Genomic DNA, 72,089 nt, shown 5'->3' with positions numbered 1-72,089 from the left:
TGCAAACCGAATGGCCGTGAATCAAGGCCTTGAGCTGGCCTACACTGGGCCTCGAGGTCGAGCTAAAATGTGAAACTGGGGATGGTCGATGAGGAACTAACAGTTCTAAGAACCTTGATGATGGCTCTTTATGATCAATGATGAATAATAAATGAAGAACAATTAATAAGACACATTAAATGTAAGCAATAAAATCAAGGGAGAGATAGTAGAATATGTTTAAGTTAAAGGGAAAAGAATATTCTTGTTCTTGTATTGAATATCATGTGTCTTTACAAAATGACAAGGGTCCCCTTTATATAGGAGGGAGAATCCCAACATAGTACATATGCATTAATTACAATGATATGCAGCTGGTACAACTATTTAATGTCATGGTACAGGCTTATACTTTCTTGTAGACCTGGTCATCTTTAGCGACATGCCTTTTGGGAATTTCCCATTGTCTAAGATAGACACCGATTTGCACTGACCCCAGGTCAAGTATTGGGAACCCTCAGGGTCAAACCTCAAGCTGTGCTTCGAGGCTTCTGAAGACGGGCTGTGAAATGCCATAATGATCACAAAATTAGGCTCTCCGATTTTAGCCGTATAAAGATAGTCCCCGCATTTCTTAGAGTGAAGTGATAAGAAACGGTCTTGAATTCTTGCCTCTTCGATACTCCCATCATGACATCAGCCCTGTCAGGGTATTAAATGATATGACTTAAAGGCTGCAGAGGTCGCTGTCAGCACAATTTCCGAAAAGCTCACGAAAAGGTTATTGGTTCGACCTTTTCGCTCCTCAAAGATTTCCCAAATGGATTCTATAAATACTTCAATTAATTTGCCATTCACACTTTTACAATATCTTCAAGTTTTTAGAGCTAAGTTCACAACTTCTGCATCTATCTTCTTTCTGTGCTTGCTATCTTCTTTCTTTGAAATTAAGTTATAATCATGGAAAAAACTTCAAAAATGGTACCTCATAAATAGGGTACCACTTTTTTATCACGCCCGTCCTAGGGCAAACCTAAAACACCTCCAAGTATTGAGCAATGTATCCCTGGCCCCTTCGATAGAGTCTCCGATTTTACTATTGATAAACCCCCTTCTAAACCGGGCCGATGTGAGCCCATGTCGCGGTACATCAGTGTGGTGACCGATACGAAGAAAGTAAAGGCAGACTACTGATGGGGGGAGGCAGTGCAATTAGATATCCCCAAAGCCGAGCGAATCATAGTAGCACACAAAGCTGGATTCCTCAACGTATACACATACCCCTTCACTCTAGGCCCCGTAGATTCTTCTTCCCCATCGATAGATCCGATAATTCTTGACTTTTGTCATCGGTACCGAGTGACACTCGGTCAGATCTATCCTTCTTTCTGGAGGATTGTTTACATGTTCCGATATTTCTCCAACCAAGTCGAGGGAATGACATTCACCGTCAATCACTTGATCAGATTGTACAGTCTCGTCTCTTCCGAGAGGGTTTAATCAAGCTACACCCTCGATCTGCTAAGACGTTCTTTGCGAGCATCGATGAGGACAAATACGGGGATGGATAAGCCAGTTTGTCGAAGTAAGAACCTCGAACATCATACCTACTGATAGGATGCCATTCCCGAAGAAATGGAACATGAAGCATGAGTATTATTACATCGAGCATATTTTACTGCCTCTTCTTCTCTTCTTCTGAATCAATTTTCTTTTGATTATGTAGCCACCGATTGGTTCCCCGGAGTGGTCCAGGACCTCCCAGGATGGATCAAACATTTAAATTCTGATTTTCCATACGGCGAGTGTGCTTGGCATGATTTGGCCAAGACGCGGTGGCAGGCTAAGAGCCACAATAAGCCCATCTTGTTGTCATTGCCAAATTTCATACAAGTATTCTTTGTGGCGTTAAGTTTGATATACCATGCCTGTGCATGCCTTGGGGAAGGAGTGTTGATAAGACCACCTCCTCCCGGTGAAGAACAAGCCTTGAAACGTGACAAGGGTAAGAAGAGGAAGAAGGAGGCATCGACCGAGTCTCCAGAACAAGATAAACCCAAGGTCCGCCAGGCTAAGGCCGACGTGCTGGTCTTGACTTCGACTGTTGCGGCAAGTCTTCGTAAGGATGATGATGATGGCGATCACCCTTTGGTACAAAGGGTAAGAGAGAGTGCTGATGCTCTACAAGCTATTGGTCAGAAAGCCTCCGAGTCGAGAAAGGCCGATGTGGACCAAACTCGTGCTGAAGAGACCCTCGAGGGGGGTATGGGCGCAGTCCCCGAGCCTCAAGTTGGACATGGTACAGTCTGTGCCCGCAAACTCTCAGCTGGTGATTTTGGAGGGCCTGACTTCAAAATTTTTTAGGGTCGAGAAGAGACCCCTATAGACATTGATACCGTGTGCATCTTTGAACCGGGCCCTTCATTTTCTCCGAGGGAAATAAGGGATGCCCATAATAGGGGCACTGGCGATGTAGGGACCTCTCTAGGAGAGGATGATACATTCAAGGACTACTTCATCGGTGTTGACGAGGACACAGATCTCGACACCCCTGTCACTCTCGAGGAGGCTAAGAGGCTTCAAAAGTAGGTGATATTCTTGACATACCATTTGCGCTTCAAATTTTTACCCTTGTCTTTCTAACTTCTCTGCTTTGTTGTAGGTCTAGAAATTGTATGACCACGCCATTTCTAAACTTCAAGATGTGCTTTCATGCTGTAAGGAGGAGCTCGAGAAGCTCACCTCGGAGCTAAATGAGTCAAAGGCTTCTTTGCCCGAAAGGAAGAGGAGTTGAGTGAGCTTCGAGCGAGTCTGGGGGGAGTGCACCCGGAATGGACTAGCTTTGCTGAGTAGGTAATACGACATTCATGAGTTCATCTTTTTATTCTTATAACTTGATTCGCCTTTGCAGATTGGGAAAAAGAATGCCCTGGTAGGGAAACTTCAGAAAGAGGTTGCAGCCAAGGATACGGAGATCCTCGAGCGGAACGAGGCTGTGATATCGGAGAAAGACCTTTTGTGGGGAGAGTTGGTCTCGACTTTGGTCTCGACCCAGGATCTTCTTCGAAGTGCTCAGAAGGAGGCAACTGCATTTTCTGTGGCCAAGTCTGAGACTGATGAAAATGCATCCTCGTACAAGAGAGATGCCACCACTATAAATGATCGAGCCACATAGATATCCGAGAAGGCCGAGCAGAAGCTGACTCGGGCCGTTGCTAATGCTCGTTTGCAAGCTAGGAGGTAGGCCTTCGAGGAAGCAAGCGCCAAAGGTGCCGATCTCTCTGCTGAGATTGAGAAAGCCAGAGCCTTGGAGGAAGAATCAACACTTTCAACTACTTCGGATGAGGGTTAAGTGATTCAGACAGTGGTGAGGGCGAGGAATAGACTCGCGTCGTCATCACTGCTTCTCCTTTTCTCTCTTTTTGTATATGAGTTCCTCGGGGGAGCTTTGTAATGACACCCTTTGTGAATGTATTTTTGGGAATGCAAAAGATTCCTTTGCTTCAAGTCTTCAAATTTTACTTTTCAGTGCCTATGCAAAGTTAATTTTTGAATTTGATGTCGACTCCTTTGAGTCTATACTTGGAGTAACCGAGATCCTCGAGATTGGGTACCATCTCGAGGATAGATGTTGATACCAAATTTTTCCTCAAACTATTTTTAAATTTGCATATATACCTTCAAAATCACTTTGTATAGTAATTGGTAGTTTTCCATAATTTTCCATATTATTAATTTGTTTTTTTCTAATTTATTTAGTACTTTCTATCTAATAATTATTCATAAATTACATTACAAGTAATTTCAAAGTATTTATTAGCTCAATATATCATTCTTAATCCTATTAGAATTTAATTATTTCACAAATTAGCCAATTTGGCATTGTTTGGCTATAATTACAATAATTTTGCAATTATAGCCTAATTGTATTTATGCTATTTTAATTCAATAATCAATCATTTTATATTTTAAATAATAGTTAATTACCTTAATTTAACCTATTTAGTTTTAATTTCATTTTATCTAATTATTAGTTATTTTTATTAATTATTTATCTAATTTTGATGGGTATTTAACAATTAGCCATTCCTATTTAAATTATAACCTAATCAAACCAGCCCCAAACCCAATTAAATAACCCACCAGACCCAAGCCCAATGCACCATACCACCCGGCCCAATCCCTCACTCAATCTGAACCGTTGATTAATTTCAATCAACGGTCCAGATCCTCCCAAACCATAATTAAACCTAATAGACTATCCCTTTCCCTCATTTCCCCCCTCCCAGTCTCTCTAAACCGGTCTCTTTATCTCCCTCTCTCTATCTCTGGCTCTCTCTAAAACCTTCTCTTCTCCCCTCCTCTCCGATGGACCCTGTCCACCTTCTCCGGCCACTTCTCTCGCCGGAAACCATGGCCTCTCATCATATTCTGGCCTTTGCTTCACCCCACACCGATTTGACACTACCCTGAGGTCCTCAGGTGAACCTGGAGTGGTTCAACTCCTACCCATGGTTTCTCATGCCATTTTTCGGCCATCCATGGCCGTTCGAGTAAGATCTATGACTTTTTCGGCTAAAACCAGTAACATTTCAAGGTTTTCTCATCTTCTCTGGGTTCTTTGAAACCCTAACTCTTAAGATTTTCCGATTTCTTTTAGATCTGTCTTAGATCTGTGTATATTCTGAGCTTTTGTTGTTTTCCTCGAAGGTTTTTCTGATTTTTCTAAAGTAACCCTTTGTCTTCAAGACTAGGGTTTCTTAACCCCTTTTTGTAAAATGACTTCTCCTCTGATTTTCAGTATTATCATATGATTTTTGCTATGTTTAAACAGTTTATTTAAGTTTTTTCTTTTATTCGATTCATTATGTTGAAAACCCTAATTTCCTAGTTATAATCCTGGGTTTCTGAGTGTGTTTTTGATAATATGTTCGACTAGTCAGTATATTTCTCATGAACATTCTGTGATTCTGTGACCTTTACCCTATGTTTGCTTGCTAGGATTTTTGACTTCAACTATTCCTGCCTATTATGTATTTATTCCCAGAAAATTTGTGGTTATTTCCTCTCATCAGTACCATCCTTTACTTTGAATCTCGGATTTATGTGATTATTTTACCCTATTCTTGTTTGTGTTATATTAGCTTCGTTCAGTTGTGATACTTTCCCTTGGTCAGTGTTACCTTTTAATGGAATCCCTGATTCCCTGTGATTGGTATACTCTATTTCCTACTGATTTTCAACCTCTAAATATCTTTTTGCCTTATTTTGTGGTTGATGCTGTCAAATTGATTCTTAGACATTTTTCTTAATTAGAATTTGTCGAACCTAGCCTCTATTACATGCTCTGTATTATGCTTATTTCCTTATGTGCTGTATTCTAGTCTCATATGATCTCCTTCCTTATTTGTCACCTACTTTCTACCGTTGGCAAATTACTCCCTTAATTAAGGGAGACTTGGCTGATTTTCGATTCTTAATTGATTCTGTAGTTCTATAATTGCTTCTTGCCTTATTGACCTGACGTTAAAACTATTATAAATACCCTCTTCTCTTTTTATTACACACACGAACACAGTAGTTCAAAACTCTCTCTCTCTCACAACTAAAAACTCTATATTCTCTCTTTTGTGCTACTTGCTACTATTCTAAGCTAGCCGGCTGCAAGACAAGGCTAACTACTGCGCCTCTCCTATTTCTGCTTTGTGTTCTTGCTTTCTTCACTTCACTGGTATGTTCTAATTCAGATTTCAATCCTCAAACCAACATGTTTCTATTACTGTTACAATTCCTTGTACTTCTGATATGCTTTTATTTACTATTTTTATTGTTCAACATGTAATAAGGATCCTGAGCTCCCTCTACATGTTAAGTTATGCTTTACTTGTCAATAACCAACATGTTTCTATATAGCTAGTGCATGTCTCTTATGTGAATCCCTATGATTGGTACGACGATCATGGTCTTAGTTGTTTGGTGTTGATATGTTAATCTAGTCCAATGCCCTACCCCCCTGATCCTCTGAACCTGTAGGAGTTTCTGATTATGTGCTCGTATATGTTTCTGCCTGCTACATGTTTGACCTCACATGCTCCACATTTGTCCCTCCAATCCCCTGCTTATGTTTGCTGGACTATTCTTGGTCTTTGGTGTGATGCTGACTTTGTTTTGGTTCTGAGATTGGTATGCGTGCTCCTTCAAATGGTTTTCATCAGTTAAACTTTGGCATAAAACTATTCCAATTAAGTCTTTTTTTTTTTCAAAACTGTTTCTTGCTTACCCTTTTTCAAAATTGTTTTCTTACTTAAACTCTTCAAAACTATATCAAGCACTCTCGCTCTACTCTTAGACCATTAAGTTCTGCCCCTTTTGTGTGAGCCTTGCCTTGGGACCCTTGAGCTCCCTTTGAACTTGGACACACAAAAGCTGGCCTTTTCACACTGTACTTACTGTGTCTTGGCTATGAAAGTTGGGTGTGAGCACTCCCCGGGATCCCTTGAGGTCCTTAAGGAACTCTAACAAACCTAGATATGAGAAAGGCTATGGAACAATCTTGACATTTGAGGTGATTTATTACATAACTTAGAGAGGAAGTCCTAATCAGGTGTTGAGAATTTGGGCCTGTCTTCAGGCTCTCTATAGTGTAACTGTTTACTTTTTTTTTCTACTTATGTTAATTCATTGGTCTGTAATAATCTGTTGTAAATAAGTATTGAGGCTGACTAGTGAAAAAGGGAGGGTAGTTATGTATGCTATCAACATCAACGGGTACAAACCATGTCTTAGGTTTACATTTCTTATATGTGCATTAGAATCCATGTGTAAGATCAACCCATTCAAAGCATGTCATGCATTAGATACCGTGTTCTAGGTTTACCATTTCAACATCTCATTTAGCATCACTTTACCACTTAGAAATCCTGCTTTAGGCTAAATAACGACATCAACATAAAGCTGGGGCTCCTGCACTTCTTAAAGTCATATTGTAACTCTTTGGGCATTTAGAAATCACGCTTTAGAAATTCTGCAATCATTCTGTATTTTTCATATGTGCTCGTTAGATACCCTGTTTTAGGATTTTGTTCAAACTCGCTCAGTCACACCTAGTTAAACTACTGATGCATGAAAAAAAGGACATAAAACAGTGTCATGTTTGATTATCCCATTTAAGTGAAACCGGTCACAATCCATGCATGTCTTTGCAACACTTAGAACAACATACTTTAGGCAAAATAACTTCCAAACTATTTTTTAACAATTCGGGTAACTGTTGCATTTTATTTTACGCTTAGGCAAATCTTTGGTAATCAACTTTAAAATAAAATCCGAACTGTCTTTGTGATTAATGTTTAGCTGTCAACATGTTAAAATCAGTAAGGAAGCCTGATTAGGACTCCCTATTTGAGTTATGTCATAAATATAACTCTGTTGTTATCACTTAGATACCATGTTTATGATTTGAATTTAGACCTTAATTGTGTATGAGTCATGCTGTTTATGTGTACTATGTGTGGAGGTATATCTGAGCCTTTCATTTGTCTTCCATGCTCCCCTTAATTGAAGTCCTACTTGTTATTATATGCCGCCTTAATATTTTACCTTTAAACTTTAGGGTCTGCCTAGAACCCCCTTTTTATAGGATAAGAGTCCTAAATTCCTCCGGGATTGATAGGAATGGATGGGTAACAACATGCAATAGATGTCGATACCAACCCTCGCTTTAATTACCTTCACGGGGTGGTAAATGGTAGATATGGATATGATGACCGGTGCGTTATTATCACGTGTAGCCCCTCTTTGAGGAGTGTCATACCAAGTATTGCATTGATGTGATCCATATTATAAAAAAACCTAGGACATCCCCCTTTACATTTTTAAATATGCTTAGATTGTAATTCTTTTTTTTGAAATCTTGATTTTCATTAATTATTTTTCAAACACCTATGTATTGAAACTTAAATCCCCTAATATTTGAGCCATACTTGTTTATCTTCTAATTGTACAAATTCACAAAAACTGTTTGGCCGGGAACAACACTAGTGGGTCCTGAGGGGTGCCTAACACCTTCCCCTTGGGATAATTTCAAGCCCTTACCCTGTCTATGGTTACCAAACCTAGTTATAAATGAACCTTATAGGTGCCCTAACGCACCTTAAATCGTTAGGTAACGACTCTTCAAAAAAAGAAAAACCCCTTTTTCCAAAAGGAAAGAGTTGTCCCAACCAAAATGTCATAAACCCGATTTCGCGAGTAAAAGGGGGCGCGACAGCATGGCTACTCCGCTGGGGATTTTTAGGCTTTTACCATTTCATACTGTTTTGTGAATTTGTACCCTCCCTATGTGCAATTATTTGTTTAATTCCTTTAAGCATTTAATTTCTTCTTCAATAGCAAAACTGACATATCTTTCTTGTTTCCTTCCTTTATAACTGCTTTAAATTATAAAACTATTGTATTTATTGCTTTCTTAACGTGCAAATACATGTCAACATGCTTTGAATTATTGCATAATCATGCTCAACATCATACTCCACTCGTGTTAAACAAATACTATAGCAACACTTGATAAGTGGTTGCGCCCTTCCTATAACATTACCCCCTAAATTCGGAAAGGCTTATTTGCGGTAAAACTAGTCGATCAGCGGTGCAGTCGACAGTTCTGTGCCTTCCCCCTTGAGTTGTCCGCTCAAGGGTACCAGTCTAAAACCCCATAGAAACCATGTGCTGATCATAAATGTATAAATAGTCGAGTCTGGTGGGGGTAGGGTCTAACCCTTTTTGTTTTGCAAAAAATGAGGCATGAGGTCCCCAGTTTCGGTATGGTTAGCACGCCCCCACTCTTACTAGACTGGTGGAGGAGTCTTCCATCAAATGAACAAATCAATGAGTGGAAAGAGAGGGCCGCCAAAGCTAGCGAAAAGTTGGAAGGAATACAGTCTGCTGGAATTGGAAGGAAAAGTTAGGAAGAGAGTCACCAACTGCCAGAACGCAGAGGAAACGAAAGAGAACTCCTAGCAAAGACATTTTTACTGGTGAACCTACGCGAACTGGAGGATTTGATCAACGAGAGCATTCAACCTGAGGGAGGTCCTTCTGAGGCCAAATAGATTAGGTTTACTCACTTTCCAAATGTAATAAGGCCAAATGCCAGCAGTGACTTATTATTATCTTAGTATCGTTTTGGGATCTGTCTATTTTTATATTATGAAATGAAGCATTTATTAGCATTAAAAGTTCTCCATATCTATTTGTCGCTAGGCCTACCTCGGGCACAAAGAGGTTCAAAAATTAGGACACGATTTACATTCCTGCACTATGTGTTTAAATATTGCAATACTTTTTATAATCCCCACTGACTTAATTACCTTTTGTTTTTTTGTTGTTTTCTTTCTTTTATTCCCTACCCAAAGATTAGTTCGTGCACTCTGGCATCATCATCTTATTTCACAAGATCTAGGGGCACTCCACCCACTCCTCCTCTTAGTCCCTCTAGAGGTAGGAATAAAGACAAGTATAAAATGGAAGATTTAAAGAACATCAGGAAGAAGAACACATCTGAACGGGTAGAAAGCCACTGATGGCTAGGGTATTCGGGTTCTTAACGAGAATGTGTCACAACTTGAACAGAAACTATTGAAATTCCAGGAAGAGCTCGATTAGGAACTTGGCCGAGGAACTTAAGAAACCGACCAGCCGGATTCAGGGCGTTGAGGGAAGCAAAAGAATCGAGGGGCTGAACTATGAGGACCTTTGCATACAGCCTGATGTCGAACTGCCTGAGGGGTACAAACCTCCTAAGTTCGAAATGTTTGATGGTACATGTGATCCAAGGGTCCATCTAAGGACATATTGTGACAAGATGGTTGGAGTAGGGAAGGATTAAAGGATCCGCATGAAACTGTTCATGAGGAGTTTGAAAGGAGATGGCTTATCTTGGTACATCAACCAAGATCTCAAGAAGTTGTCAAGCTAGGTAGGCATGGTATCTGACTTTATGGATAGATTCAGGTTTAATATAGAGAACGCAGCAGACATGTTCTATATCAATAATTTGAAGAAAAAGCCCACGGAGACGTTTCGCGAGTATACTACTCGCTGGAGGTCCGAAGCTGCTAAGGTCAGAACCGCCTTAGAAGATGAGCAAATGAACAAGTTCTTTGTCTGGGCTCAGGATTCGCAGTACTATGAACGACTGATGCTGATTGAGAACCACAAGTTCTCCGACATTATCAAATTAGGTGAAAGAATTGAAGAAGGTATTAAAAGTGGTATGGTTACAAATTTCGAGGCCTTGCAATCTATGAATAAGGCTTTACAGTCCAGTGCTATGTCCAATAAAAGGGACGTAGGGGCCATGATGGTTGCACAAAGGACCAAGTCTCCCCTTAGATACCAAGCTTACCCAACACCTCCACTCACATACTAGCCAACCCCAAATTACCAAGCGCCCTCATACCAAGATCCACTGCCAACTTATCAATCATCTCCACCTCCTACATCTCAACCTACTTCACCCAGATACTCCCAACCTGCTCATGTCTACCAAACATATAATGCTCAACCATCCCACTATCAATCACCCCCTTCACGCCAAAATTTCCTTAGACCCCGACCTAATTTTGTTCGCAGACCTCCAAAACAATATACAACCATCATTGAACCCATTGACCAGCTGTATGAGAGGCTCAAAACTGCTGGTTATGTCACCCCCATCTCTGCTGCAACCCTTGAGAATCCTTATCAGTGGGTTAACCCAAACAAGTCCTGTGCATACCACTTTGGTATGAAAGGGCACACCATTGATGAATGCCGCTCCTTGAAAGACAAAATACAGTCTTTGATTGATAACAAGATCATTGTGACAAAGGAACCCGCTCCAAATGTCCGCAACAGCCCTCTACCAGACCATAAGGGTGGAGGTATCCACAGGATTGAAGCAGAAGATGACTGGGATCCCGAGGGATCAATCGGGTTGATCGCAGAAGGTGATGACCCGAAGAAACCGACAATTACTCTCAATCCAATCATAGTCCAGATCCAACCGTCTGAGGACGCTGAGGTGAATATGTCTATACCTCTTGAGTTTGAAGCAGCGCTATCTACAAAGGCACCAATACCAATTGAGGTTGAATTCGTGTCTCCGGCAAATGCACTCACACCATTTGAGGTTTCAATCTTGCCACCCAAGGCACATGTTCCATTCAGAGTGAGGATATCCGCGCCGATCCTAGTGGCGATGTCTACCATGCCACCATTCTATACAAATCCTATACCCTAGGAGTATACAAGTACTGGTACAAGGGTATGACAAGAACTGGTAGAGTCTATACCCCTAAACATCTAGCTTAATCAAGCAAGTAGGCCTCCAATCGGCCGCCCCTCATTGAGACTGGACCAGATGACCTTTGAAGGAAAATACAGGCTAAGTAATATTTGGTCATTGACCAGTTAAACAAGATGCCAACACAAATATTCATTCTCTCCTTGCTGCAAAATTCTGAGATGCACAAGAATGCTTTGTTAAAGGTGCTAAATGAAGCTTACATACCAAGTAACATCACTAGTGGGGAAGTGGCTAATATGGTAGGACAAGTGCTGGAAAGCCATAAGATCACCTTTTGATGAGGACGAGCTGCCACCTGAAGGGCTGGGGCACAACAAAGCACTGCATATCACCGTGCAATGCAAAGATTATTTCATTACCAGAATCATGATCGATGGAGGTTCCAGTCTTAACATTTGTCCGCTGGTAACACTCAAGAAGTTGAGTAAAGGGCTGCATGAGATAAAGGATGGAGCAATCAATGTGAAAGCCTTCGATGGTTCTCAGAGGTCCACCATTGGTGAGATTAGTCTATGCTTGCAGATGGGACCAACCTAGTTCGAGGTTGATTTCCAAGTGATAGATGTTCCAGTGTCTTACAACTTGCTGCTAGGACAGCCGTGGATTCATGATGCTGGGGCTGTAGCATCAACAATGCACCAGGCAGTAAAGTTCGAATGGAATCACCAAGAAGTGATCATTCACGGCGACAGTAGCAACCCTATATATGGTCGCCAGACCATTCCGGCGATCAAGGGAAGAAGGAAGCTGGGTGGAGAAACTTACCACCAAATTGAGCGGGTCAATGCTATCGACAAAGACAAATGGTGGGATAGCAAAATCGAGAGTGTACTGAGTTAGAGTGGGTACGAACCTGGCCAAGGACTCGGCAAGAACCTCCAAGGAATCTCTAAACCCATAAAACTCAAGAAACATGGCACTACCTTCGATTTAGGAAATGAATACACCTGGGAAGAGTTCAATAGCTGGTCGCCACCATGGCGCGGTCCTTACTACCCACTAGAGCAGCCAATACCGCATCTGGAACAGACCTTCCAATAGGCCGACATTATTTATGGGTAAGATGAAGAAGAAGCACTTGCAGTAGTGAAGAACTTGTTTATAGAGGACAACAATATGGACTGTTACATCGAGAAGGAGGGGGAGGAAGGCCCTTCCATACAGGCTGTGAGAAGAGGGGCACATCTCAAGAATTGGACCATCAATACAACCAAATTCCGACGAGCCTCGGGGTAGCAAGGCTAAAACAAGCATTATTCACTATTTTATTTACTAAATGATTTTCTTTTCGCATTTTTCAATTCCCGCAATAAGATCTTCGATGTTCAAAACAGTTATTCGATTTATCAAAAGCACTTTTTGATTTTTCTTATGAATTAATTGCTATCGTTCTTTCTCCTTGCTTTACAAATACATCATTACTATTATATATCTTGATAAACCAATGACTGTGACATGCAATGAGACAACACGACAAACAAACATGGATTCAGAGGAAGATGACATACTTGATGAGATTGTCAAAGAAGTTGAGAACTTTGAGAACAGACCTAAGTCCAACCTGGACAAGACCAAGATTGTCAACCTAGGAGATGCAGAAAACATCAAGGAAATGCAAATCAACATTCACCTATCGCCGTCGGAGAAGAAAGAATACACAAAATTTCTAAAAGAGTATGAGGACATATTTGCCTGGTCATATGATGACATGAATGGTCTAAGTACGTTTATTGTGGCTTACAAACTGCCAACCGATCCAATGTGTCCACCAGTGAAGCAAAAGCTCAGAAAGTTCAAGCTTGATATGAGTTTGAAAATCAAGGAAGAAGTCACCAAGCAGATCAATTCTAAGGTTCTTAGGGCAGTAGAATATCCGACATGGTTAGCCAACATTGTGCCAGTACCAAAGAAGGACGGGAAGGTCAGAGTCTGTGTCGACTATCGGGATCTCAACCAGGCCAGTCCGAAAGACGGCTTCCCTTTGCCAAATATACACATCCTAATCAACAATTGCGCCAAGCATGAGCTACATTCATTCGTAGATTGCTTCGCTGATTATCATCAGATCTGGATGGATGAAGAAGATACTGAGAAAACAGCTTTCATTACGCCGTGTGGAGTGTACTGTTACAAGATGATGCCATTCGGCCGGAAGAATGCAGGGGCCACTTACATGAGGGCCATGACTACTATTTTCTATGATATTATACACAAGGAGATAGAGGTATATGTGGATGATTTTGTTATCAAATCCAAAAAGGCCACTGACCACATAGAAGATCTGAGGAAGTTCTTCAATAGACTGCGGAGATACAACTTGAAACTAAACCCCGCAAAATGCGTATTTGGGGTTCCTGCTGGGAAATTTCTTGGGTTTATTGTGAGCCGCTGAGGAATAGAATTGGACCCATCGAAAGTCAAAGCCATTCAAGAACTACCATCGCCAAAGAACAAGTAGGATGTGATGAGTTTCTTGGGAAGGCATAACTATATCAGCCGATTCATAGCACAGTCTACAGTTATCTTTGAGCCAATCTTTAAGATGTTAAAAAAGGATGCCGCCACCAAATGGACCGATGACTGCCAAAAGGCCTTCGACAAAATCAATGAGTACCTGTCAACACCACCAGTCTTAGTCCCGCCTGAGCCAGGTAGACCCTTGTTACTCTACCTTACAGTGTTAGATGGAGCTTTCGGCTGCGTTCTGGGGTAGTATGATGAAACAGGGAGGAATGAACAAGCCATTTATTATCTCAGTAAGAAGTTCACCCCGTACGGGGCCCGGTATTCTCTATTGGAATGCATATATTGTGCTTTGACTTGGGTAGCTTAGAAACTGAGACATTACTTCTGCACCTATGCCACATATCTCATATCGAGAATGGATCCCTTGAAGTACACCTTTCAGAAGCCCATGCCCACCGGCAAGCTAGCCAAGTGAAAAATCTTATTGAGTGAGTTCGACATTGTTTATGTAACTCAGAAAGCGGTCAAGGGACAAGCACTGGCAGACCACCTTGCTGAAAACCCTGTGGATGGAGGATACGAACCCCTAAAAACGTATTTTCCTAATGAAGAGGTATCATTCATAGGAGAAGACATTGCGTAATCCTATGACGATTGGAGAATGTTCTTAGATGGAGCAGAAAACTTAAAAGGAGTTGGCATAGAAGCAGTCCTAATATCATAAACCGGTCAACATTATCCGGTGTCTGCCATACTCAGGTTCCCCTACACCAACAATATGGCCGAGTATGAAGCCTGCATCTTAGGACTCAAAATGGCCATTGACATGAATGTTCAAGAGCTGCTAGTGATTGGAGATTCAGACTTGCTTATACATCAGGTACGAGGAAAATGGATGACCAAGAACTCCAAGATACTCCCGTATCTGCATCATGTATAGGAATTGAGAAAGAGGTTCACGAAGACAGAATTCCAGCATGTTCCCAGAATCCAGAATGAGTTCACCGATGCATTGGCAACCCAATCATATATGATACAACATCCCGGCAAGAATTTCATTGATCCCATTCTGGTGAAAATCCATAATCAGCCAGCTTACTGTGCCCATGTTGAAGAGGAAGCAGACGGAAAGCCATGGTTTCATGATATCAAGGAATATTTAGCAAAAGGAGAGTACTCGGAGCTTGTGAATCCTACTCAGAAACGCACACTTCGAAGATTGTCCAACAACTTCTTTCACATCGGAGGAATCCTGTATAGGAGGACTCCCGATTTAGGATTATTAAGATGTGTCGACGCAAAAGAAGAATCCAGGCTACTAGAGGAAATTAATGCTGGACCTGCGGTCCACATATGAACGGTTTTGTCTTAGCAAAGAGAATACTCCGGGCTGGTTACTTTTGGATGACTATTGAGATGGACTGCATCCAGTATGTCCGAAAATGCCACCACTATCGGAAACATGCAGACATGATAAAGGTACCTCCAAACAAGCTTAACACAACAAGATCCGTGGTAGTTCACCGCCTGGGGAATGGACGTTATTGGACCAATCGAGCCTGCTACTTCCAACGGGCACAGATTTATCCTAGTATCCATCGACTATTTCACCAAATGGGTCGAAGAAACATCTTACAATGCAGTAACTAAGAAAGTCGTGGCAGACTTTGTCCGCGACCACATTATTTGTCGATTCAAAATTCCAGAGTCAATCATTACTGATAATGGCTCCAACCTCAACAGCGACTTGATGAAAGCTATGTGTGAAACTTTCAAGATCAAACACAACAATTCCACAGCCTACAGACCTCAGATGAATGGAGCTGTAGAAGCCGCCAACAAGAATATCAAGAAGATAATGAGGAAAATAATATAGAATCACAGACAGTGCCACGAGAAGTTATCATTTGCTCTATTAGGGTATCGCACCACAGTCCGCACATCAATCAGGGCAACCCCCTATATGTTGGTTTACGGTACAGAGGCTGCCATTCCCGTTGAGGTAGAAATTATTTCCCTAAGGATCATACAAGAAGCTGAGCTTGACGACGCAGAGTGGGTAAAAAGTCGTTATGAGAAACTAGCCCTTATAGACAGAAAGAGAATGAATGCAGTCTGCCATGGTCAACTCTATTAGAACAGAATGTCCAGTGCCTTCAACAAAAGAGTCAAGCCAAGATGGTTCACGCTGGGGCAACTGGTGTTAAAGAATTTTTTTCCGCATCAAGATGAATCCAAAGGGAAGTTCTCTCCCAACTGGTAGGGTCCATACATGGTTCACCGGGTTTTGACAGGAGGAGCCCTCATACTTGCAGAAATGGACAGAGAAGTCTGGCCAAAGATGATTAATTCAGATGCATTCAAGTGTTACTATGTGTAATCTTTATGCTTTCCTTATATGATGTAAATTGAACTACACCTGATATGATTCACATTTAAGAGGGGATACATAGGCAACCTTATGGGTTCGGTCATAATGCAATAAAATTTCATTTTCCCCCGCAATTGGACACTGGGCAGACCCTCAAAATTCTGAAGTAATTTCAGCTAATCGCCACATGAGCAATAGTCAGAAATGTCAACCCATCAAACTGGGGTAGAATTTTAAAGAGGACCCTCAAAATTCCGTAGCAGGGGAGGTTGCAATGTCCTAAACTACGTCACAATTGTTGGTTCATCTAAAAGCTATTTTTAATTTATGTCATACTTTTACAAAATCATGCATGTTATTATTGAAACTGCTTTGTTTAGCAATGCTACCCCAATAATACAGACGATATCACCAGATCAAAACCGAATGAGTCAAGCAAAAGATAGCGGGGATACGAACTAACCTCCCCCCTTACAAAACTCATGATTTTTCTTTGGATACAGGCACTAGGATTGTAAAATCATTAGACATACTGTATGCCCACGGGACAAACATTGTTCAAAATACGATTCTCAGAACCATTGCACTTGCCAACATTTGCTATCAGCACACACTAGTGATGTTCCGTATGCCACAATACTCCCAGTAATCACAACGCTGCAATCTGCTATCAGCTAAGAAAACTCTACTATCATTTGTTATCTTATTTCTTGCATAAGGCTACCATTATGCCTTCCGAGACTAAACGTTGTCTCCATTTGCATTTGCATTACATAAGGCTACTATTCTTCCTTCCAATCTGTATAAGGCTACCATTATGCCTTCTGAGATTAAGTTCTACCTCTATCTGCATCTGCATTGCGTAAGGCTACCATTCTGCCTTCCGAGGTTAAGCTCTACCTCAATCTGCATCTGTATTGCATAAGGCTACCATTCTGCCTTCCGAGACTAAATGCTGTCTCCATCTACATCTGTATTGCATAAGGCTACCATTCTGCCTTCCGAGACTAAACTCTATCTCTATCTGCATCTGCATCTGCATTGCATAAGGCTACTATTCTGCCTTCCAATCTGCATAAGGCTACCATTCTGCCTTCCGAGGTTAAGCTCTACCCCCATCTACATTTGCATTGCATAAGGCTACTATTCTGCCTTCCAATCTGCATAAGGCTACCATTCTGCCTTCCGAGGCTAAGCTCTGCCTCCAATTTTCTTCGAAACTAAGCGCTATCCCAAGCACTATTTTTCTTGCTTCTCTTACGGGCTAAGCTCTGCCCTTCAATTACCAAGACTGAGCTTTGTCTTGTCCGCATAATACTACAACATCTTTCATGGGCTGAAATATCGCCAACTCATCCAAAGGTTTCATTGTTCGGAGGCACCATCTTCATAGCCCGAGAACACCATGCCATGGCCTGATGATCTCTTTTAATCTTTTGCATATCATTATTTAAATGCTTCATGATTCGGAGGCACCATCTTTATAGCCCGAGAACATTATTTCATGGCCTCCAAATCTTGTATCAAACAACCCATGGCCCAGGACATCATGGTCTGAGGACGCCATTCTTACCGTCCAAAGACAACATTTATGGTCCGACGGGAATTTGCATCATGTTTAAATTAATGTATAGTGTACGCTTGTGTTACTTCTATTTGTAGGTAAGACGACAAGCAACGGCTGTCCCAGCAGGAACGATCCCGCTCCAGTTCCCTCAAGCCATATCAAACCTAAACATTCCCGTAAACTGTTCACTCACCCAGCCCTAGATGTTGCGTCCGTTCTTGAAATGGCTTCATCGATATACTCCGCCGATGGATCCTGAACTACATACAATCTGATTCCTATAAAACCAGGGATATCTAGGTAACTCAGAAACCAGGGTGCAGCCTAAACCTCTTCAAACCGTTTCACTCGGTCAAAATTGGCCATCATATCTTTACCTGACAACTCTTTCATCCTTTTCGGGTAAAGAGGGGCAGCTGTTGATGCCCAAATTTTCCTCAAACTATTTTTAAATTTGCATATATACTTCAAAATCACTTTTTATAATAATTGGTATTTTTCCATATTATTAATTTATTTTTTTCTAATTTATTCAGTAGTTTATATCCAATAAATTATTCATAAATTACATTACAAGTAATTTCAAAGTATTTCTCAGCCCAATATATCATTCTTAATCCTATTAGGATTTAATTATTTCACAAATTAGCCATTTTGGCATTGTTTGGCTATAATTACAACAATTTTGCAATTATAGCCTAATTGTATACTTTATGCTATTTTAATTCAATAATCAGTCATTTTATATTTTAAATATTAGTTAATTACCTTAATTTCACCTATTTAGCTTTAATTTCATTTTATCTAGTTACTAGCTATTTTTATTAATTATTTATCTAATTTTGATGGGTATTTAACAATTAGCCATTCCTATTTAAATTATAACCTAATCAAACCAGCCCCAAACCCAACTAAATAACTCACCAGACCCAATGCACCGTATCACCCGGCCCAATCCCTCACTCAATCCGAACCGTTGATTAATTTCAATCAACGGTCCAGATCCCACCATACCATAATTAAACCTAATAGACTACCCCCTTCTCTCATTTCCCCCTTCTCATTCTCTCTCAACCGATCTCTCTATCTCTGGTTCTCTCTAGAACCTTCTCTTCTCCCCTCATCTCCGATGGACCATGTCCACCTTCTCCGACCACCTCCTTCACCGGAAACCATGGCCTCTCATCATCTTCTGGCCTCTACTTCACCCCACGCCGGTTTGACACTACCCTGAGGTCCTCAGGTGATCCTGGAGTAGTTCAACTCCTACCCATGGTTTCTCATGCCATTTTCCGACCATCCATGGCCGTTCAAGTAAGATATATGACTTTTCTGGCTAAAACTGGTAACATTTCAAGGTTTTCTCATCTTCTCTGGGTTCTCTGAAACCCTAATCTTAAGATTTTCCGATTTCATTTAGATCTATCTTAGATCTGTATATATTATAAGCTTTTGTTGTTTTCCTCGAAGGTTTTTCCGATTTTTCAAAAATAACCCTTCGTCTTCAAGACTAGGGTTTCTTAACCCCTTTTTTAAAATGACTTCTTCTCTGATTTTTAGTATTATCATATGATTTTTGCTATGTTTAAACAGTTTAATTAAGTTTTTTCTTTTATCCAATTCATTATGTTGAAAACCCTAATTTCCTAGTTCTAATCCTGGGTTTTTGAGTGTATTTTTGATAATATGTTCGACTAGTCTATATGTTTCTCATGAACATTCTGTTCTGATTCTGTGACCTTTACCCTATGTTTGCTTGTTAGGTTTTTTGACTTCGACTATTCCTACCTATTATGTGTTTATTCCCAGAAAATTTGTGGTTATTTCCTCTCATCAGTACCATCCTTTACTTTGAATCCCGTATTTATATGATTCTTTTACCCTATTCTTGTTTGTGTTTTATTTGCTTCATTCAGTTGTGATACTTTCCCTTGGTCAGTGTTACCTTTTAATGGAATCCCTGATTCCCTGTGATTGGTATACTCTGTTCCCTACTGATTTTCAACATCTAAATATTTTCTTGCCTTATTTTGTGGTTGATTATGTTGTCAAATTGATTCTTGGATATTTTCCTTAATTAGAATTTGTCGAACCTAGCCTCTATTACATGCTCTGTATTATGCTTATTTCCTTGTGTGTTGTATTCCAGTCTCATATAATCTCCTTCCTTATTTGTCACCTACTTTCTACCATTGGCAAATTACTCCCTTAATTAAGGGAAACTTGGCTGATTTTCGATTCTTAATTGATTCTGTAGTTCTATAATTTCTTCTTGCCTTATTGACCTGACTTTAAAACTATTATAAATACCCTCTTCTCTTTTCATTACACACACAAACACATTAGTTCAAAACTCTCTCTCTCTCTCACAACTAAAAACTCTATATTCTCTTTTCTGTGTTACTTGTTACTATTCTAAGCTAGCCAGCTACAAGCCAAGGCTAACTACTGTGCCTCTCCTATTTCTTCTTTGTGTTTTTGCTTTCTTCACTTCACTGGTATGTTCTAATTCAGATTTCAATCCTCAAACCAACATGTTTCTATTACTGTTACAATTCCCTGTACTTCTGATATGCTTTTATTTACTATTTTTGTTATTCAACATGTAATTAGGATCCTGAGTTCCCTCTACATGTTAAGTTATGCTTTACTTGTCAATAATCAACATGTTTCTATATACCTAGTGCATGTTTCTTATGTGAATCCCCATGATTACTATTTTTGTTATTCAACATGTTTGCCCTCACATGCTCCACATTTGTCCCTCCAATCCCTTGCTTATGTTTGCTGGACTATTCTTGGTCCTTGGTGTGATACTAACTTTGTTTTGCTGAGATTGGTATGCATGCTTCTTCAAATTGTTTTCATCAGTTAAACTTTGGCATAAAACTATTCCAATTAAGTCTCTTTTTTTCAAAACTGTTTTTTGCTTACCCTTTTTCAAAACTATTTTCTTACTTAAACTCTTCAAAACTTTGTCAACCACTCTCACAATACTCTTAGACCATTAAGTTCTGCCCCTTTTGTGTGAGCCTTTCCTTGGGACCTTTGAGCTCCCTCTGAACTTGGACACACAAAAGCTGGCCTTTCCACACTGCACTCACTCTGTCTTGGCTATGAAATCTGGGTGTGAGCAGTGCCCGGGATCCCTTGAGGTCCTTAAGGAACTCTGACACACCTAGATATGAGAAAGGTTATGGAACAATCTTGACATTTGAGGTGATTTATTACATAACTTAGAGAGGAAGTCCTAATCAGGTGTTGAGAATTTGGGCTTGTCTTCAGGCTCTCTATAGTGTAACTTTTTACTTTTGTTTTCTACTTATGTTAATTCATTGGTCTGTAATAATCTATTGTAAACAAGTATTTGGGCTGGCTAGTGAAAAAGGGAGGGTAGTTATGTATGCTATCAACATCAATGGGTTGAAACCATGTCTTAGGTTTACATTTCTTATATGTGCATTAGAATCCATGTGTAAGATCAACCCATTCAAAGTATGTCATGCATTAGATACCGTGTCCTTAGGTTTACTATTTTAGCATCTAATTTAGCATCACTTTACCACTTAGAAATCCTGCTTTAGGCTAAATAACGACATCAACATAAAACAGGGGCTCCTGCACTTCTTGAAGTCATGTTGTAACTCTCTGGGCATTTAGAAATCATGCTTTAGGAATTCTGCAATCATTCTGTATTTTTCATATGTGCACGTTAGATACCCTGTTTTAGGATCTTGCTCACTAACGCTCAGTTACACCTAGTTAAACTACTGATGCATGAAAAAAGGGACATAAAACAGTCTCATGTTTGATTATCCCGTTTAAGTGAAACTGGTCATAATCCGTGCATGTCTTTGCAACACTTAGAACAACATGCTTTAGGTAAAATAACTTCCAAACTGTTTTTTAATAATTCTGGTAACTGCTGCATATTATTTTATGCTTAGGCAAGTCTTAGGTTTTCAACTTTAAAATAAAATCAGAACCGTCTTTGTGATTAATGTTTAACTGCCAACATGTTAAAATCAGTAGGCAAGCCTGATTAGGACTCCCTATTTGAGTTATGTCATAAATCTGACTATGTTGTTATCACTTAGATACCATGCTTAGGATCTGAATTTAGACCTTAGTTGTGTATGAGTCTTGCTGTTTATATGTACTATGTGTGGAGGTATATCTGAGCCTTTTATTTGTCATCCATGCTCCCCTTAATTGAAGTCCTAATTTTTATTATACGTCGCCTTAGTATTTTACCTTTAAAATTGAGGGTCTGCCTAGAACCCTCTTTTTATAGGATAGGAGTCCTAAATTCCTCTAGGATTGATAGGAATGGACGGGTAACAACATGCAATAGGTGTCGAGACCAACCCTGGCTATAATTACCTTTACGGGGCGGGAAAGGATAGATATGGATATGATGACCGGTGCGGTAACACCACGTGTAGCCCCTCTTTGAGGAGTATCATACCGGGTATTGCATTGATGTGATCCATATTATAAACAAACCTAGGACATCCCCCTTTACATTTACAAATATGCTTAGATTGTAATTCTTTTTTTTTTTGAAATCTTGCTTTTTATTAATTATTTTTCAAACACCTGTGTATTGAAACTTAAATCCCCTACTATTTGAGCCATACTTGTTTATCTGCTAGTTGTACAAATTCACAAAAACTGTTTGGCCGGGAACAATACTAGTGGATCCTGAGGGGTGCCTAACACCTTCCCCTTGGGATAATTTCAAGCACTTACCCTGTCTCTGGTTACCAAATGTAGTTATAAATGATCCCTATAGGTTCCCTAACGCACCTTAAATCGTTAGGTGACAATTCTTCAAAAAATGAAAACCCCCTTTCCAAAAGGAACGAGTTGTCCCAACCAAAATGTCATAAACCCAATTTAGTGAGAAAAAGGGGGCACAAAACTAGATTGATAGATCTTCTAGAACCCACACTTGTGGTAACAGAGAAGATCAGTCACCATTGCGAGGCTAGATTTGATAGCACTTTTAGAGCCCATGCTTGTAATAGCAGAGATCCTCCAGATCGGGCACCATCTTGAGGCTTAGATCGATGTGGGGGTCTTGATAGTTCTCCAGCGGTGTATGACAGTGTCATTCATATGACATGATTATGAAGTGATCGGGGTGGTCCCACCGGTACACTTCCCCAAAAGTGATAATGGCATGGTCGAATTAATTTGCCTTCAAAATAGGCGAGCAGTCGCCACTTGCTCTATATATATTTGCTTTCTTCTTATTTGAGGATTCTTCTACTTTGAGAAACTATCCTTTTTATATAGCTCTCCTTCCTTGCGTCAGTTCTTTCACTATTTTAATTTAAAGCTTTCGCCTAAGTTTTCATCTCCCTTCTCTTGTTTCACCATAGTTATGGCTGCTATGCCCAAATACGTTCACCAAGAAGAGGAGAGTTCCGCCTCTACTACTCGCTCAGTCGGTGGTACACTGCCGGCATCCGGTGAGCTAACCTTGAGATGCTTTGTCTCGAGGAGGAAATTTACGTTAGAGAGACCTACCAATGTTCAGGGCCATTGGGAGCATGCATCGAGGTTCATCTCATCAATAGGAAAGGAACACCTTGAGGCAGTTAGGAGAGATTACGGATGGGGAGGAAAGGTGGTACTGCAAGTACCTTCCCCAGAAGAGAGCATCATGGCTTATATAGAGGGTTTTTGGACGTATATACGTACCACTTTACATTGGGCCCTCTCGATGGAGTCGTGCTCGAGTTTTGTAGAAGATATCGGGTTACCCTAGCACAGGTTCACCCGTTGTTTTTGAGGATAGTGTTGATGATAGATCATGTACCTATTGTCGCACCTCCCTTTTCCCTTTTTGATGGGAAGTCCGGGTTTCAACATTCATGGAGGAAATAACTCGTTTCCTTTTGGGAATTGGCTATTTGAAGAGTCGCCACCTAATAGATTATGGTGCGTTAGCGCACCTTCGAGTGATTAACTCTTGGACTAGTTTGCTTTAACTGAGATTTAGGTCAAGGGCTCAAAATAACCTTGAGGGGAAGGTGTTAGGCACCCCTCGCGGTCCACAACGGTGGGTCCCGACCGAACTTAAACTATGTGAATTATTCATGTTCACAAGTAAATAGTTTTAACACATATTTGCAAATAAAGGGACGTTTTTGACATTCTAAGTACATGTATGATTCAAGTAATGAAAGTAAGGGAAAAGGGTTTGAACAATTTGCGCATGCTTGTATCATTCTTCTTGATTTCATGTTGTTCCTATTTGTCATATTTGTTTCATATTATTTCAGTGATGTTACTAATATTGTCTTCTTTTGTCTTTTTGTCTTCTTGAGCCAAGGGTCTTTCGGTAACAACCTCTCTACTCCTTCGAAGTAGGGGTAAGGTCTGCGTACACAATACCCTCCCCAGACCCCACTACTGGGATTTCACTGGGTCGTTGTTGTTGTTGTTGTATGTTGTTGTAAATAGAGTGGGTGTTAAACTATAGGGAGCCTGAAGCAGGCCTAACACAAATCTGGTGTACCAAGCCTTCACTAGTCTCAGATGCCCAAAATTCCATAGCCCAATTCATGTCTAGGTGTGTCAGAGTTTCCTAAGGAACTCAAGGACTCTGGGAAGTGCTCACACCCAGACTTTATGTCATGCCCCAAAAACTGAGCAGCGCGACCGACGCTCAACTGAGTAAACTCGACTGAGCAAGCCTGTTAGGTTTCATTCCACCCAAACTAATTTATAAATAAGGAGAAGAAGGACTCCATTAATCATACTTTATACATATATCATTAACGACTTCCATTTCATTTCTATTAGCAATTTCATTCATAATTTAAAAAAAAATGTTACAAGTTTTATACATCTTTGCCAAATATCAATATTTCTAATTCAATTCCCCATTATCAAACTCCACCCATAACCTGTCTACGGAGCCTCTAAATACAACTGAAGAATAATATGTAAATGCTTTCAACAAGGCTCTGGCTATACCTCAAATACAAAGTACATGATAAATAGATGAAACAGGACCCCGAAATGAAGTGGGGCTCACCAAGTCATCTGAAAGGATGATACGGCACTAGCTACGACCAACACTGCCTGCTATAGAAACACCTACATCCATTTAAAGACGTAGCGTCCCCGGCAAAAGGGACCTTAGTGCCATTGAATAGCACTAGTATGTATAACTAAACATCATCTCATTAGAAAGAACAACCATACAAGGACAAAGAAATCATAAGGATTCAACAAAAGCTTTAAACAATCACCACATCATCAAATAAAAGGAATCACATAGCTTTCACATAATTTCCATAGCTTTAGTTTGGGGCTTTTAATACTGTTCATCATCATTCACAATACTACCGCTTTCTTGAGCGGAGTCCGATCACGGCCCGATCGGTTAAGCCGTCTTACAAGACGTTACCTTTATTTCAGTCTCACTTTCCAGTTTCAATTATAATTGCATTACCACCATGTTTGTATAACATGGCGTCCGATGACAGCCCGATCGGCTAATCCATCTCACCAAGATGTTACCGTTTTCCATTAACCATCTCACTTCAATCTTTGGTTTCACATGTATTAGTTCATTGACACTTGGGGCAACAATTATCACATCATACTTGGCACTAGGCCATATTTCATAACTCTCATTCCACATCACTTTCACTTTCAACATCAAACTTGCAATTTAAGATAATGGGCACATACAAGAGCAATTCAAGTTATAAGCATAGAGAGGAATTCTCATGTTTCGGCGTAATAATCACAATTTAACTTGACTTGAAATCTAGGCAATTTAGCATATAGTTCACATTCTTCACATACCCCTAATTACCAAGACTAGCACATTGAACACATTGAGACACACCTTTCACATATATTCTTGCAACACCAAATCCTTTGAAATAAAAAATACTACATAAAACAAATTCCGGACTTAAAACATATGCGGGGACACCATAGGAGCTCAATTTCTAAGAAGAGGGTTTTTTAGCCATACATAACTTGGATAAGCGTTCCTTAAGTTACTACGACGTTCCGGAAATTCTAGCAAGCCCAATCTCTTAGATGAAGATCTTGTGATTGGTTTCCTTGATTCTTGAAGATTGATGGAAGATTGAATGGTTAGAATGTTAGGCTCCCTCCTTCTCTCTCTAAAATTCTCTTAACTCTCTCTAAAATCATCAGAATATCGCCCCAAATGAAACCCCAAAGCCTATATATTAAAATGGGGCCGGGTCATGAAAATAAGAAGATTAACCCTCCGTATTCGGGTCTGCGGTCGCATAATGGACCACAGAATGGGTATGCTGGCCGCAGATAGATCGCAAAACCCGGTGCCTCAAACTGGGCTACACTGGTCCAATTTGCGACCAGATTTGCGATCGCAGATCAATTATGCGGACCGCATAATGGCTTTGTGATCGCAGAACTGATACGGGATCACATTTTTCCAGCCTTTGGTAATTTGATCATAACTTTGTGTAGGAATGTCCAAATGACGAACGATTTGAAGAGTTGGAAACTAGACTAGAAGACCTTTCATATGATAGGTTTCTCATCACATAAACTTTATACATATTTAGATATGCTCGTTCAAAGCATGGACTTATGCAAACTCATTTGGAATTTTAGCCTATTATGAAATTTTCTAACTTAGACTTAGGCCTCCCATTAGACCCCACATTACTTATTATAAGACTTATACACTTATTTACCAAATACAATTGATGCCCATCATGTTAATAGCATATAATACATTATAATCAGCCTACATGGCACCACAAAATCCTAAATTACTTAGCGAAATTTCCCGGGGCCTTACATTCTCCCCCGCTTAGGATCATTCGTCCTCGAATGAGGAGTAGAGCCTGCCCCAAACACTTAACATAACATATCTCTTTTGTAACCTACCTCAAGTCCCTAAATTTTGACTAACTCCTAAATTTTTCAGAAATTTCGGCAGCATCTCCGTTGTAACTAGGCTTATCCACCTGCTAGAGAACCACCAAAACATCCTAACAACTCATCCACAACTCAACAAAGCACCACAATGTATATTTCCATAACACTAGTCTCACCATTACAAGCGCTACATTATCACAATGATACCGGAACATGGACTGCACATTTTTAAATCATAACACCTATAAGGTACCTTTCAAGTCGAAATCTAATTGTTACACAATCAAGCGAAAATATTTTCTTTCCACGACACTCTCGGCCTTCAAGGTGGCCTCCTCGACTTACATACTTTGCCATAACACGTTCATGAAAACAATCCCAACCCCCAAAGTTACCTAACAAGGATGACAACTAGATACCTCGCATAAACTAACTATCCATTAACTTCACCTTCAATAGTTTCCACCGGGATGATACACAAAAGGGTCTCCTAACTACCTTCTTAGACATAGACATGTGAAAACACAAAATATATGGGGAATAACTATGGGGAAACTTCATACTCATAGCGCGGCCTAATGTGAACTACACTTATTTCACCTTCATTATCAATTCACGTAATATCTTCAGGGGGGAAATATTGGGAACAACCTGTTCGCCCTCCTAAATTCTGAATCTCTATGTGAACACCCACACTAAACCTTTGATGACCTTCAACATTTACACTAAGATGTGCTATCCTGGACTGACCATAAAAATTACCTATCGAATATATGTGATCACACTGCGAAGCTTCCTCTTTGACTTGTTTGAACCTTCAATACCCAATGGATTTAATACAATGAGGAATAATAGAGTTCAAGATCAGGCTGTAATTATTAAGGAATCCATTAATGTACTGAGCAGAGTATTTCATGAGGTTATATGCAAAGAGACACAAAGATTGCTACTAATAATACTGACATTGTTAATCATTGTGATAACGTCAATTATTAGACAAATAAGGCATAGGGATATTCGTACATTGTCAATAGGAAACATTAAGGAGGAATATTCAAGTGCGGGAACCAGTCGTCTTCTGGAGTGTAGGAAAAATCCGTTTATCAAGAATGAGAATACTCTGGCACCTTGAATGCAATATGGGTTTCAAAATACATGAAGTTGAATTTCACTCTTAACATTAACTGACAGATGGAATCTATGCCACAAGCCCATGAGGATGAAAAGAAGTTGAACACTTATGAGATTATCATATTTCAAACAGCTTAAGCCTTCCTAATAGTTGATCCTATATGAGAGAACTAAAGATACGACAACTTGTCTTCCAAATCAATATGCTCATGATATGTGCAAAAATCTAAAGGCATCTAATCTCAACCTTTCACGAGTGAAACCACATAGCTAGGACATCCTACCATCGGGGTGAAATCATGTATTGGTTAGAGGAGTTCCAATGGTTGACGTAATGCTCCGGGAAGAAAGACAATTAAAACTCATATCCTCCTTAAGGAGGTGGAACACCAGGGGTAGCAGAATTTCCCACACATGACAATGACGTTGTCAATAATCCTAGAAGCTGAGTGAGCAGAAGGCCATGCAACCCATCCAATCCGACCCATTTAAAACTTTTGAAAAGGGGATGCACTTTGGTTTGAAATCATGGCAATATAAGTTTGAACTTAGGGGAAATCATTACTTTTGGAAGCCATGAGACAAGCCCACGTAGCCCTAGAAAATCGTTAACAATGGCAAGAAAATACTTAAAACCATTACGAGTTGGTATAAAACAAGGCCTCAAAGTGACCACATGGATAAGTTTGAAAGAATGAGATGTCTTAATGCATCTATCGGGGAAAAGTAACCTAGCTTATCTAGTCACATGGACAAGCAGAGCAGATAAATGAAAAGAAAGTGAGAGAGCCTATAGAAGTAACCTTTACATTGTAACCACTAGGAAATGTGGTAATATAAAGCGATTATGAGAAGCTACATTTCTAAAAGAAGATATCTGTATGAAGTCACGTGATGTATAGCTCCAGAATTCAAAAATCCAATTATGTTTAGCAACTCTACTTCATAACGAAGCACTATAACACACTTCTATACAACTAGCTATTACAAGCCACATTGGGAGATGCTATAAGACTTGACTGAGAGAAAGGCTTTGACATATGAATGTGTTACTAGGTGTATTTCTCCGTGGTAAACCCAAAACCAAAAGGCGAGAGTTAGACTAATAAGCAGTTTGTTGGACTAGCACATGTGTAGATAATTCATTATCGAAAGGAGATCATTCAATCTCAGCAATTGCGGTATACTATCAACCCTTGATGAACTTGAAGTGAGGTGGTAACCCAATGATATAGTATAAAATAATCATGGAAGTTTTGCAGATGTTCATAATGAGTTCTCCATGGATTTTGACATGAGAAATACCCAGATGCTAATGAAATATAGAAAATAGGAGAAACAGGCGTTGTGCTACGATAACCTCCAAAAGTGCGCTTGGTCTTAACGGAGAGCCTAGTAAGGGTCCTCACGAGAAAGGAAGTGTTACAATGACTCATAGAAGGATATGTTCTCTCATGGTTATCTAGCAGGTGTGGGGAAACTAGCACAATGAATTCACTAACTAAGGAACACAATTATCACATGTTGTGGATATGTAAGAGAAAATAAACATTTGTTATGAGCTGGACATGCTTCTGCTATATTAAATCCCAACTGCAATAACGACCATGCCACGAGCAACCACAATACTAGGAACAAAGTGAGCTACTTACTAGGGGATGTCCCAAGTGGACACGAAATTTATACTAAGATGGCGACACAAGATCTTCCTATGACGGGGATGTGAGGATCTCAATTTTCAGATAGACTTTATGCGCACGGTGACCATTTCGATTGATATGCAACCATGTGATAGGTGTTAAGGTATGCTCTTATGTTACTAGACATTAAGAAGCTTTCATGATGATACTTGCAAGAGAGTAGAGTGATTGTTCAAACCATATAAGCCATATACACAAGTGAGTAAAATATCGACTCGAGAAGGATCACAACACTAGGATGCTTTACAAGGAACTTGACACCATATAGGTAAAATTTATGACGGTACATGCATAGGCACAAATGAGCAGACGTTGTCCATAAAAAAATTTGGTAACAAATTCATCGGATGTAGTCCCCTATTGAAAATTTAGGAAAAAGGGTGGAAAGTATTAATCCTAGAGTTATAACTCCATTCAAGGACGTATTTATAGAACTTAATTCCACAAGAGGATGTAAATAAGAGAATTTGTGATAGAGTGGATTCACAAAAAATACGTCTCCTTCAAGGAGTAGGTACACATAAGTTTTTGTGACTCACATCTTACTAAGACCATGTTTATGAGGACTCTTCAATAAGGATGTAGACATGCAATGAGTAAATTTTTTGTGTTGTTCGTAATGATGTAATAGGGAGTGACTTACTTGGTGACTTTAGGTTGATAGGGCAATAACTTAATCGATGCCCCTCGACTCCACATCCCTAATGCACGTTGGTAAAATACTAATATACTACATTATCTGGTGGTGTAGTGACATTAATAGAAACAAGGGTACTCCCCTTAGCAACAAGCTCTAGCAATCCCTCCATGACTCGATACATTATCCTAACAAACGTTAGGGCAATCTCCCTCAGATTCAATGGTGGGGTCATTCCCTCCTTAATGCTTCAAACTCGTGGATTATGGTATTGAGATTACTCATCTGGAAAATAAGACATAGCAAGGAAATTAGCTCCCTATCTTGGGTTCTACCGCATGATCTAGAGTATCAAAGAAGGATGAAATTCCTAAATATCCGAATAGCCTCCAACTTATAGATGTAGTCGACAACACACCGATAAGAAGGACTCTACTAGACATGGCTCCGAGACATCCTAGGACACTTTAAAACCTTAGGCTCTAATACCAAGTTTGTCACGTCCCAAAAATCGAGGAGCGCGACCGGCGCTCAACCGAGTAAACCCGACTAAGCAAGCCTGTTAGGTTTCATTCTACCCAAATTAATTCATAAATAAGGAGAAGATGGATTCCATTAATCGTACTTTGTACATATATCATTAACGACTTCCATTTCATTTCTATTAGCAATTTCATTCATAATTTAAAAATAAATATCGCATGTTTTATACATATTTGCCAAATATCAATATTTCTAATTCAATTCCCCATTATCAAACTCCACCCACAACCTATCTACGGAGCCTCTAAATACAACTGAAGAATAATATGGAAATGCAGGCAACAAGGCTCCGACTATACCTCAAATTTAAAGTACATGATAAACAGATGAAATTTGACTCTGAAATGAAGTGGGGCTCACCAAGTCAGCTGAAAGGATGATGCGACACTAGCTGCGACCAACACTGGCTGCTATACAAACACCTACATCCATTTAAAGATGTAGCGCCCCCGACAAAAGGGACGTTAGTGCCATCAAATAGCACTAGTATGTATAACTAAACACCATCTCATTAGAAATAATAACCATACAAGGACAAAGAAATCATAAGGATTCAACAAAATCTTTAAACAATTCCTACATCATCAAATAAAAGGAATCACATAGCTTTCACATAATTTCCATAGCTTTAGTTTGGGGCTTTTAATACTATTCATCATCATTCACAATACCACCACTTTCTTGAGCTGTGTCCGATCACAACCCAATTGGCTTAGCCGTCTTACAAGACGTTACCCTTATTTAAGTCTCACTTTCCAGTTTCAATTATCATTGCATTACCACCATGTGTGTATAACATGGTGTCTGATCACGGCCCGATCGGCTAAGCCATCTCACCAAGACATTACCCTTTTCCGTTAACCATCCCATTTCAATCTTTGGTTTCACATGTATTAGTTCATCGGCACTTGGGGCCACAATTATCACATCATACTTGGCACTAGGCCATATTTCATAACTCTTATTCCAAATCGCTTTCACTTTCAACATCAAACTTGCAATTTAAGATAATGAGCACATACAAGAGCAATTCAAGTTATAAGATTAGAGAGAAATTCTCATGATTCGGCATAATAATCACAATTTAACTTGACTTGAAATCTAGGCAATTAAGCATATAGTTCACATTCTTCACATATCCCCAATTACCAAGAATAGCACATTGAACACATTGAGATACACCTTTCACATATATTCTTGCAACACCAAATCCTTTGAAATAACAAATACTACATAAATCAAATTCCGGACTTACAACATATGCGGGGACACCATGGGAGCTCAATTTCAAAGAAGAGGGGTTTTTAGCCATACATACCTTGTTTAAGCATTCCTTAAGTTACTACGACGTTTCGGAAATTCTAGCAATCCCAATCTCTTAGATGAAGATCTTGTGATTGGTTTCCTTGATTCTTGAAGATTGATGGAAGATTGAATGGTTAGAATATTAGGCTCCCTCCTTCTCTCTCTAAAATTCTCTTAACTCTCTCTAAAATCATCAGAATATCGCCCCAAATGAAATCCCAAAGCCTATATATTAAAATGGGGCCGGGTCATGAAAATAGGAAGATTAGCCCTCCGAATTCGGGTCTAGGTCGCATAATGGACCGCAGAATGGGTATTCTGGCCACAGATGCATTGCAAAATCGGTGCCCAAAACTGGGCTACACTGGTACAATTTGCGACTAGATTTGCGATCGCAGATCGATTATGCGGACCGCATAATGGTTTTGCGATCGCAGAACTGACACAAGATCACATTTTTCCAGCCTTTGGTAATTTTACCATAACTTTGTGTATAAATGTCCAAATAATGAACGGTTTGAAGCGTTGGAAACTATACTGGAAGACCTTTCATATGATAGGTTGTGCATCACATAAAACGTTATATATAGTTAGATATGCTCGTTCAAAGTGTGCACTTGTGCAAACTCATTTGGAATTTTAGCCTATTATGAATTTTCTAACTTGACTTAGACTTAGGCCTCCCATTAGACCCCACATTACTTATTATAGGACTTATACACTTATTTACCATATCCAATTGATACCCATCATGTTAATAACACATAAAACATTTTAATTAGCCTATATGGCACCACGAAATCCTAAATTACTTAGCGAAATTTCCTGGGGCCTTACACTTTCCTCAAACAAAGAGTGGTTATGTGCAGTGTGGAAGTGCCATCCCTGATATGCCAGAGTTCAGAGAGATCTCAAGGGTCTCAAGGCAATACACATATAAGAGGAGCAGAACTTAGCAATCTAAGAGTAATGTGAGAGTGCATAATGATTTGAAAGAATTTGATAAATAGTATAAAGAAGGTCTTAGGAATGAAAAGAGTTTTCTGAAAACATGTACTAGTTTGAGAAAACATGAAGAACATTTTTTTATCAGAGAGCAAGTCACAGAACACACAGTTTCAGAACATACTTCACACAAGGAGAAAGGGTAGGGGACACTAGAATGCACCTTAGTGATGGCAAATAAATACACAGATTCCTCAAAAAGGCAAGTTAGTTACAAAGATATGTTGAGAACACATAGGTCTTAGACACAAACAAGATCTCATAGGTGAAGTAGAGCAAGTTAGACTTAGATGAGCAAATTAGTCAAACACTTCATGAAACATTCAAGGTTTTAGAAATACTAATCATATTCAGAACAAACAGAATTTAGACATGCTGGGTGAGACAGTAAACACACAATGCAGCTTAAACATACTAGTGAGCAAATTATCTAAAACAATATTGGCATGCTAAATAGTATACTAGTTATATCTTTTAACAGAACAAACTTAAACATGTTGTGTGATACAGTAATCTAGGCATGCTGACTACATATTGAATAGAGTAGCAAATAGAACTGGAAATTACAACTAATGAACTGTACTAACAACATAGTTTTGGAATGTTAATAGAATCACGACATACCAGTTAAGGAGAGAATACAGAGTATAGAGCAGAGATGGTGCAAGTAGCCAACCTTGGCTTACAACCGGCTGGATTAGTAAGTAAGAATTACAAGTAACAGAAGAGAATAAAGAGCTTTTTAGAGTGTGCGAGTGTAGATGAACTATTGTTCGTGTGTAGAAGTGAGGAGTAAAGGAGAGCATATATAGCGGTTAAGAACAAGGAAAATAAGGTAAAGGGAATCAACACTTCTGCAATTAAGGAAGCCACAGAATCAATTATACATCAATTAGTATAATTCTCCCTTAATTAAGGGTAATCAACCAACGGTAAAGGCAGAATACATTTAACAAAAAAAATCAAACGAGCAATTAAGGGTAAATAGACAAAATTATAATTAAGGAAATGATTGGTAAGGAATTAGTAAATATCACAATTAATCGAACAAGATAATAAAGCTACTCAATATTGTAAATAAGGAAATAATCAGGAATAAGTCTTAACAAAACAAACTGATAAATCAAGAATCCAAATCAATTACTGATTTAAGGAGAAAAGTATAGGTTTACCATGAATAGGTAAAAATATGAACATATATATATATAGAATCAGTAGAAGAGTCAAAACATGAACATCAATAGAGGCATATTAAGACCAAAAGAAATCGAATTAGGCTAAGAAGAATCATAGAAACCAAAGCATAGGATAAAGTCAGTACCCAAGTAACCTAGACAAACACAGAATCCAAAGAATAATGTCGAAAAAATTGGGGATTTTAGCATAATTAAGTGAGGGTTAAAGAAATCTTCATGAAATAGGTTAAACACACAAGAAATAGAAGATTAAACACTCAAAATCATCAAGCATTTTGGAGAAAGAAAATTTCAGGAAACCGTAGTAATAGAAATCAAAAGCTGAAGTATTATAGTGTTTAAAATCAGTCAGTAGTAGAGGAATAAGAGAAACTTGAAGAAAAATCACAGAAACTTGAAAAATATTTCAAGTATGCAGAGATTCAAACAGTATATAGCAAAGAACCCAAGACATAGTGCTAAAATCGGTTGACAGTAAAGAAACAAGAGATCTTTTAAGAAAAGTCATTGATAAATGCACAAAACGTGGTAGTGTCTGTTTGGGTTTTAAGGAAACCCAGTAGACTTTGGACAAGGCTATCTTAAATAGTCATTATGCGGACAACATAACTGACTAGGCTAGGTTTGACAATGATGCATGCACAATTAAACAGAGTAGGGTTTCGATGGGGTATTAGACTGGTACCCTTGAGCGGACAACTCAATAGGGAAAGGAACGGAACCGTCGACTACACCATTGATCGACTGGTTTTACCGCAAATATGCCTTTGCCAAATTTAAGGGGTGATAATATCGGAAGGGCGCAACCACTCATTATAAGCGTTGCTATAGTATTTTGTTTGGCACGAGTGGAATATGATGTTGAATATGCAGTTACAATAATTAAACAAGTTGTCACGTATTTGCACATTCATAAAGTAATAATTACAATAATTCCTCAGAATTTACAATGGTAATGAAGGAAAGCAGTAAAGGAAAGCAGTAAATAAATAAAGGAAAGAAATAAAGAGACAAGTCAGTTTTGTAGTAGAAGAAGGGAAATAAATATTTAAAGGCATTAAATAAAGACATGTAAAGTAGCATAAAGTCACAGATAACATGAAATGGTAGAAGCCTAAAAGGTATCCCTAGCAGAGTCGCCATGCTGTCGCGCCCCCTTTTTTCTCGCAAAATCGGGTTTATGACATTGAGGAGGACAACTCGTTCCCCTTCGTGAATTGGGTTTGAATTGGAGAATCGCCACCTAATGATTTAAAGTGCATTAGGACACTAGGAAGGAATTGATCTAGAAAATCAGAGATTGGGTAAGGGCTAGAAATTATCCCAAGGGGAAGGTGTTAGGCACCACTCAGGATCCATTAGTGTGGTTCCCGGCCATGCTACAATTGTGAATTTAAGTAACAAGTAGGCAAATAGAAGTTTCAAATATATGGGGTTTTCACGTAATGGCTGCAAATAGGTTAAAGTTTAAAGAAAACAAAAGGAAGCTGAATTTTTGAGGAAAACAGTTTGAATATTCTGAAAAATAAACAAGTAAAGGGAGAGGGGGGGTCCTAGGTTTACAAATAATATGGATCACCCCACACAACATCCGGTAATCACTCCTCAAAGAGGGGCTACACGAGATGTTATCGTGTGGTCATCATATCCATATCTACCCTTTCCCACCCCGTTAAGGTATTTAAGCACGGAATGGTTTCGTCACTTATTGCATACTATTACCCGCCCCATCCCTATAAGTCCCAGAGGTACTTAGGACTGCTAATCCTAAAAGGGAAGGGGTATGAGGTTTTGTAGTTTTAAATGACTAAATTCTAAGGCGACAATCAAAACATATATAGCAAGTATTGGGAAAGCATGTAAACAAATACGGCTCAAATAAACCTCCTTAAATCAAAGAAAGCATATAGTTTTAACATGTATTACACGTACTGATTAGGGTCTGATTAAACTTAAAATGTCAAAGCAGGCTGATTTATCACATATTTTCAGATAAGAAGTCCGAATTAGACCTGCCCGCTGGTTGTAATTATCAAAAACTAGCGCAGTTATAGCTTTTACCCTAAAGCTTGCTTAGGTGTTAGGCAAAACCTATAGGCATGATATCTATTAGTTTCAGAAATAAAGCAGTAACCTGATTACAGGAAGGTTGCCAGTTTTTTACCAAGTTCTGCAGATTAAACTTAAAACGAGCGAGGCAATTTAGATTTGATTGATAGTTCCTATAGGCATACTTTTTAGGCGTTGTTAATTTAAAACACTGTTATTGGCATGCAAGAATCCTATAGGCAGGTCATCTATATGCAGTTGATTGTTTAAGACTATAAACTCATTTGCCTAGTGACAGATGCAGGTGCAAAATGCAGGAAGTCCTATAGGCATATTATCTATATGATGATGCAGAAGTGCAGAAACCTATAAACATGGTCTCTATATAATGCAGAAGTGCAGAAGCCTATAGACATGGTCTCTATGTAATGCAGAAGTGCGGAAACTTATAGACATGGTATATATATGAAATGCAGAAGTGCAAAAACCTATGGAGAAGGTATCTATATGAAATACAGAAGCGAAAGCTGAAAGCAGGATACGTGAATGCAGAAGTATAGTAATCCCCTATGAATATGGTATCTATATGAAATGCAGAAGTGAAAGCTGAAAGCAGGATACGTGAATGCAGAAGTATAGTAATCCCCTATGAACATGGTATCTACCCCTTTGCATACACGATTGACCCTCCCTTTTTCACTAACAACCCCAATAGGTATTAAAATTATTACAACCCAGAATGAATAAGAAAAGCAAAATTATATCAGAAATTAAAGTACAACCAAGGGGAGCCTAATTCAGACACCAGGTCTGAAATATGAGATGAACCAACTCCAAAGATCAGGATCTAAAGCCTTTCTCTTATTTGGATGTGTTTGAGTTCCCTAAGAGCTTCAAATGGACTTCGGGCAGTTCTTACACCCAAACACATACAGGATTAAGAACATAGTGCAGTGTGGAAGGGCTAGCCCTCAAGTATCCAAGTTCAGAGGGAACTCAAGGTCCCAATGCAAGGCTTACAGGAGGGGGGCAGAGCTTAAAAGCTAAGAGTAAGTGTAAGTGCAGAGTTTGAAAAGGGAAAAAGGGAAGTGGTAGAGAAACAGGGACAGGCTAGTGGGTATACTTAGCAATGGGAAGTGCTGGCCCACCCCACAAGCCTGTTAGAACACATTGTTTTGGGAGTCAGGATCCTCTAAGGGATCAAGTCCAGACATGAACAAAAACTTGCATATTGTCATGTCATGAACTACAACTCAAATCACATAGAGGGGAATAAGGGTACAGGGATTCATAGCAGAAACAAGTAAAAGAAATTGACATGCTAATTAAACATTCAACTCTATATAGACAGTAAAGTGGACATGGATGTAAAGGCTATAAGTGAACACATTGGGATGATGTTGAAGCTAAAACTAGAACATACCATTCTCAAAGAAACAAATGAAAGAAAGCAGTAGTCTTGCAAAGCCAAAGTGAAAACAGGAAGTTAGAATGCTATGATCTTAGAAAAGAATCGTGAGATTGTAAGGGTGAAATATGAAGTGTAAAAGTGTTGAACTGAAGGTGTGTTCAAGTGTAGAAGGGTCGTGCCCTTTTATAGTGTAGGAAGCAAGCGGAAATAGGTAAGAAAATAGTTTGAAAATCAATTACACAAGGTTTCCCCTTAATTAAGGGATTCTGATTTCAAACGGGCAAAACTAATTAAGGAAAGGGATTCATCAAACACTTTTTCAAAGCAGCATAAAGGGGGTAAGTACATAAAGATCTTTTTAAGGACAGGGTCTTGACAACACACAATTTGTGCAAATAAGGAAAGGAAATCAGTTAACAACCAAGAAAATAGAAAATTGAAGTTTTTGTATGAATGAACCAAGTTAGAAAGATGGGAAAGATTTCAACTTAAGGAAAATCAGTACCAATCAATTAAACTTATTAAAATGAATTCTGAATTAATCACAAGTTGGAAACCATTCTGAAGAAAGATTCCTCATATATAAAAGCATATAGACACGTTAAACATGAAGAAATTTGTCATGCTATTGAGAAGAGTCTAGTGTAGGAGAATCAGAATTATGTGCAAACAAAAGAAGTTCACACTTAGTTCATAGATTCAGATATTAATCTAAAAGAGTCAAGGGTTCTCAAACAGAACCCTAGTTTGATCATATGCCCAAACTCGGAGGAACCCCCCAAATTCTAGGGTTTCCGGCTCGAGTCAAATACAGAAATGAGGAGGTAACAGGCTTAGAGATTTATTTTCAGAATCTCATGAGAAGACAAGCAAATATAATAGAAAATTCAAAGCAAATAGAGTGAAGGAAATAACTTCAAAGCACAAATGAGAGAACAACATGGTAGTAGAAGAAACATGTTTAAGAAAAACCTTTTAGAAGGGACTTAAATAGGGTTCAGTAGAAGAGAAAACAAAGAACTTAAAAACTTAGTAGAAAATACAGCAGAGGAAAACAAGGATATCGAAAAAGCATAGCAAAAGAACACATAGGGAAACATAGCAAGATAAACATGTGAGAGCGTGGTGTTAGAAACACAGTAGAAAAAATGAAACAATAGAAAGCACATAATAACATGTATAACAATAGGAAAGTATAAGAAAGCGGTAGAAGCACATGTGTGGTAAAAGGACAGAAACATATATGCACAGTGGAGATAAATACACACAAAGAAAGAAAAAGAAAAGTCGGAGAAACGTTTTAAACCCTTCCGAAAACCTAAATCGAAGAGAAATTGTTTTAAAAAGATAATTTTTTGAAAGAAAAATTGGGGAAACTGTTTAAAAACCCAAGTAGAGCACAGATACGTGACAGATCTAAGAAACAATCAGAGAGAACCTCGAGTAGACAGGGTTTCAGAAGAACCCTAGAATGAGAAAGGCTTGAAAAAGGTCCGATCTGAGTCAGATAGGTTAGAACCAGGCTCAAAACACCATTGTGTGCCAGAGCTGGGCCGTAGATAGCCACAGAACCTTGAATCGACGAAGATCTGAATGGACACCTTCGAGGTCAGACCTTGAACCTTCGAATACCATGTGTTTAAGAGCAGAGGGAAATGAGTTTAAGCCCTCCATGGCCTGAGAGGCCATGGATTCCGGTGAGATTGAGGTTGAAGATGGTGAGAGAGGCTAGGATTTCGAGAGAGTTTGAGAGGAGAAGGATTCCAGAGGCCCCTGTTTGAGTGGAATGAGCTAGGGTTAGGGGGTGTGGGTGAATTAAAAAGGAAAGGAATGATCGTGGCCGTTGATCAAAATGATCAACAGCCCGAATTAAAATAGAAGGCCGGGCGGGTTAAATTGTATGGGCCGGGGGCGGGTTGGATTAAAATTGGGTTGGACCGTTAGGGGTTTGAAATTGGGTCAATTAGGGGGATCAATTTGGGCTCTAATTGAAATAAAATGGGGCCAGATTTTAAATAGCCAGTTTTTCCCTTTTTATTTTATGAAAATAATAAAACAACTTCTGAAAAAAATTTAAAGGTACTAAGTCAATTAATAATATATAAATATTAATTTAAAAATATTGGAACCAATTTCATAATTATAAATGTTATTAATCTTAAAATAGGCTAAAATTTCAATTATATGCAATTTAGTTTTTAAAATACCAAATAAATTTGTAAAAAATGTATAAAAATTACCCTAGCTATATTTTGGTATAAATATGAGAACAAAGTAAGTTATTCACAAAAATGATAATTTTGGGAATAATTATTGGTTTTTGTACTGCTAAAATGGGCAATAAATCAGTTTAAAAATCTTTTACAAATTAGGAAAATTATAGAAACACTTGGACATACTTATATATGCATATATATGCTATTTTGAAAGTATTTGCATGCAAAAATACATAGGGAAAAATTGGGTATCAACAGCTGCCCCTCTTTACCCGGGAAGGATGAAAGAGTTGTCGGGTAAAGATATGATGGCCAATTTGACCGAACGAAATGGTTTGAAGAACTTGACCGTGCTATGGTTCTTGAACTGCCTATATATCCCTGGTCCTACAGGAATCAGGCCATATATAGTTCAGGATCCGTCGGCGGAATATGCTAATGGAGATTTCTTCAAAGACAGACACGATATTTAGGTTGGGATGGATGGTTAAATTCTAATAGGGATGCGGGAACTGGAGCGAGATCGCTCCTGTTGAGATGGTTGTTGCTAGCCGGTTTACCTGCAAATAAGCAACACAAGTGTATGTTGTGCGAAAAATTAAACACGATGTAAGTTCCCGTCGAACCATGAATGTTGTCTTTGGACGGTTAGGATGATGTCCTTAGACCATGACGTCCTAGGCCATGAAGCGTATGATAAGGATTCGCAGGCCATGAAATGATGTTCTCGGGCTATGAGAAAGATGCCTCCGAACCATGATGCCTTTGAATAATGATATGCAAAAGATAAAAGGGGTCCTCAGGCCATGAAATGATGTTCTCGGGCTATGAAAATGGTGCCTCTGAACAATGACGCATTTGGACAATTTGGCGATCTTTTAGCCCATGAGATGCAATAGGTGGCGATCTTTCAGCCAATAAAATGCAATAAGTGGCAATCTTTCAGCTGATGCAAGGTATGAAGCGGTGATCTTTTAGCCGATGAAATGCAATAAGTGGCGATCTTTCAGCCGATGAAATGCAATAAGTGGCGATCTTTCAGCTGATGCAAGGTATAAATGAAGCAGCGATATTTCAGCCATGCAGATGTAAATAAAGCGGCGATCTTTCAGCCGATTCAAGGTATAAATGAAGCGACAATATTTCAGCCATGCAGATGTAAATAAAGTGGCGATATTTCATCCATGCAAGGTGTAGATGAAGTGGCGATATTTCAGCCATGCAGATGGAGGTAGAGCTTAACCTCGGAAGGTAAAATGGTAGCCTTATGCGATGCAGAGAATGCAGATGGAGATAGAGCTTAGTCTCGAAAGGCAAAATGGTAGCCTTATGCATTGCAGAGAATGCAGATGGAGGTAGAGCTTAACCTCAGAAGGCAGAATAGTAGCCTTATGCAATGCAGAGAATGCAGATGGAGACAGAGCTTAGTCTCGGAAGGCAGAATGGTAGCCTTATGCAATGCAATATAAAAAGCGAATAGTAGTAAAATTTCTTAATTGATAGCTGATTGCGATATTGTGGCTGATAGGGTTGTTGTGCGCGGATAGCAAACTGTGAATAAGTGTGAGGGTTCTGAGGGTTGTATTCCTGAAAAGTATGAGTGTATAAATGTGTTCGATGATTTCGCAACTTGGGTGCCTGCATCCAAAGAAAAATTATGAGTTTTGTAAAGGGGGAAGGTTAGTTCGTATTCCCATTGACTTCGCTTGTCCTGATTGGCTCTGTTTCGGTGATACTATACGCATCATTGGGGAATCGTTGCTAAACAAAGCAATTTTGATAATAGACATGCATGATTTAGTAAAAATATAGCATAAATAGTTTTCTTTAGATGAACCGAAGATTGCGACGTGGTTCAAGACATTGCAACCTCTCTTGCTCCAGAATTTTGAGGGTCCTCCTCAAAATTCTGCCCCAGTTTACTAGGTTGGTACTTCTGACGGCTTCTTGCGGTAAATGGTTGAAATCGGCTTCGGAATTTTGAGGGTCCTCCTCAAAATTCTGCCCCAGTTTCCAATTGTGGGGGGGGGGAATGAAAATTTTATTGTATTGTGACCGAACCCATAAGGCTGCCTACGTATCCCCTCTTAAACAGGAATTAGGTCAGGCGTAGTTCAAACTACATCATAAAGGAAAGCATAAAGGTTACACATAGTATCGCTTGACTGTGTCTGAATTGATCGGCTTTGGACAAACTTCTCCGTCCATTTCTGCAAGTATGAGGGCTCCTCCTGTTTGAACCGGTGGACCATGTACGGACCTTGCCAGTTGGGAGAGAACTTCCCTTTGGCCTCATCCTGATGCGGGAATATCTTCTTTAACACCAGCTGCCCTGGTGTGAATTGTCTCGGCTTGACTCTTTTGTTGAAGGCTCTAGACATTCTGCTCTGATAAAGTTGACCGTGGCAAACTGCATTCATTCCTTTTCCATCTATAAGAGCCAGCTGCTCGTAACGACTCTTTACCCATTCTACGTCGTCGAGTTCTGCTTCCTGTATGATCCTTAAGGAAGGAATCTCTACCTCGGCGGGAATGACCGCCTCTGTACCATAAACCAGCATATAGGGAGTTTCCCCGGTTGATGTGCGAACTGTGGTGTGGTACCCCAATAAAGAAAATGACATATTTTTGTGTCACTGCTTATGCTTCTCTATCATTTTCCTTAGTATCTTTTTGATATTATTATTGGCGGGTTCTACAGCTCCGTTCTCTGAGGTCTGTGGGCTGTAGAATTCTTGTGTTTGATCCTGAAGATTTCACACATGGCTTTCATCAAATCACTGTTGAGATTGGAACCATTATCGATAATGATTGATTCTGGAATTCCGAACCGACAACGGATACAGTCGCGGACAAAGTCTGCCACGACTTTCTTAGTCACTGCCTTGTACGATGCTACTTCAACCCATATGGTGAAATAATCCATTGCCACTAGGATGAACCTGTGCCTGTTTGATGTGGCAGGTTCGATTGGTCCAATAACATCCATTCCCCAAGCGGCGAACGACCACGATGAGCTTGTTGCATTAAGCTCGTTTGGAGGCACCTTTATCATATCTACATGTATCTGATAGCGGTGGCACTTTCGGACATACTGGATGCAGTCCGTTTCCATAGTCATTCAAAAATAACCAGCTCAGAGTATCTTCCTGGCTAAGACAAAGCCGTTCATATGCGGACCACAGGTTCCGACATGGATCCCTTCTAGCAATTTAGATGCTTCCCTTGCATCTACACACCTTAGTAATCCTAAATTCGGAGTCCTCCTATATAGGATTCCTCCACTATAGAAGAAATTGTTAGACAACCTTCGAAGTGTGCGCTTCTGAATAGTATTTGCAAGTTCTGGGTACTCTCTTTTTGCCAAATATTCCTTGATATCGTGAAACCAAGGCTTTCCGTCTGTTTCTTCCTCGACATGAGCATAGTAAACTGGCTGGTCATAGATCTTTACTGGAATAGGATCAATGAAGTTCTTGTCTGGATGCAATATCATGGATGATAGGGTTGCCAATGCATCAGCAAACTCATTTTGAACTCTGGGAACATGCTGGAACTCTGTCTTTGTGAACCTCTTTCTCAACTCCTGTACGTGATGCAGATAAGGGAGTATCTTGGAGTTCTTGGTCACCCATTCTTCTCGGACTTGATGTATAAGCAAGTCTGAATCCCCGATCACTAGAAACTCTAGAATGTTCATGTCAATGGCCATCTTGAGTCCCAAAATGTAGGCTTCGTACTCGGCCATATTGTTGGTGCATGGGAACCTAAGTTTAGCAGACACCGGATAATGCTGGCCAATTTCTGATACTAAGACTGCTCCTATGCTGACTCCTTTGAAATTAGCTGCTCCATTGAAAAACATTCTCCAACCGTCATAGGATTCTGCAATATCTTCTCATATGAATGATACCTCTTCATTACGAAAATACGTCTTTAGGGGTTCGTATTCTCCATCCAGGGGATTCTCGGCAAGATGATCTGCCAAAGCCTAGCCTTTGATTGCTTTCTGAGTTATGTAGACAATGTCGAATTCGCTCAACAGGATTTTCCACTTGGCCAGCTTGCCAGTGAGCATGGGCTTTAGAAAGATGTACTTCAACGGATCCATCCTTGATATGAGATACGTAGTATAGGCACAGAATAGTGCCTCAACTTCTGAGCTACCCAAGTCAGAGCACAACAAGTGCGTTTTAACAGAGAATACCAGGCCTCGTACGGGGTAAACTTCTTGCTGAGATAATAGATGGCCAGCTCCTTCCTCCTTGTTTTATCATGTTGCCCAAGAACACAACCGAATGCTCTATCCAGCACTGCAAGGTAGAGTAATAGGGGTCTACCTGGCTCAGGCGAGACCAAAACTGGCGGTGTGGATAGGTACTCCTTGACATTAGATTGAGCTATGAACCGGCTGATATAGTTGAGTCTCCCCAAGAAACTCATTACTTCTTTCTTGTTCTTTGGCAGTGGCAGTTCTTGAATAGCTTTGACCTTTGATGGATCTAGTTCTATTCCTCAGTGACTCACAATGAACCCAAGTAGTTTTCCGACAGGAACCCCAAATACACATTTCGCGGGATTCAGCTTCAAGTTGTACCTTCTCAGTCTATTGAAGAACCTCCTCAAATCTTCCATATGATCAGTGGATTTCTTGGATTTGATGATGACATCATCTACATACACTTCGATCTCTTTATGTATCATATCATGGAAAATGGTAGTCATGGCCCTCATGTAGGTGGCCCCAACATTCTTTAACCCGAACGACATCATCTTGTAACAGTACATTCCCCACGGCGTAATGAAAGCCGTTTTCTCAGCGTCTTGTTCATCCATCAAGATCTGATGATACCCAGCAAAACAATCCACGAATGACTGCAACTCGTGCTTGGCACAATTGTCAATCAGGATGTGTATGTTTGGCAAGGGGAAGTCGTCTTTGGACTGACCCCATTGAGATCCCGGTATTCGACACAGACTTTGACCTTCCCGTCCTTCTTCGGCATTGACACGATGTTGGCTAACCATGTCGGATATTCTACTACCCTGAGAACCTTAGCTTTGACTTGCTTAGTGACTTCTTCCTTGATTTTCAAACTCATATCAGGCTTGAACTTTCTGAGCTTCTGCTTTACCGGTGGACATGTCGGATCAGTCGGCAGTTTGTGTGCCACAATAGATGTACTCAAACCAGTCATGTCGTCATATGACCACGTGAATATGTCGTCATATTCCCTTAGAAATTCTGCATATTATTCCTTTTCTGACGGTGACAAATGAACACTGATGCGCGTTTCTTTCACATTTTCTGCATCTCCCAGGTTAACAATCTCAGTCTAGTACAGATTGGACTTAGGTCTATTCTCAAAATTTTCAACCTCTTTAACAATCTCTTCCGGTATATCATCTTCCTCTGAATCTATATCCATTTGTTGCGTTGCTCGTTGCATGTCAAAGTCATCGGTTCATCAAGATAAGTAATAGTAATGCTGAATAAATAAAGTAAATGAGAGAAAGTAATAAGATTAAGATTTATAAGAAACTGAAGTGCTTTGATAAATTTCATTTTTGTTTTGAAAATTGGAGATCTTATTTTTACAAAAAATGCAAAAAGGAAAGTCAACTAGCGAAAATAAAAGATAATGGATGGTGCTTTGTTCAGCCTTGCTACCCTAAAGTTTTTCGGGCTCTGGTGGTTCTGACGGTCCAATTGTTGAGGCATGCTCCTCGGATTACGGCTTGTATAGAAGGGTCTTCCTCCCCCTCCTTCTTGAAAATGACACAACAATCCATGTCATCGTCTTCCATGAAAAAATTCCTCATCGCTGCCAGTGCTTCCTCTTCTTCCGACACATATATGACATCGGCTGGCTGGAAAGTCTGTTCCAAATGGTTATCGGCTGCTCCAGTGGGTAGTAAGGACTGCGCCATGGTGGCGACCAGTTATTGAGCTCTTCCCAAGTGTACTCGTATCCCAGACCAAAAGTGGTGCCATGTTTCTTCAGCTTGATAGGTTTGGTGATTCCTTGGAGGTTCTTGCCAAGTCCCTTGCCAGGTTCATATTCGCTCACATTCAATATGCTTTCAATTTTGTTGTCCCACCATTTGTCCTTGTCAACGGCGTTGACTCGCTCGATGTGGTGGTAGGTTTCCCCGCCTATCGTTCTTCTACCTCCGATCGCTGGGATGGTTTGGCGACTGTATATGGGATTGCTACCATTGCCGTAAATGATCACTTCTTAGTGGTTCCACTCAAACTTCACTGCCTAATGTAGGGTCGATGCTACAGCCCCGGCGGCATGAATCCAAGGCCGTCCCAAAAGCAAGTTGTAAGATGTTTGAACGTCTTTTACTTGAAAATAAACATCAAACCAAGTAGGCCCCATTTGCAGACATAAGCTAATTTCCCCAATAGTAGACCTTTGGGAACCGTCGAAAGCTTTGACATTGATGGACCCATCCTTGATCTCATGCATGCTCTTTTCCAATGTTCTGAGCGTTACCAATGGACAAATGTTGAGGCTGGACCCTCCGTCAATTAGGATTTTGGTGATGAAATAATCCTTGCACTGCACAGTGATGTGAAACGCCTTGTTGTGACTCAACCCTTCTGGCGGCAACTCATCCTCATGAAAAGTGATCTTGTGACTCTCCAATACCTACCCTACCATGTTTGCCATTTCTCCTCCAGTGATGTTGCTCGGTACATATGCCTCACTCAGCACCTTTAACAGAGCATTCTTATGTGTATCAGAGCTTTGCAGCAAAGCTAGGATAGAGATTTGGGCCGGTGTTTTGTTCAACTGATCAATGACTGAGTACTCATTTGCTTGTATCTTCCTCCAGAGATCATCAGGCCCGGTTTCAGTGATTGTCAGCCGACTAGAGGTCTGCTTGCTTGGCTCAGCCAAATGTTTCGGAGTATAGACCCTGCTTGGTTCTTGTCATACCCTGTGTTGCAACTGCTTCTTCGGATTGGTTTTCCCTTTCCTTCTTGCCTCAGCTGTGTAGTCCCAAGGGATGGCCTTTGTATGGAATGGGGTTATAGCCAACATTGCTATCGGAATGGGCACTTTTACTCCAAATGGAGTAAGTGTTTTGGAAGGTAACACAACAACTTCAAATGGTGCAGGTGCATTTGCTGGAGACCCAAACTCGACCTCAATCGGTGCTGGCGTCTTTGCAGAAGAGGGCGCTTCAAACTCAAGTGGTATGGACATATTCACTTCGGCATCCCTAGAAGGCTGAATATGGACTACAATCAGATTAAAGGTGACTATTGGTTTCTTTGGCTCGTCACCTTCTACGATCAATTCGATCGATCCCTTGGGGTCCCAATCATCCTCTACCTCAATCATGTGAACTCCTCCACCCTTATGGTCAGGCAGAGGGTTGTTGTGGACATTCGAAGCAGGCTCCTTTGTCACAATAATCTTGTTATTGATTAGTGGCTGAATCTTATCTTTCAGAGAACGACATTTATCAATGGTATGCCCTTTCATGCCGGAATGATATGCACATGATTTATTAGGATTGACCCATTGGGAAGGGTTTTCACGAGTTATAGCGGGGATGGGGGTGACATAACCAGCAGCTTTGAGCCTTTCATACACTGGTCAATTGGTTCGTCAATGGCGGTATATTATTTGGGAGGTCTGCGATCGAAATTTGGTCGGGGTCTAGGAAAGTTTTGGGTAGTGGGAGGTGATTGATAGAGAGAGGGTTGAGTATTGTAGGCTTGGTAGACATGTGCAGGTTGGAAATATCTGGGTGAAGTAGGCTGATATGTGGGTGGTAGAAGTGATGGGTAAGTGGGAGGTGGAGCTTGGTAAGAGGGCCGAGGGTGCTTGGTAATTTGGGGTAGGTTGATATGTGAGTGGATGCATCGAGTAGGTTTGGTATTTGATAGGGGACTTAGTTCTCTGTGCACCATCACGGTGCTCACGTCCCTTTTCTTGGTCGTGCCACCAGACTGTAGAGCTTTGGTGGTAGCCTGCGAAGCCTCAAAGTTTGTGACCATACCACTTTTGATGCCTTACTCGATCCTCTCACCTAGCTTGATGATGTTGGAAAATTTCTGGCTTTCAATCAGCATCAACCTTTCATAGTACTGTGGGTCTTAAGCTAGGACGAAAAACCTGTTCATTTGTTCTTCTTCTAAAGCCGGTCTGACCTTAGCAGCTTCTGATCTCTAGCGAGTAGCATACTCACGGAATGTCTCCGCGAGTTTCTTCTTTAGGTTCTAGATGTAGAACACAGCTGGCACATTTTTGTATTGAACCTGAACCTGTCCATGAAATCGGATGCCATGCTTACCCATTTCGACCACTTCTTCAGATCTTGGTTAATGTACCAAGACATAGCATCTCCCTTCAGACTCCTCATGAAAAGTTTCATGCGAACCTTTTTGTCCTTCCCTACTCCGACCAACTTGTCGCAGTATGTTCTCAAATGAACTCTGGGATCCCCTGTGCCATCAAACATCTCAAACTTAGGAGGTTTGTACCCCTCAGGCAGTTCTACATCTGGTTGTATGCAGAGGTCTTAGTAGTTCAACCCTTCAATCCCCTTGCTTTCTTCGACGCCCTGAATTCGGCTAGTCAGTTTCTTGATTTCCTCTGCCAGGTTCCTGATAAGTGTGTCTTTATTATCAGACTTGGGTATGCTTGAGATGGGTTGAGTGGAATGTGGTATGGTTTCCACATAGATGGGGGTGTTATGGCGAGTGTGGAGATGGTCGTTTGTGGGGTTCAGTGGTTCAGGGATAAGCAGTGGAGTGTTGTTGGAAGTGTGGCAAGTATTGAAGTGATGATGGGAAGCGGGATGATTTTGTGGTTTCGGAATGTTTTGTGGAGGTGTGGGGTTCTGAGCGTTAGAAAAATTGACGTCTGGGGTGGTGAGGGAAAATGACAAGCTTGCCAAATTTCGGACCTGATCAAGTTCCTCTTGAAATTTCAACAGTTTCTGCTCGAGTTGGGATGCACTTTCTTTAGAGGCCTGAGTACCCTGAGTGATTTCTACTCGTTCAACCAAATTTTCCTTTCTGATGCTGCTCAAATCTTCTATCTTTCCCTTGTTCCTGTTTCTAACGGGACTAGGAGGAGGAGTGGGTGGAGGGCCCTTGGATCTTGCGGAGTATGATAACGATGCCAGAGTGCATGAACTAACCTTTTGGGAGGGGAATAAAACAAAAGTAAAACAAAAAGGTAACAAGTTAGTGAGGATTATGAAAAGAAACATTGCGATATTTAAACACGTAGTGCAAGAATGTAAGTCGTGTCCTAATTTTGGAGCCTCGTTGTGCCCGAGGTAGGCCTAGTGACAAGTTGATTTGGAGAACTTATAATGCTAAATGCATCATTTTATTGATAAAAATAAGACGAATCCCAAATCGACACTAAATAATAGAAGATAAAAATGTCACTAATGGCCATTGGCCTTATTACATTTATAAAATGAAAAGGTAAATTCCTATCTATTTGGTCCCAAAAGAACCTTCCCTAGACTCGACATCTTTAGCTCCATTGAACAGCTTCACCAGCTTGCGAAGTCCCAGCAGCAAGTAGGCTCTAGCTAGGTGTTCACCTTCGTTTCCCTCAGCATTCTGGCAGTCCTCGATCCTCTTGATGAATTTCCTTTCCAGCTCCACTAGACCCCATTCCAAGTATCCTAGTCGCTTGTTGGCACTGACAGCCATGTCTTTCCATTCTTCAATCAGCTTTTGGTGGGCTTCTTGAATCTTGCGGTGTTCGCTTTAACATTCCTGAATCCTCTTGCGCAGTTGGTTGTATTTGACCTGTGCTTTAGCCCTTTCATCGATGATTCTGTGACCTCGAACAAACCCAGGTTGGCCCAGACCATTGTGATTGTCCTCTAGCTATCCTGAATAGTATGGGGTGTAGCCAACATGATATCTATCTGGCTCGATAGTATCTCTCCCCATGATGATCTTTCAATGCCACATATGCTGAGCTTGCTACTTATAAGGATTGTCATCAGCTTGGAAGTCAGCTCGGAAGTGACTCATCTTGTCGACCCTTGGTATAACCTGTTTCCTACCAGCCTATCTCATAACTCGGAGAGGGACATAAGGGTAGGTTCCTCTCAAACCAATCAGTATCAGAAATGCTGCGTCCCTGGATCGGGCGATGAACTTTTCAGCAGGGAACCACTCGAACATCCATTGTATTTGATCCTCAGTCAGATTTTCAAACAGCTCCACCCATCCCTTGGCATCTTCTAGCTGAGCAAACATATGAGGCATGTAGTTCATTCGCCTTGGTTGATGGAAGGCTATATGATCGTCCCAGTCCCTACGCTGAATCTCTTGTCGATACTCGCCTTTTTGGAGGTGCTCCATAAGCCAGAGTTGGAGTAGCAAGTTGCAACCCTCGAAGTGTTTGCCTCCTTGTTGATATTTTTCCAGGGCTTGGCACATTTCTGCAATGATCATGGGCACTATGCTAAATGGTTGCCCACCAATTCCCTCCATTATGGTTTTGGTGACCTTGGCTAGCCTGGTATGGATCCTAGACCTCTTCATTGGAAACATTATCATCCCCAAGAAGCAGAACATGAAGAAAAAGACTCTTCGGTGAATATACCCAACCGACGTGAGGGCGAACTCATCAGGATAAATACGGTAAGATTTGTTGTGATCGTACCTCTCGTACAAATAATCAAAAGGAATATAGGTCTCCTTCAAACAGGTTAAGTCTTGATTCTTCTTTAGACCCATCATCTTGAGAAAGCCTATACCTTTGCGATTTTCTGGCATTAACAGACCCGGAGTTTCCCATGGTATTCCCGCAAGTCCTCCTATTTCCTCTATCAGGGGTGTCATCTCAATCTCCCCGAAGTGAAACACAGACCTATCGTAATCCCAGAACAGGGTAGCAGCTTCAATAATCTTGTTGTTGGGTTAGATCTCCAGGAGGGAAGGTAGATTTCCTAGGTATTTCCGGACAAGCGTCTGATTACTAGAATGGAGATCTCTCCACCAGCTTAGCAATCTTGGGTGGATGTTGGTTACCATGCCGAATCTGGGGACTTCGTGCCTCATTTTCTGCAAGACAAAAGTGTTAGGCCCTTACACCCATCAGACTCAACTACTAAATATCAATAATCGCCATAAGAAGCATTTAGTTCTCCAAATAAATGCACAGAACGTGGTAGTGTCCGTTTGGGTTTCAAGGAAACCCAGTGGACTTTGGACAAGGCTATCTTAAAGAGTCATTATGCGGACAACATAACTGATTCGGCTAGGTTTGACAATGATGCATGCACAATTAAACAGAGTAAGGTTTCTATGGGGTATTAGATTGGTACCCTTGAGCGGACAACTCAAGAGGGAAAGGAATGGAAGCGTCGACTACACCATTGATCGACTGGTTTTACCGCAAATATGCCTTTGCCGGATTTAAGGGGTGATAATATCGGAAGGGCGCAACCACTCATTATAAGCGTTGCTATGGTATTTTGTTTGGCACTAGTGGAATATGATGTTGAATATGCGGTTACAATAATTAAACAAGTTGTTATGTATTTGCATGTTTATAAAGTAATAATTACAATAATTCTTCAGAATTTACAACGGTAATGAAGGAAAGCAGTAAAGAAATAAAGGAAAGAATTAAAGAGCAAAGTTAGTTTTGTAGTAGAAGAAGGGAAATAAATATTTAAAGGAATTAAATGAAGACATGTAAAGTAGCATAAAGTCACAAATAGCATGAAATGGTAAAAGCCTAAAAGGTATCCCCAGCAGAGTCGCCATACTGTCGCGCCTCCTTTTTTCTCGTGAAATTGGGTTTAGGACATTTGGAAGGACAACTCGTTCCCCTTCGGGAATTGGGTTTGAATTGGAGAGTCGCCACCTAATGATTTAAAGTGCATTAGGACACTAGGAAGGAATTGATCTAGAAAACCAGAGATTGGGTAAGAGCTAGAAATTATTCCGAGGGGAAAGTGTTAGGCACCCCTCAGGATACACTAGTGTGGTTCCCGACCATGCTACAATTTTGACTTTAAGTAACAAGTAGGCAAATAGAAGTTTCAAATATAAGGGGTTTTCACGTAATGGTCGTAAATATATTAAAGTTTAAAGAAAACAAAAGGAAGCTGAATTTTTGAGGAAAACAGTTTGAAAATTCTGAAAAATAAACAAGTAAAGGGAGAGGGGGGTCCTAGGTTTACAAATAATATGGATCACCCCACACAACATCCGGTAATCACTCCTCAAAGAGGGGCTACACGAGATGTTATCGTGTGGTCATCATATCCATATCTACCCTTTCCCACCCGTTAAGGTATTAAAGCGCGGAATGGTTTCATTACTTATTGTATGCTATTACTTGCCCCATTCCTATCAGTCTCAGAGGTACTTGGGACTACTAATCCTAAAAAGGAAGGGGTTATGAGGTTTTGCAGTTTTAAAGGACAAAATTCTAAGGCGACAATAAAAACATATATAGCAAGTAGTGGGAAAGCAAGTAAGTAGATATAGCTCAAATAAACCTCCTTAAATCAAAGAAATCATATAGTTTTAGCATGTCTTACACGTACTGATTAGGGTCTGATTAAACTTAAAAGGTTAAAGCAGGCTGATTTATCACATATTTTCAGATAAAAAGTCCGAATTAGACTTGCCCGTTGGTTGTAATTATCAAAGACTAGCGCAGTTATAGCTTTTACATTAAAGCTTGCTTAGGTGTTAGGTGAAACCTGTAGGCATGATATCTATTAGTTTCAGAAATAAAGCAGTAAATTGATTATAGGAAGGTTGCCAGTTTTTTACCAAATTCTGCAGATTAAACTTAAAACGAACGAGGCGATTCAGATTTGATTGATAGTTCCTATAGGCATACTTTCTAGGCGTTGTTAATTTAAAACACTGTTATTAACATGCAGGAATCCTATAAGCAGGTCATCTATATGCAGTTGATTGTTTAAGCCTATAAACTCATTTGCCTAGTCACAGATGCAGGTGCAAAATGCAGGAAGTCCTATAGGCATATTATCTATATAATGATGTAGAAGTACAGAAACTTATAGACATGGTCTCTATATAATGCAGAAGTGCAGAAACCTATAAACATGGTCTCTATGTAATGCTGAAGTGCAGAAACCTATAGACATGGTATCTATATAAAATGCAGAAGTGCAAAACCTATAGACATGGTATCTATATGAAATGCAGAAGCGAAAGCTGAAAGAAGGATACGTGAATGTAGAAGTATAGTAATCCCCTATGAACATGGTATCTATATGAAATGCAGAAGCGAAAGCTGAAAGCAGGATACATGAATGCAGAAGTATAGTAATCCCCTATGAACATGGTATCTACCACTTTGCATGCACGATTGACCCTCCCTTTTTCACTAATAGACCCAATAGTTATTACAAATTATTATAGCCCAGAATGAATAAAAAAAATAAAATTACATTAGAAACTAAAGTACAGCCAATGGGAGCCTAATTCAGACTCCGAGTCTGAAATATGAGATGAAGTAACTCCAAAGATCAGGATCCAAAGCCTTTCTCTTATTTGGATGTGTCAGAGTTCCCTAAGAGCCTCAAATGGACTTCGGGCAGTGCTCACACTCAAACATATACAGGATTAAGAACATAGTGCAGTGTGGAATGGCCAGCCCTCAAGTATCGAAGTTCAGAGGGAACTCAAGGTCCCAAGGCAAGGCTTACAGGAGGGGGGCAAAGATTAAAAGCTAAGAGTAAGTGTAAGTGCAGAGTTTGAAAAGGGGAAAGGGGAAGTTGTAGATAAACAAGGATAGTCTAGTGGGAATACTTAGCAATGGGAAGTGCTGGCACACCCCACAAGCCTGTTAGAACACATTGTTTTAGGAGTCAGGATCCTCTAAGGGATCAAGTCCAGACATGAACAATAACTTGCATATTGTCATGTCATGAACTACAACGGAAATCACATAAAGGGGAATAGGGGTACAAGGATTCATAGTAGAAACAAGTAAAAGAAATTAACATGCTAATTAAACATTCAACTCTATATAGACAGTAAAGTGGACATGGATGTAAAGGCTATAAGTAAACACAATGGGATTATGGTGAATCTAAAACTAGAACATACTAGTCTCAAAGAAACAAGTGAAAGAAAGCAGTAGTCTTGCAAAGCCAAAGTGCAAACAGGCAGTCAGAATGCTATGATCTTAGAAAAGAATCGTGAGATTGTAAGGGTGAAATATGAAGTGTAAAAGTGTTGAACTGAAGGTGTGTTCAAGTGCAGAAGGGTCGTGCCCTTTTATAGTGTAGGAAGCAAGCATAAATAGGTAAGAAAATAGTTTGAAAATCAATTACACAAGGTTTCCCCCTAATTAAGGGATTCTAATTTCAAACGGGCAAAACTAATTAAGGAAATGGATTCATCAAACACTTTTTCAAAGCAGCATAAAGGGGGTAAATACATAAAGGTCTATTTAAGGACAGGGTCTTGACAGCACACAATTTCTGCAAATAAGGAAAGGAAATCAGTTAACAGCCAAGAAAATCGAAATTTGAAGATTCTGTATGAATGAACCAAGTTCGAAAGATGGGAAAGATTTCAACTTAAGGAAAATCAGTACCAATCAATTAAACTTATTAAAATGAATTCTGAATTAATCACAAGTTGGAAACCATTCTGAAGAAAGATTCCTCATATATAAAAGCATACAGACACGTTAAACATGAAGAAATTTGTCATGCTATTCAGAAGAGTCTAGTGTAGGAGAATCAGAATTATGTGCAAACAAAAGAAGTTCACACTTAGTTCATAGATTCAGATATTAATCTAAAAGAGTCAAGGGTTCTCAAACAGAACCCTAGTTTGATCATATGCCCAAACTCGGAGGAACCCCCCAAATTCTAGGGTTTGCGGCTCGAGTCAAATACAGAAATGAGGAGGCAATAGGCTTAGAGATTTCTTTTCAGAATCTCATGAGAAGACAAGCAAATACAATAGAAAATTCAAAGCAAATAGAGTGAAGGAACTAACTTCAAAGCACAAATGAGAGAACAATATGGTAGTAGAAGAAACATGTTTAAGAAAAACCTTTTAGGAGGGACTTAAATAGGGTTCAGTAGAAGAGAAAACAAAGAACTTACAAACTTAGTAGAAAATACAGCAGAGGAACGCAAGGATATCAGAAAAGCATAGCAAAAGAACACATATGGAAACATAGCAAGATAAACATGTGAGAGCGTGGTGTAGAAGAACATGTATAGTAGTAGGAAAGTATAAGAAAGCAGTAGAAGCACATGTGTGGTAAAAGGACAGAAACATATGAGCACAGTGGAGACAAATACACACAAAGAAAGAAAAAGAAAATTCGGAGAGAACCTCGAGTAGTCAGGGTATCAGAAGAACCCTAGAATTAGAAAGTCTTGGAAAAGGTCCGATCTGAGTCGGATAGGTTAGAACCAGACTTAAAACACCATTGTGTGCCGGAGCTGTGCCGGAGATGGCCACAGAACCTTGAATTGGTGAAGATCTGAACGCACACCTTCGAGGTCAGACCTCGAGCCTTCGAATACCAAGTGTTTAAGAATAGAGGGAGATGAGTTTAATCCCTCAATGGCCTGAGAGGCCATGGATTCCGGTGAGATTGAGGTTGAAGATGGTGAGAGAGGCTAGGGTTTCGAGAGAGTTTGAGAGGAGAAGGATTCCAGAGGCGGCTATTTGAGTGGAATGAGCTAGGGTTAGGGGTGTGGGTGAATTAAAAAGGAAAGGAATGGTCGTGGTTGTTGATCAAAATGATCAAAGGAATGATCGCGGCCGTTGATCAAAATGATCAACAGCCTGAATTAAAATAAAAGGCTGGGCAGGTTAAATTGTTTGGGTCGGGGGCGGGTTGGATTAAAATTGGGTTGGCCCGTTATGGGTTTGAAATTGGGTCAATTAGGGGGATCAATTTGGGCTATAATTGAAATAAAATGGGGCCAGATTTTAAATAGCCAATTTTTTCCTTTTTACTTTATGAAAATAGTAAAACAACTTCTGAAAATAAATTAAAGGTACTGAGTCAATTAATAATATATAATATTAATTTAAAAATATTGGAACCAATTTCATAATTATAAAATGCTATTAATCTTAAAATAGGCTAAAATTGCAATTATATGCAATTTAGCTTTTAAAATACCAAATAAATTTGTAAAAAATGTATAAAAATTACCCTAGCTATATTTTGGTATAAATTTGAGAATAAAGTAAGTTATTCACCAAAATGATAATTTTGGGAATAATTATTGGTTTTTGTATTGCTAAAATAGGCAATAAATCAACTTAAAAATCTTTTAGAAATTAGGAAAATTACTGAAACACTTGGAAATACTTATATATGCATATATATGCTATTTTAAAAGTATTTACATGTAAAAATATATAGGAAAAAATTGGGTATCAACAACAATATCTTAGAATTTTTGGTGGCCCATTCTCCTTGTACCTGGTGCACGAGGAAATCTGAAGCACTGATTACTAGCAACTCCTGAATATTTATGTCGATTGCAAAGTTGAGTCCTAGTATGCAGGCTTCATATTCTGCCATGTTGTTGGTGCAGGGAAATCAGAGTTTAGCAGATACCGAATAATGTTGACCTGTTTCTAATACCAAAATGGCTCCAATGCCCACTCCTTTGAAATTTGCAGCTCCATCAAAGAACATCCTCCAACCATCGTATGTTTCGGTAATGTCCTCTCCTACAAATGACACTTCCTCATCAGGAAAATACATTTTCAAGGGTTCGTATTCTCCTCCCATCGGGTTTTCAGCAAGATGATCTACCAAGTCGTCTTTGGGACTTGCTTTATTTAAATCCCGATAGTCAACACATACTTTGACTTTCCCATCTTTCTTCGGTACTGGCACAATGTTAGCTGACCAGGTTGGGTACTCAACAACCCTGAGGACTTTGGCTTTGATCTGCTTGGTAACTTCCCCCTTGATTTTTTAGGCTCATATCTGGTTTGAACTTTCTGAGTTTATGCTTCAATGGCAGACACATGGGATTAGTAGGTAACTTATGAGCCACTATGGACGTGCTTAGACCGGTCATGTCATCATATGACCATGCGAAAGTGTCCTCATACTCCTTTAAGAAGTGGATGTACGCTTCATTTTATGTTGACGATAAGTGAATACTGATGCGAGTTTCTTTGATGGTCTCGGCGTCTCGCAAAATTACTGCTTCGGTCTCGTCCAAGTTGGACTTAGGCTTATTCTCAAAGCTTTCAACCTCCTTAACAACTTCCTCAGGCATCTCATCTTCTTCATCTGAATCACTATTCTCATTTTGTGTTGCCTCATTTAATGTCACAGTCACCGGTTCATCAGGAAAAGTAACTGTAACGCTGTAGAAAGAAAAATATGAAAGATAACAATAAATAATAAAGAGCAATGCATTTGATTAATACTTAAAACATCCAAACAAGTACGGCTCGATGAATCGAGCATTTATTTTGAAACAAGTGAATTTTAAAAACAAATTATTGAAAATCTTAAATGCCTAGAATGGCTATAGGAATAAAATCTGCCAAGCTACCCAGGGACTTGGCGGGCTCGGGATAGTGTGGGGGTCCAGTTCCTGAGAACAACTCTCTTTTCCACAGTCTAAATAGTGAGGCCTTCTTCCTCCTCCTCCTCAATTATTTCACTGTAGTCCATGTCTTCATCCTCCAAGAACAGATTCTTCAATCCTGCTAATGCTTCTTCTTCTGCAGTTCCCCATATTGTGTCAGTTTGGTGAAAGCTTGATCCAGATGTGGCACTGGTTGCTCGAGGGGGTAATAAGGTCCATGCCATGGAGGTGACCAATCATTATACTCTTGCCATGTATAGTGGTATCCTAGCCCAAAGGTAGTGCCGTGACGCTTCAGCTGTATCGGCTTAGTAATACCCTAGAGATTCTTCCCAATATCCTTGTCGGGTTCATACCCAGACCATACCAGTATGCTTTCTATTTTTCTGCTCCACCATTTGTTTTTTTTTGATGGCATTGACACGTTCGATATGATGGTAGGTTTCCCCTCCCAACTTTATTCTATTTCCAATAACCGGGGTGGTTTGACTTGTCTAAATACGGTTACTCCCATCTCCGTGAATGATCACCTCCTAATAGTTCCATTCAAATTTCACGGCTTGATGTAGTGTGGAAGCCACGACCCCAGCAGCATGTATCCATGGTCGGCCTAACAGAAGATTGTCTGAGGCTGATATGTCGAGCACCTGAAATTCAACGTCGAACCAAGTTGGCCCCATTAGTAGAAAAAGATTAATCTCTCCAATCGTGGCCCTTTGGGACCCATCGAAAGCTTTCACATTCATGCTCCCTGCCCGTATCTCATGGAAACCTTTGCTCAGTCTTTTTAGAGTATCCAACGGACAAATATTGAGGCTTGAACTCCATCAACCAAGACCCTGGCAATGAACATGTATTCAAATTGCACTGTGATATGCAATACTCTATAGTTATTCAACCCTTCAGGCGGTAACTCATCTTCATGGAAGAATATCTTATGACTTTCCAACACTTGCCCTACCATATTGTCCATCTCTCCATAGGTGATACGTTTGGGCACATAGGCTTCACTTAACACCTTCATCAAAGCATTCTTATGTTCCTCTAAATTTTGCAACAGTGACAGTATGGATATCTAAGCTGGGGTTTTGTTCAAATGATCGATGACGGAATATTCCCTTGCTTGCACTTTCCTCCAAAGGTCATCTGGTCTGGTTTCGATGACAAGATGCTTGGTAGCAACATCCTTACCTGGTCCTCCCAAGTGTTCAGGTATATAGATTCTCCGGTCCTGGTCATTCCTTGCATACCATCAGATTCCCCCATTTTTGCCTTCCCTTTTTCGCCTAGCCTCGACAACATAATCCCATGGTATTGCTTTTGAGTCAAAAAGAGTTGTAGTTAATACTGTCACCGTGAAAGGTGTGACCATTTCCACTTAAAATGGAACATTGGTGGCCGCAGGCGGAGCTACCTCTACCTCAAACGGAACTAATGCAGTTATCTCAACTTCGATTGGTGTATGAGTCTGTACTACAATGGGAGTAAGTGTGACCGCAAGCTTAAAGTCATTGCCTTCTCAAATAAGCCCAATTGATCCCTCAGGATCCCATTCCTAATTCGTCTCTATCACATGTAACCCACCACCTCTATGATTAGGGAGAGGGTTGTTATGGACACTGGGTGTGGCTTCCTTTGCTTGTATGATCTTGTTGTCAATTAGCATCTGGATCTTATCTTTCAAGGTTCGGCAGTCGTTAAAGGTGTGCCCTTTCATACCAGAATGGTATGCACAAGTTTTGTTTGGGTTAACCCATTGGGAGGGGTTCTCTAATGCCACAGCAGGAATAGGGGTGACGTAAATAGCAGCTTTTAGCCTTTCATACAGCTGGTCGATGGGTTCAGCAATAGCAGTGTACTGTCTAGGTGGTTTACGGTTAAAGTTTGGTCGTGGTCTTGGAAAATTTTGGCGAGTTGGAGGTGATTGGAAATGGGATAGTTGGGAATTATAAGTATGATAGGTAGTGACTGGTTGGGAATATCTGGGAGATGAAGGTTGATATTTGAGTGGTGGTGCTTGGTATGTGGGTGGTGATTCTTGGTATATGGGTGGAGGTGTTTGATATATGGGTGGAGGTATTTGATATGTAAGTGGAGATTTCGGGCCTTGAGCCACCATTACTGCCCCAATGTCTCTCTTCTTTATATGTCGCCTGATTGTAATGCCTTATTTGTGGCATGTAATGCCTCAAAATTCGTTACCATCCCGCTCTTGATGTCTTCCTCAATTCTTTCCCCAAGCTTGGTGATATTAGAGAATTTATAGTTTTCAATAACCATAAATCTTTCATAATACTGCAGATCCTATGCTCTGACGAAGAACTTGATCATTTGTTCCTTATCTAAAGATGGCCTGACCTTGGCCGCTTCCGACCTCCAACGAGAAGCATACTTGTAGAAGGTTTCGGCCGGTTTCTTCTTAAGATTCTGGATGTAGAAAACATCTGGTGCATTCTTTGTATTGAACGTAAATCGGCCTATGAAATCCGATGCCATACTCACCTAATTGGACCATTTCTTGGGATCTTGGCTGATGTACAAAAAGAAAGCATCTCTAGTAAGACTCCTCATAAAGAGTTTCATCCGAATCTTTTCGTCATTCCCGACCCTGACAAGCTTGTCACAATAGGTCCTCAGATGAACCCTGGAATCACCTATACCATCAAACATCTCGAACATGGGAGGTTTGTATCCCTCTGGCAGTTCTACATCTGGCTGTATGCATAGGTCTTCATAGTTCAAACCTTCTATTCCCTTGTCGCCTTCGACACCCTGAACTCGACTCGTCAACTTCTTGAGTTCTTCAGCCATGTTTTTAATGAGTAGGTCCTTCTCGGAGGATTCCAGTGTAAAAGAGATTGGTTGGATAGAGTGAGGCATGATTTCCACGTATATGGGGTTGTTTTGGTGAGTGCCTGGTGCCTGGGTGTAGTGGTGGTCATTAGTAGAGTTTTGAGGGTCAGGAATGGGTTGTGGGGTATATTGGGGAGTATAATAAGTGACGGTTAGTGGGTAATGAATTGGTTGATGGTGGTGTTGTGGTAGAGTTGGTATTGGTAGGGGATTGAGATTTTGGGGTGGGGTTGCGTATTGATGCGGTGCAGGAGGGTTTTGCGGATGTTGGTTCGGTGTGTTTTGGGGAGGCGCTGGGTTCTTTATGTTTTGTTGGTTCATGTCGAGGATATTCAGGGTGAGTGATAAGTTTGCCAAGTTGCGGACTTGCTCAAGTTCTCCTTGTAATTCTAATATCTTTTGTTCCAACCTCAAGACTAGATCATTTGATACCGGGGTACTCTGACCATCTGAAGCTTCTGCGTTCTCAACATTCTCCTTTCGGATACCACTTAAATTGTCCATTTTTTCTTTTCCTTTGCCTTTTGTATTACTTGGAGGAGGAGGAGGTGGAGGGCCTCTAGATCTGGTGTGATATGCTGATCATGCCAGTATGAGCAAACCAACCTTAGGGAATGGGAATAAAGAAATAAAGAAAAACAAAAGGTAAACAAGTCAGTGAAGATTCTAAAATGTTTGCAATATTTAAACACATATTGCAGGAATGTAAATACGTGTCCTAATTTGGGAGCCTCATTGTGCCCAAGGTAGGCCTAGCGACAAATAAATTGGAGAAATTTAGTGCCAATAATTTCCTCATTTTATTAAAATAAAAGTAAACGAACCAAAACGAAACTGAATAAGATAATGTCACTAATGGCTCTTGGCCTTATTACATTTGAAAGGAAAGAAAATAAATCTAATCTACTTGGTCCCAGAAGGACCCTCTCTAGACTGGATGCTCTTGTCGATCAACCCTCCCAAATCGCGCAGGTCCAGCAGCAGGAATGCCCTTGCAAGATGTCCTCCTTCGTTACCTTCAGCGTTCTAGCAGTTAGTGACCATTTTTCTCATCTTCCCTTACAACTCCATTAAACTGTACTCCAGGTATTCTAGCCTCTCGCTGGATTTAATAGCTCTTTCTTTCCACTCGTTAATCATTTTCATATCAGCCTTATGAAGTGCCATATGCTCGGTTTCAGACTCTCGAACTCTTTTCCGCAACTTATTGTACTTCACCTCAGCTTTAACAACCTCGTCTATGACCCCATTTCTTGGCCCAAGTTTTGGCCCAATGACCCTAGTTATGTTGTCCTCCAACCACAAAGGGTAAAGGTATGAGTTGCCCGAATGATATTGGTCTGGCTCAATAGTATCCTTCTCTACAATGATCTTTAAGGTCCACATGTGTTGCGCTTCATTCTTATACGACATGGCGGCACCTTGGAAATTGGCTCTGAAGTGACACATTTTGGCTCGTGGTATGATTTGTCTCCTACCTGCTTGTCTCATAACCCTGAGAGGAGCGTAAGGGTATATGCCCCTCAACCTGATCAACAACAAGTGCGAAAAATCCCTGGATCTGATGATGAATTCATCGGTAGGGAACCATTCGAACATCCACTGGACTTGATCCTCAGTCAAATTCTCGAAAAGTTGTACCCATCCCACAACTTCCTCTGGCTAAGCAAACATGTCTGGAATGTAGTTCATTCTTTTGGGATGATGGAAGGCTATATGATCATTCCACGACCTTCGCAAAAATTCTTGACGATATTGTCCCTTTTGGAGATGTTCCAACAACCAGACCTGTAGCAGCAAGTTGCAACCCTCGAAAAACCTGAACCCCTTCTGACATCGCTCCAAAGCAAAGTACATGTCTGCAACAATCATATGGACGATAGTGTATGTCTCATCCCGATCCCGTCCATCAGAGTTTTGGTTACCATGGCCAGCCTAGTATGGATCCTATCCCCTTGGATTGGGAACACCAGCATGCCCAAGAAACACATGATAAACACGAAGACCCTATGATGAATCCAAACTAAAGAAGTGATTGAGAACTCATCATCAAAAATATAGTAGGAACTGCTGTGACCGTATCTTTCATAAAGAAACTCAAAAGGTATGTAGGAGTCCTTTAGGCATTTCAAGTTATGATTCTTCTTCAGCCCTACCATTTTCAGAAATCCCCTAGCAGTACGATTTTCAAGTGCTAACAGATTAGGGCTATCCCAAGGCAACCCATCAAATCCTCCTATCTCTTCCAGAAGGGGTGTCATTTCTATGTTCCCAAAATGGAACACAACACTTTCCTTGTCCCAAAACATAGTTGCAGCCAACATTTTGTTGAGGAAGATCCATCAGAGAAGACAAGTTTCCTAAGACTCGTTTCACATGGTTTTGGTCACATGAAGGAAGATACCTCCACCAATCTAGCAAAAGTGAGGGTGTGCTAACCATACCGAATCTAGGGACCTCGTGCCTCATTTTCTGCAAAACAAAGAGAGTTAGGCCCTTTCCCCCTCCAGGTTTGTCTATTTATACAGTAATGAATAGTATATCGGGACTTATTTCTCCAAATTAATGCATATAATCGTGGTTACGTCCGTTTGGATTGTGGAAAACCCGATGGACTTTTGGACAAGGCTTGTCTTAAAGGGTTATTATGCATACAACACATTAACCCAGCTAGGTTTGACTATGATACATGTACAATTTAATAAGAGTGAGGTTGCTATAGAGGTCTAGACTGGGACCCTCAAGCGAACAACTTGAGGGGGAAAGGCACGGAACTGTCGAACGCACCGCTGATTGACTAGTTTTACCGCAAATATGCCTTTTCGGATTTAAAGGGTGATATATAGAAAGAGGCAAACACTCATTAAGTGTTGCTATAGGATTAATTACGCATGAGTGGAATATTATGTGAGCATGATTTATGCAACAATAAATAGCATGTTGTCAAGTATTTGTACATAAGAAAATAATAAATACAGTATTTAAATAATTTAAAGGGCAGTTACAAAAAAGAAAACAAAGAGACAAGTCAGTTGCAGAAATAAAAAAATCATAAATGCTTTGAAAAATAGACAGTTAAATTCAAATAAGGGGAAAGGGTACGTGGGATAGAGCATGCTTGGACTAATTCACAAAAGGTAAGTTCGTTGTGGTAAGAGCGTAAAAATATCCCCAACAGAGTTGTCATGCTATCACGCCCCCTTTTTCCCTTTTTGACGGGGAAGTCCGGGTTATAACATTCATGGGGGAAATAACTCATTTCCTTTTGGGAATTGGGTATTTGAAGAGTCGCCACCCAATGGATTATGGTGCGTTAGGGCACCTTAGAGTGATTATGTTTACCGTGAAAATGGTAACAACAATTAGATTTATAAATGTGAATCTAAAAATACGTGATCTATTCCCGAGCTAGTTGTTAAAGTAGTTAATGCTAAGAACATGAAGTATAATGATAAAATGCGAGCTAAGGCAAGGCAGTAATCTAGCCAAAAGGGATTGTTATCCGAGTGTAGAGATGGTCGATGGGACCTCGGGGTCGGCATTGATATTGATCTCGAACTACCAGGTACAACTCGGATGGGATAACAATTAAAGGTATAATTAAATAGGGCTCTTTCGGCCAATATTAAGCTATAGAATGAAGAACAAGTTAAGAAGCAATGAATACTGGGGAGGCCTCAGGCCAGTATCAAGTGGTAAGGAGAATGACCGAAGATAAATGACTTTGAACCAAGGGGAATAAGAAAATTAAAGAAGAGAGAGAGAAGATATTATTGCACTTGAGTAGGATCAATGGAGCTCTGCCTTGAAAGGTGTCGGAGACCCCCTTTTATAGAAAGGGGGCGCCCAAACTTAGTACAAAATACTTAGAATGACAAAAAAGAATGAGATGTTACAACTCGTTAGTTTTACATCGCATGAGGGCTGGCATCGAGCCGCTTGAATAGATTTAATCGACCCCGGGTGCATTCCTTGGGGAATTCCTACGTTCGTCGAGGCCTTGGCTGATGTTTATTCTTGGCAGGGCATTGGCAGATTTTGAGGGAAACGACCGACCCGAGATTCCGTGCTTCCAGAGTCACTCTCCGAAGCATTACGTCGGGGGGGGGGAATCAGTTCCTCGGTTTTTACCGCACACAGATAGTCTCCGTATTTCTTAGAGGGAAATGATAAGAAATGGTATAGACATATCATTTCCTGATCCCCTGTAGCGGTATTATGCCGATGGTGCATCCCTCCTTTGACAGGTATCGAGGTACTTTGCCTTTTCGCTTCTTCGGGATCACCCAAAATGTTACGACCCTTGGAGTCATATAGTTGCTATCGGTTCAGCTTCTATGATTGTATTGACTGCACTTGCCATTACATTTTTCGAGGGTGGTAATGGCGCCATCGTCTGCTTTGCCCTCCCTATAAATAGGGCTCCTTGTGGCTAGCTTTTCTACTCAGACTTTCTTCGATACCTATCTCTCCTTCTTTGAAGTTCCACCATTTTTCCATTTTTGAGGCCCCAGGCTTCCAGATTTTATGCTATATGCGCCTGGACTCCTTTCTTGATCTCTTTTTCATTTTGACGGAATTGTGCCGCCATGATGTTGCTGTAGTCATTGTCATCTCGGGGCAATGAGGAAGAGGGTTGATTCCTTCCGACCCTGGGGGTATTTTTTTGGACTATGCACTACAGCTCAAGAGGGGGCTCGAATTATACACCGTTGCTCACCCTCCTCCCTCGGCTTGGCGCGTTACACCCCTTTTGGATTCCTGGGAGGTGTGGTGGCGGTTTTTGCTGGCTGTTTACTCCCGGGCCGAGGCAACGTCTCAAGAAATGGCTTGTTGGGTTTGATACTGGCGGGATTCATGACAGCCAGATTTTTCACCCAGCCACTTCTTGTCTCCTTCCCTCACCTCTCTTCCTTTTGAAGATGCCATTCTAATGAATTGAGATGAGGCCCCTGAGGGTCTCGTACTTGGAAGATATTGTCTTTGAGTTCATATGCCCGAGGGGATGACAACAGAGATACCGCACAAAATGTAGGCTAGACTCTTAGGCTTTTGCTGTATGCATATCTTTGGATTTCTTTTTTTGCGTGATGATCCCCTCGCGGGCTTTTGTAATCATATGTAAGGACCCCTCGAGGGATGTTGTTTATGGATTTCTTATGACTATGAATATACTTTTTCTGACTTTTACTTCTCTTACTTTCCTTTGTTCTTGTATGCTCCCATGCCCTTAGAGTCTTTTTGAATGCCTTCTTTTATTTGTTGACAGCCGATATTTGACTTGAGTGTGTGCGTTCATTCTGATCTCCTTCTGATCAACATGTCTCTCCTCCAACACACCGTTATACTTCGGACAACCTTTGATCGTTCTGATAGTTTCGAGCTATCGGGGCCCTCCGAATTGTTTGGAGATCATGCATCGAATTTCGGGGCCTTTGGGAACGTCATCCCGGATGAAGGCCATCTTTGAGTACCTGGGGGTCCCGATTGATCTTGATGTAGATAATCCATTTAGAATGTATAGGATTGACTGCTGCTGAGGAGTTTGCTTGTATTTGGGTTCTTCCTCGGACCCTCGTGGAGCATTTGATTGATAAAATGGCTCCACATAGGGTTCTTTGTGTCCTGGCCCAAAATAAGACCAGTAACATCAGGCCACCGGATCCTTACTATGAAGGCGTGGGTGGTGTCTTCGGACTTCGTAGTGGCCTTTGAGATGAGGCTTGACCGAGGGCCGGCGGGTTTAGGGACGCTAGTGGTTTCTCGAATGCAGTCTCTGGGCAGAGATTTGCTTGTATTTAGGTTATCTAGATCGATATCCGGGGACGGTTTCGTATGAGTGTATGATAAGATGCAACTGTATTTTCTAGCTGGCTTTCTTTGGCATAGGCCTTTGTATGCTGATCTCGTATTGGCGAAGGCATTGCTGGCCTTTTTGGGATTTATCTTATCGCGATAAAGGCTTCCGGGGTTGGCTATCATACTGGTGCCGGATACGATGCAAATGGCTAGCGCCCTTGGTTGTTTTTGAATTTGTCAACGTTTTTCTCACATGCAATGTGAGCCTACTTTCGCCTCCTCGGGGGTCGTCGGAACCTGCCTTTAATGGCTGCTTTATTTGGGGAAGGCAAGGACTGGGCTGGGGCGAATCGTTCCTCCTAGGAGTTGGTGCCACACCTTTGAAACCCTCGTCAGTTATTTGAAGGGATGAAAGGATGTCCTTCAGGCGGTACTCCCCGCATTTCGCTGACTCTATCTATGATGATGGTGAATCCAGCAGCCGGTTTTTCCTTTCTCTGTCACGGGCGTTGTTGGTGTCGGACGGTCCCTTGGGGGCATGGATATACCCCCTCCGGGGGTCATATATTTCTAGGCAGGCAACGATGATAGTGAGATATGTGATGTGACAGAGCCTTTTATCAAGGCGAGGCCGTTTCACGCCTCTGAGGAGAATGGATCGATTGAACCGGGTGTGTCCGGAGCCCTTGATTCCGGGATGATGGGCCAAAATTATGGGAGCTATTTGATGGAGCAGATGGCTTCTCGTAGTACATGCTTCATCCCCACTGCCCTTAGGGCTAACCCCTTTTCTGTTATATTTAGCTGTAGAAAAAAGTGGAGGTTTCGGAGTATCTTAAGGGCGATGTCAAGCTTCGCCAGAGTGACTCATTGGGAGCTAAGGGCTCAAGTGCAGGCTCAAGCTTCTAAGGGGACGAATGTTTCGGCCAAGGTCTCTTCTTTTTTAGGTCCAACTTCTTTTGACTTGTGATAGCGCCAAAGTTCAGCCGGGTATGATTGGGAAACTTCGAATTTGATCTTCCAAAGTTTTAGAGCCGAGATAATTGATGATTGGGTTGAAGTGACATTAAGCCGAACTGAGGCAGTTCGGGAGATGGCGATTTGTATGAAGGGTGCTACTGATGACCAAGATGAGCTGCAGCGAGCCCTTGACCGAGAGATCGAGGAATATGTTCGTTGCAGGTCCCGAGGAGAGGTAGTTGAGCAGGTTGGTGCAAGGGGTCCCGTTTTCCCAGAGGAATTGGCTCGAGCAAGGGGAATAATCGTGGCGCTTGGTCACTTCTTGCTGAAGTTGCGAAGGGCGATTTTTGACAGGCTGTATCCCTTTTAGCGCGGAGTGTATATTTTTTATTGTTGCTTTGTTTTTGATATATGCAGAATATGCCTGTAGATGGATAGTACGCCTTTTTTGCGCATGCAATATATAAGATGGAATTTGAAGCTTTGTTTCTTATGTACCTTTTTCTTTGTTATTACTTTCAACCGGGCGGGCTTGTTTTGCTGTTCGGTAGGATCCTCATAGGTCCAGAATTGATCGGGCAGATTGGGGGCTCTTATGCATGATTTTTGACATGAGCAGGTACTGGGGCCTCCGTGCTTGGCCTGGCTGTTAAGGCTTGGTCTCCAAGTCGGGCTCCGACTCGAGCTTTCTTGTTCTTTGAATTGTTTGTGCCCGTGCGGGTAGGTAGTATTTGTTTTGATCTCTTGCCCTTGGCCATTCGCCGCTCCAACTGTTTGTTGGGTCCAGTTTCTGAGTTATATTGTGACTGGTGCTTCAATCAACCCTCAAACTCTCTCTTGCCTGCATGGGCGAATGATGATGGCTCTTTGTGCTTTGGGTCGAAGTGACCTTACGGGCGCGTAGCCTGGAAATTTAATTGGCTGACAATGGTATGTTTCGAACCTTGCCCTTAGGCATCCTGCAGTTTAGCGATTTTGGGTCCAGTCTCCGAGTCGCATCGCAATTCGAGTTGTAATCGACCCTTAAGTTTCCCTGATTCCCTTGCCGGCAATAGTAGCATTTATGCCGTGCCCTTAGGCATATTGTAATTTTCAGGTCCAGTCTCCGAGTCGCCTTGCGATTCGAGCTGCAATCAACCCTTAAATTTCCTTGAGTTTCTGGCCGACAATAGTGGCACTTACGCCGTTTTGTTAGTCAAGACCTTTTAGTATGTGGCCCGAAGGCTTGCATAGTTAACTATTTTGGATCCGGTCTCCGAATCAGGTTACCATTCGACCTAATTTTAATCCTCAAGTTGTCAAGATTTTTTAGCTGGTGACAATGGCTCTTATGCTATTTTTGCCTGTGGGCTTTTTGTAGGCTTTGTTTCCGCTCGTTAAGGTATTTTTATAGTATTTTTGCCTAACCCGTCGTCGGTTCCAAAGGAACCTTGATTTCAGGTCATTGTCGGCGATGTTTCGAGCACCTCGTAAGGTTCATAGCTCGTAGGTCGAGTAGAACGATGCTCTTGCGATTTGGAACCGACATGGTCGGAGCTTGTTTTTGCCTGTTGAGGGAAGCCTGTTTTAACCGGTTCTTTCCGAAGTATATTTGGAGTAGTGGCCTGCCATTTTTAGCAACAGTCGGGCGTCACTGAGTCATGTTATTTTGGCAGTCTCAGCCATTTTTGATACCTAGTGATAGTTTAGGCATATACATCGAGGGTATGCCCTTTAGGGATTCTTACAAATGCGATGTATTGTCTGTTGAGGTCTTACAGTTTGTCATGCCTGTTGAGGTCTTACAGTTTGTCATGCCTATTGATGTCTTACAGTTTATCATGCTTATTAAGGTCTTACAGTTTGTAGAATAGATCTGGTTAAGTCGAGGCTGCCCGCTAGGGGTCTTACAATTTCAGTTTTTTCAATTGTATGGCAATTAACAGCAGTCTCCGAGTCATCGAGTTTGTTTAAGCTTTAAGACAGCTTCTCATGAGCTCAGAGTTGCTTTCCAGGGGCTTGATGAGCCCGGAGTTCCGACCCTAGGGTCATGCAAGTTGTCGAATCGCTAATGCTAAGCAAACATTTGCCGGGGGACTTATTTATTGCTTGGCATAAATATATGTTGTAAATACATATTGTCCCGTTACTGTGAGCTAGGCCCGCACGGGTGTGGCTCCTCTGATTATCTGATCCATTTACATGATTCCGTTTTGGAACATAGCCTGCCATTTATTGGCCCTTCCGAGGGGATGGTGCCCTTAAGAGGAGGTCATTACACGTCGTCGGACTGTAGAAAAAAGGACTGCGATCTTGTCGGATCCCTTTCTTGGGGGTTCGTTACTCCGCTAATAATCTTGTCGGCGGGATCCTTAAGTAGGAAACCCGATCGAGGAAAGAGAGCTCGGAGGATCCCGCGGAGGCCTCGGATCTCCGAGTGGAGTTTAGAATTTTTGAATGCCTCGGCTGACTGCCTGAATGTAGGTTAGTAAAAGGAAAGAAACAATTAAAGGAGCAGAGTAGTCCTTCCCTGTCGCGGGGTATGTAGGCAACGTTTTCAAGGTCTGGTACGTTCCTGCCATTTCGGGGCACGAGCCCTAATGCAGCCTTCCGCCGCATTCAACCAGGCTTGGCCGAAGATGCAGTTCTGCTTACCCTTTAATCCCTTCGAGGGCAGAGCTGTTGATGCCGGCGGTGGGTCATATGGTGAGGGACTTCCTCTAGTCGCGTGTAGCTTTTTGTCGAATGCCTTAGTCCTACCTTTGTCGGGGAGTTTTCATCGCTTTGGCGGAGTGGTTTCGAAATCGCCTCTTGGCGGTGTGCCCGTTGTCATCCTAAAAAAACGTCCGTGCTTCGCGTGCTCAGTGTTCCAGTCCGAGCTCAAGCAAGATGTATAGAGCGAGCGGCCTTCCTGATTGTTGGGGCGATCGTCGTCTGGAATCCACCAAAGATTTGCGGTGTGGGAGTAATTTGGTTCGTTAGTCCGAACTGTCCTATTGGCTTTGGCCTGACGCCATCGGTATAGTTGGTCGAGTCACCTGTACTCATGAACATATGCTTTATTTGAAATAGGTAATATGATGGAGGTGGTTACCAACGCGTGAATACGAGGCCGAGGCGAAGTCTCGGCATCCCTTTCCTTGGATGCAAGTGTGTCCTTTGGGTATATTCCCTAGACCCGTCTTTTCCTAGCAATGAGCACTTTCTCTATGCATTTTATGGATCTTTGAAGGGTGTCGCTGCCCTTTTACTGTCGTGGCAATACGTTGTGGCTTGTAAGTTTTGTTTTTCCTGATATCCTTCCTCCCTTGGAGCTGGATTCGAGCCTGACCGCTCGATGATACTTGGTGGCGACCTCTATTGAATAGCATGGTTGTCGTTCTTTTGAGCCGGTGACCCCGCGCGCCCCGTGGTTTCTGCACTGGGCCATAGTTCTTTTGAAGGGGTCTTGGTCGAGCAGGTCTAAGTCGCTTGGTGTTCCCGGCTTCGCTTATGGTGATCACGATGTTCGGTATAGCAATGCTGAAATTGCACTCGGCTGGGTGGGGTTTCCCTATCAGTTGTGCCTTGTTGAATCTGGTTCCATTGGAGGTTCCTCCAGGGTGTTGTCTTCGGGCCATCTCCCTGTTGTTGCAAGGTAGGTTGCATCTTAAGTCGTTCCTTCCGTTCGCCGTGCATGGATTATACCTCCATCTACTTTGTATCAGCTTCTTTGTCGGGAGTCTGCTTGGATATATCGAACCCGAGGAAGTTCTTGAAGGGTTGTCCATGGCCTTGATTCGGACCTGGTGTCGGGTGTGGGCATCCAACCGGACCTCGACTGGGTACTTGATCAGGCTTCGCTCGAAATGCCCTGGAGTCTTTGGGCATGCTTCGCTTAGGTTTCGGGTGAAGGCCTATGTTGGCCGATCATCCAAAACCAGGAGCAATCTCATTCGTCCTATCAGGGAATGGGGTACGGCTTCCCGCGGTATTTCATTTCTCCTTCGTTCGGCCTCAGGTGTATCTGGTCCTCTCAGTACTGCTTTGATGGCACTGGTGCACGCTTTCGCGGAGGACCACGCTGGTACGGTAAGCGAGTCTGTGACGTCAGGTGGCAGGCAACGGCGCTGCGTCACGGTTTCTCTTGAAAGAGTTTCTTCGAACTTCCTCAACGAGATAGGCTCGAACTCATCATCTCGGGTGTCGCTGCCTCTGAATGAGCACGCGCAAGCGGCGGTGCGCCCGTAGGGATCCGAGGTCCTATCGCACCTAGGGAGTTCCGGCGTTCCGAGTTTCTGCGAAGCGAGTTCCAGGACCGTTTCCTCGGGAGACGGTTGCTATAGGAGCTTCCACAAACCCGATTCGATCCTTTCGAAGAGATTCCCAAGCATCCTCACTACGGCGGAATTGGTTACCGACCCGTCGTTACTTGGTCTCTCGGGTATTAGCTCATCGTAAGGAGACATCATCGACACTACTGCGTTGGGGGTCCCCGGACGACTTTGCAGCCGAGCGATAGCCAACTGTCGTGCCTGCAACTTTTCAAAAATAACATGAAGACTAACTTCATGTTCTACCCGGGCCAGGGTTTTTTGTGCTTTCTGTTGGTCGCTATGCCGTACGCTCGTCGGTGTGAGATGTTTTGTTGACTTGTTATGCGTCCTGTGAATCTACGTCCGCTAGGATCAGTCCGGGAGCGATATCAGTATTCCACAGAGGTGCTCCAATGGTCGGGAAAGCCATGCCATTTTCCTCGTTATTTTTGAGGTTGTTGTTCTCAACTCCGTTCACCGAGCTGGACATTTTGGCCTCAAATCAAAGGATATTGGACAAGAAAAATTGTAAAAGATAATGTGCTTTTGTGTGACGAAACCATCTGTGAGCACATGATTTTTGCCCTATATGAATTATTCCCATAAATTCAAAACAAAACAATTTTTCCCATTGCTTGCAATTTTGTGGATTTTTTTGGCATTTTCTGTTATTGTTTGCATTTTTGTTTAAATCATAAAAAATACAAAAATATTGCATATGCGTTTAGGATTTAATTTTTATATTTTTAGATCAATTAGTACATTAATTTGTTTAACAAAAATA

The 72,089-nt window shown here is 40.9% G+C and overlaps 1 protein-coding gene across 1 annotated transcript; it reads left to right on the top strand.

Annotated features, from left to right (window-relative positions):
* Window positions 1-14,603: 14,603 nt before the first annotated feature.
* Window positions 14,604-27,769, top strand: LOC138870284 (uncharacterized). The gene is made up of 3 exons (XM_070148080.1): window positions 14,604-14,669; window positions 14,730-15,043; window positions 27,634-27,769. The coding sequence occupies exons 1-3, from the start codon at window positions 14,604-14,606 to the stop codon at window positions 27,767-27,769; spliced, it is 516 nt and encodes a 171-aa protein (XP_070004181.1).
* The last annotated feature ends 44,320 nt before the right edge of the window (window positions 27,770-72,089 follow it).

Source organism: Nicotiana sylvestris, chromosome 1 (assembly GCF_000393655.2).
Source record: "Nicotiana sylvestris chromosome 1, ASM39365v2, whole genome shotgun sequence".
Taxonomy (NCBI): domain Eukaryota; kingdom Viridiplantae; phylum Streptophyta; class Magnoliopsida; order Solanales; family Solanaceae; genus Nicotiana; species Nicotiana sylvestris.
Note: the sequence above shows the minus strand (reverse complement) of the source record. Positions and strands in the feature narration are given on the sequence as shown.

Excerpts from the sequence above, each read along its gene's own strand:
- LOC138870284 (XM_070148080.1), top strand. The coding sequence starts at position 14,604 with ATGGCCATTGACATGAATGTTCAAGAGCTGCTAGTGATTGGAGATTCA. Across the intron at positions 14,670-14,729 it reads CAGACTTGCTTATACATCAG|GAATTGAGAAAGAGGTTCAC; the intron begins GTACGAGGAAAA and ends CATCATGTATAG. Across the intron at positions 15,044-27,633 it reads TTTCACATCGGAGGAATCCT|ACAAATAAGGCATAGGGATA; the intron begins GTATAGGAGGAC and ends GTCAATTATTAG.